Source organism: Accipiter gentilis, chromosome 17 (assembly GCF_929443795.1).
Source record: "Accipiter gentilis chromosome 17, bAccGen1.1, whole genome shotgun sequence".
In the NCBI taxonomy this organism is placed as follows: Eukaryota; Metazoa; Chordata; class Aves; order Accipitriformes; family Accipitridae; genus Astur; species Astur gentilis.
Window position 1 is genome coordinate 23570442 of NC_064896.1, and position 71334 is coordinate 23641775.

Below are 71334 nucleotides of genomic sequence, written 5' to 3' on the forward strand. Positions count from 1 at the left end.
CTAAACTACCCTGATGGGACACTGTAATGGCCACCTCAGCAGCCGCGTGGCTCAGTCCTCGCAGTAGGTATGGGCTGACACATCTTGATTAATCGAGTGATTGCAGGCTGGAAGGGCTCGCAGCTTTAAGGGATTCAAATAGAGCTGGAAAAGGGGCAAAATTCCTGTGGAATTTCTTTGAGGCTAGAAGGCAGGTGTTGCCTTTGCTGGAGCAGTTCCGTCTGGGAGCGGGCTCGGCATAAGGGTCCCTTGTACCTCCCTGCTCTATCAGGCAGGAGCAGCAGCTGCAGGGCAGGTCCCTCCTCTAAAATAAAGCGCATTTCTTGGTTCGTACAAAGGGTCGTGTGGTAGGTGGTATGAAAGCATTCGGTATGTCCCTCCTTTAGTTCCTTCTCTTTATTTCTGGGTGTAAGCAGGCCACAGCTGTTGCCCATACCAGCACTTCACACTTTTATGTCTCCACCTGGTTGAAAGCCTCAAATCCATTTTTGTGAATAAACACTCCAGAGAGGCAGCTTTTCCATTTCAGAGATGGAGAAAGCGAGTCCCGTAGATAAGGAAACTATTCACCTGCACGTGCGAGAAAGTAAGGGATGATAGAGCCCAGGTCTTTTAACTTCTAGTTATATGCTCCAGCCACAGGTTCTGAAGGGAAGCTTTCATTTTTCCGTGACCTGTAGGGGTTTCTGCTTTCAGACAGGACCCAGCTGTGGAGAGGGAGCGTCGCTCTGTTATGTAAAACGTGATGCGGACACAAAACTCTTCACCTAAAACAGCAGAGTAGGTGTAAAAAGGTCTCTATGAAAGTGGAGCAGCGAAATGGAGCAGCCACACAGGGGTGCCGGCAGGGCTGGGGGATGCTCCACAGTTAATTGCCGTTTACGAGGTCTTGGCACTAAACTCTATGCTGCTTCACGTCCATGATAAAACAGGCAGCCCAACACCCAGAAAGGTGAGATTACCTTAGCTAGAGATGAGCTTACAGATGGATCCCTCAGCCATTGAAAAGCTTTCACTTCAGATTGATTTTTCGGTGGGTGAAGCAGGGTTGTGCTCTCACGTGGCAGTTTTGGTCTAGGGTGGTTGCTCAACCCTTCACCATTAATGCTGTCCCTTTCTAATAAAAGCCTTGATTTGTAGATTTGGGGTGGAATACCTGGGACAGCTGTCACTCTGCCCCAAAGCCATAAATCCTCATGGTCTTCCTCATCTGCCAGTCCTCTGTGATTAAAGCAAGAGCTCCTTGGAGCGATGAATCACCGAGACTCATAGGTATTCGCTCACCGTGTTACCGCTGCAGCCCACTCTGTGTGTTGTCCAGGCACTATTCGCCTGACATAAACAATAGATAAGATGTCAAACATGCAGAATTGCTCTGGAAGGAAACAGCAATGATCTCCAGAGCTCCGGGTTTCTTATTTCCTCTTAAGCTTGGAAATTAAATGTGGGGGTTCTCTAAAACTAACACAAACACTGGGGTGGTTGGCAGTTTCCTTTATTTGTGCGTATAAAACGTGTTTGGGTGCAGCAGGGAGAGAGATGCCATTAATACCTAATACCAAGCACGCAAATTACTACTGGATTTTGTGTACGTAATTTAGATCCCCTTGGTTTTTTTCCACAGCGTTCTCTTCTATTTATCAATTTCTTCCCTGTATCTCCCGGTTTGCCTGCGTCTTCATTCATCATTCATTTACAAAGCCATTCAGAGCATCAGAAACCAATTTCCTCCCTGAACCCGGTCCTGTAACAAAACAAGGCTACCCCGCATGCAAGCGATGTTATGAAGATGTGTGCTGTTTTGAACAGAGGAGCGTGTAGCAGGAGGTGGATTAAGACTAAAAAGAAGCCAAACTCTGTGCTTCTCAAACTAAGTCTTGTCTTCAGCTCAGCATCCCTCCGCAACATAAAAATAGATGATTTCCACTTTGTTTTCCTGCACAGGTCTGTCAACCGTCATGAAATGACACGTCAAGCTAACGGACGCTGAAGTTTGACTTGTACTTTTGTTCTCTTCTCAGTCCTGAATCCCTGATTCCCTTCTCCAATCAGACAGCTTAATTAGCCCGAGCCCACCCAACAAGTAGCTGGCTAGCAGCTACCCATCCCGCGCATGCTACTCTGCCTCTGAATCACCGCCTTGACTGAGATCCAAGGGCTCCGCTTTACTCTCCCTCCAGGGTGTGCGTGTACGAGCGTGCGAGCGCACTGCAGGCAACCCGCGTTTCATCCCTATCTGCAGATAGCAAATGTAAATCACCGGGGCTGTTACACAACCGCTACCTTACCTCTGTACAAATTTGTCGGTCCGTTCGTTCGCGCGAGCGTTTGCTCCGGTGCCTCTGCCCGGCGAATCCCCACGGCAGCAGGACCCACGTGCCCCGCAGACGGAGGATCGCATCCTCCCGACAGCTCCACCAGGTAAGGAGCTCGTGTGGCTCTTTGTGTCTTCTCAGAGGTAGGATCGGGTGGCGGGTGGCTTGTGTGGGAGGGCACGGGGAACTGTGGAGTAGGTTGGGTTCAGAGTTTTCTCGGGGTGTCCGGGCTCGCGTTGCGTGCTCCTGCCTATCTCGCCGATGCCCGTGCCCTCCATAGACCATGCGTGTGTACGAGGCGAAGGTGAGGGAGTCTGAGATTTGCACGGCTATGATGGCTTTTACACCCTGCACTGCCCTAAGTTTATTGTGGGAAGCATTGTAACTTCTTAGTTGAACCGTGTATTGTCCACGAGACAGTGCTTAAGTAAGAACACTTTTGCCAATCCGGCCATAAACTATGGGTGGGAAATAATGATTACGTATTAAAATTATTTCTGTCGACTTCAGTATTTTGATGTTGCTTTGCTTCTGATAAGACTAAGGAAAAATACTGCCGACGCATTTCAGATCCGGCACTTACAGTCCCGCTTACCCCTGCAAACCAACGAGAGCCATGCACGTGAAAGAGTCGCATCTGTAGGAAAGTGTGGCAGAGACACGAAGTCTTCCTGACTTTTTTCACCCTGCCTCATACAAATAACCTTTCCAGCCGTGTTCTCACTGTAGCACCCCTGCTGGCACCCCTCCTCCAGTGTACCTCCAGGGAAAAGGCTTCAGATAGCTCATTCCAACTTAAAGGGCATCAGGAGCTGAGGAAGACCATTTCTTGTGCCATTGCTCTCGGTCATTCTCTAATCTCTAGGGTTTTATACTCTAAACTGCTGTATTTCCATTCTGATTTATAGTCAGTCTTTGTGTGCATGTAAATGCATACAGGTGCATGTAAATCATATATGCATATGTGTACGGCAAGGTCGGGAAGCAGTAGGCCAACATGATGCCCAGCCTTTCACTCTGGGACACGACACTCCTGCTTTACGTAGCCACGGTCCCCAGATCAATAAAAGCCTTTTCAGTTGCCGGAGCTCTTCTGCCACATCTGTAGATGTTAGCTCGTCCTTTTCCCTGCCTGGCATCCCTGGCGCTGATGGGGATGTGCCGTGGTGAAGGGTGGCCATGCCCTGCCTGCCTCCCCTCCCACGAGCGGGCTGTAGGACTCGCCGGAGCACGGTGCGCGACCACCGGCTGCGTCTCCGTAAGGTAAACTTGGAAAGTCTTGTGCGCACCCCAGCCTTGACTGCTTTGGGAGGAGAAGCAGGTTGCAAGGGCTGAGATCCAAGCAAGAGGCTCTGATTTTAATCTCTTCCTAAGAATTTTGGTCTGCACTGGAGGCAACACCTGGGGATGCCTCCTCCTGCCCGCAGTCCAGATGCACCTGAGATACCTGAGCTCTCGTGCCCTTGTGGCACCAGCGTCTTCCCAGGTGCTGCTATACTGGACCAGCATGGCACATCCCACCGGGGCCTTCTCGCTATCGTCTCTCCCAGGCCCCATCGCTGCTGCTGAACCCCAACAAACACCTCCTCGCCTATTAGCAATTCCTGCATTCTGGCCAGAAACCTGCAGAGCGGGTGCCGCCTGCATCTAATCCCTCCTGGCTCCATGTGCTCCATGTTTCCTCTGGAGAAGCTGCTAGTGAGAGCCCGTGTGCTCCCACCGGCTCCTCTGGCTGGCCCAGGAAGAGCCGGTTTCCTACGTCCCCTCATAAAACACAGCACCACCTCCCAGGGCTTAGCACGCACCCTGACGTCAGGGCACAATTATTTCAGGTGCTTCTTGCTTTTGATGGTGCCTACGTAGCTGCAGTGGGAAGAATAACTTAAGCCATCAGATGTACTAAAAGGTGCGTATAAGGATGGGGGATGATAGCGACAGAGGATATAGCACGTTGTCCTTATTTACTTCACCCAACTACAAGCATAGACCTCTCTGTACTGCTGGATTTCAGAGCCAGTGGGTTATTTATCAGTGCTTTTTGGTTATTCATATTATTAAATGTAAATGACAGAGAATAAGCTCTACTAATGAGTTTGCACAGCAAAAAGACTTTATCATAATGAAGAATTAGGTGGGGAAAAAGGTTTTTAATTAGCTTCATTTAGTTATCAATATAGACAAGAAATCGTTAGAGTGATTTGAACAGGTTTGGTTTGGTTTTCTTCTTTACTGTTTCTCTAAGAGGCTCAAGGCCCGTAAGACAGATCCTGCTCTGGTGCAAGGTGGCTCAGCTCCCCAAAGCCATGGAGCTATGTCAATTTAAGCAGCTAAGAATCCAGCTTGCACTTTTCAAATTGCATTCAAGGCTTTTTAGGTAGCTTTATGTTGTTAATTAACTATACAACTTCTTTGAATCATTTCTTCCTACCATTGTTTTTGTTTGTGTTGCTCTACTCTCTGAGAACACTCTTTAGGCCAATACCGAAAATACATTTTTTTGAGAGGCTTAGTGGTACAGGAAGGTGTCACGTTAAGATACGGTGATTTATATGCTGCTGATTAAGTTTAAATAATTGAGAAGTACTGGTATTCTGCGGCTTTCTTCTTACCTACTTCCTTGTGATTAATCATTTCTTTTCCAGCCTGTGGTTTTCCTTCTAGATTTTACTCCCAGATTTTTTTCCTTCAGAGTACTGCCACATACTTTAGATTTAGTAGGGATTACTCCCGAGCAAGGAATGTCGAAAGATTTGTGAGAAATCAGAGAAAAAGATAAATGTGAGATTATGAGAGACAGCATCTTCAGAGCAACTGCATCTTTAAGCCAACAATCAAACCCACTGAAAGGCAGGGAAACCTTAGGCCAAGTTTCATTCCAGTCTCACGTAACTGCACAGACCTCAGAGACCGAAATTATTAATAACGATAGTCATCTTGAGTTTTCCCGACAAATAATTTGGAATTATCTTTATTGTAGTTATCTGAATCTTCACACCTCCCTTCCCTGGTAGTATCTGGGTTGCCTTCTCCTCCTCATGGAAAACAGGCTGCACAAAAAATGAGTCACCCCTAAAAGATCGGAAAATATTGGCATACAGCATCTGCTCTTCAGGCCCGTGCTTTGTCCCAAGTGCTGATTGATTAAAAGCCTGATTAAAGAGGGAGGGCTGGCGGCATGGGATGGCTGCTGTGGTACGGAGGGCCCCCAGCGTCGCGGGGCACACCGGCGAGGCTCGCTGCCAGCGCTCGCCCGGGCACGCGCGCTTCCAGCCACCCCGGCACCGCGGGGGCTCGGGGGACGAGCTCAACTTGTTACCCAGCTCCGGTAGCTCGGAGGCAAGGTGGGACTCGGAAGGGTACCTGGCCACGAACGGAGAGCAGGCACCAGGAGAGGAGTGCAACCACTGTAGGCTCACAAGGAATGACATCCCTTGCCTCCACAGCCAGGTGCTCCCACAGCGTCTCACCTGGTCTCTTTCTGTGACAAGGTGACCCGCTAAATGGGCGAGGGGAAGGCTGTGGATGTTGTTTACCTGGACTTTAGTGAAGCCTTTGACACCATTTCCCACAGCATTCTCCTGGAGAAACCGGCTGCTCGTGGCCTGGGCAGGTGGCCTCGTGGCTGGGTAAAAAACTGGCTGGATGGTCGAGCCCAGAGTGGTGGTGAACGGAGTTAAATCCAGTTGGCAGCCGGCCACAAGTGGTGTTCCCCAGGGCTCAGTACTGGGGCCAGTTCTGTTTGATATCTTTATCGATGGTCTGGACGAGGGGATCGAGTGCACCCTCAGTAAGTTTGCTGACGACCCCAAGTTGGGCGGGAGGGCTGATCTGCTGGAGGGTAGGAAGGCTCTACAGCGGGATCTGGACAGGCTGGACTGGTGGGCTGAGGCCAACCGTGTGAGGTTCCACAAGGCCAAGGGCCAGGTCCTGCACTTGGGTTACAACAACCCCATGCAGCGCTACAGGCTTGGGGAAGAGTGGCTGGAAAGCTGCCTGGTGGAAAAGGACCCGGGGGTGTTGGTCAACAGTCAGCCAAACATGAGCCAGCGGTGTGCCCAGGTGGCCAAGAAGGCCAGTGGTATCCTGGCTTGGATCACAAATAGTGTGGCCAGCAGGAGCAGGGCAGCGATCGTCCCCCTGTACTGGGCACTGGTGAGGCCGCACCTCGAGTCCTGTGTTCAGTTTTGGGCCCCTCACTACAAGACAGACATGGAGGTGCTGGAGCGCGTCCAGAGAAGGGCAACCAAGTTGGTGAAGGGTCTAGAGCACAAGTCCTATGAGGAGCGGCTGAAGGAACTGGGGTTGTTCAGCCTGGAGAAAAGGAGGCTGAGGGGAGACCTGCTCGCTCTCTACAACTGCCTGAAAGGAGGTTGTGGCAGGGTGGGTGCTGGGCTCTTCTACCAACTAACTAGTGATAGGATGAGACAAATCAGCCTGAAGTTGCACCAGGGGAGGTTTGATTGGATATTAGGAAAAATTCCTTCACCGAAAGGGTTGACAAGCACTGGAACAAGCTGCCCAGGGAAGTGGCTGAGTCACCATCCCTGGAGGTATTTAAAAGATGTGTGGATGCGGTGCTTAGGGACACGGTTTAGCGGTGGACTTGGCAGTGCTAGGTTTTCGGTTGGACTCGTTGATCTTAAGGGTCTTTTCCAACCTAAACGATTCTATGATTCTATTCTATGATTTCACAGCTCTTCAAAAAACCTTCTGCCAAATTCTCTACCCCAGGGTGCAGGCCACGGAATAAATGCACAGGAAACAGGTGACCACAGGTGAATATTAACCTTTAGGGTAGACAGTGCAAGTCCTTGTAGGCTTAAGAGCTGGAAAATCAGATTCTCTCACTGTTTGCCAAAGTCCTCTGCTTTTTCTTCTGATTTACGTACAAGCTGAACAACTAAAGTCATTTTACCCCCAAATTAACAATTGCTCCTCACAAGTGTTTTGCTGTTAGGCGATATGAATAAGTGCATTTCCTTGATATTATGATAGAAATATTTTTACATGGATCTTTTCCCAGTGTCAAAGTAATATTCCCAGGGGGTACAGGAGAAGAGTCATTACATACTTCTTAGAAAAAAATCTTGGGACTGCCAAATCTTGACCAACCTTATTATTGTGGGCAAACTGCTTAGGGGCCGAACTGCAATATCAGAGTCATTTACTGGCAGTTTAAATGCTCTCTGCCTCAGTTTTTCTTTTTGTAAAATAGACACAAAAAAGTCCCTCAAAGCTGTAAAGATTAATTCAGGTTTCTGAAAGATTTGAGATCTTTGCCTGAAACAAAATAATTGAATGTGATGTTTCTACTGATGAGGGGTATATGCTGTACAGACCCAGGGATAAGTTATTTGCATAGTTTTGTGGAATTAGGTTTAGCAGTGTTATTACCCACCAGTAATCAGACTGGTAAACTAAAATAGGACATGATCTAACCCATACTGAGAGACAGGCTCATTAAATCAAGCAGATTTGTTTTCTGTTTTTCCCATATCTCTGTAGTTACACAATTTTCATTGAAAAAAATTTCAATTTGCAGTTGTGCTTCAAGTATTTATTCTTAACTATAGAAGCTGTACTGTTCTGTGTTTTATCTTTGTTTCTCCAAGAAAGCTGGTATATGGTAGTTTGTGACATTTCCATTGTGAAAGATCCTTAACATTAAACAGTTATTTAGAACCAAAAGCCCTTGCCCTAAGTTACATATGGTTGCACTTAAGCTGAAATCACCACTTTATGTTAGAAAATATTGTTTTCATCATAAAAGGTAAGTGTTCCCAGAAGTGTATTAAAATGCCAAGAGATACAAAAGAGAAATATTGGAATTCAATCTTGGGTACCAATGTAAAAATATTTAAATACACTATAAATTGCACAGATCCAGCACGGTTCACTGAAGAATCTTTCAGGTTATTAAAATATTTTCTGTTCAATAAGAGACACTAAAAGTAATCGTGTAGTTTGTGTGCTGTTCAGTGTTAGAAACACTTCTAGATATACTTATTCAATAAAGTTCCCCGGGTCACAAACAAAAGTTACTTCGGCTCCTATGAGGAGCAATTAGAATAGGAGAGTATATCAGAAAATAAAGCGGAAGGGAAAATGCATAGATTACACTTAGTTCAACTCCAGTAGAAGTGCCGAAAGGCAGAAAGGACTTAGGTGGCTGAAGTGGATTCACTCACAATGACATCTGCACACCTAAAGGTTTCCTACGTACATTGCATGTAAGGAAGGTACTGACTCGGAGAGCCCAACCAGAACATCTTTAAGGTAAGCGGGCAGCGTTACATGGGGCACTAAATGAAAATATTGGCCCTTCTTTGCCATTCTGGCTCCAAGTCTTGGAAAACCAAAAGCCAGTCTCGTCAGTTCTGCTGAAACAGACTTGCGAATTGCCCCTCAGCGGAGGTTTTGCTAACGGCCCGCCTTTTTGACGGGTTATCAGGTAGAGCAAAAGGAAGGATGCTGCAGCAGTATGTGGGCTGAAATGGAACAAAACCAGCTTCAAATCTATGATGCAAATAGAAAGTAGGAGTAGCAATAATATTTTTACCAACAACCTCTAACACCGCTGAGTTTGATGCATTTCAATAAAATCCTAAACAAGCCTTCACAAAATTTTCCTCCAGACTTGCCCCTATCTTTGGGCAGCTTGATTTTGGAAAGGGATCTCAGCTCTACCGCTCCGGATTGATTAAGAACAACAGATCTTATTCGCGTCAATAAACAATGCATCTAAAGAGATCTATTCCGTTAAGTGTGTATCTGCTCTCATTAGCAGCAACGAATGACCCCATCAAAAAGTTAAGCGGGAGTAATAGCACTACCTGAGGCAGAAAACATCATGCAAATCCTCGTAAGACAAGGCAGGTAGTTAAAGCTGTATGTGTGCCAATACCCCCTAGCTCAAACCCATGCATACAACTCCACAAAGCAATGGGTTTTTCTATGAAAATTCATCTGTGCTCTAACTAAAAGGTGTACCAGTAGGATCCAGGACCTTCTGAGTTGGCATCAGAAGTCTTACCGTGAGTACGACTGTTTTCTTCAGCAACGTATTTATAAAGCTCTCCGCCTCGCTTGCCAAATTGGGATAGTGAGACTGTAGTGTCTAGCAGGTTGTTTGTCCCCCAGGGTTTCACATGCATTTTGCAGTAAATGTTTTCGAAATACCCCGTGTTAAAGGATCCTTGCAGGAATTCTTACGCAGGACAAGCTTTATTTATTTAGGTCAACATTAGCACTATTTCCCGGCTGTTGTGACTACTGTCTCAGGGGAGAATTTGTTTGTCGTTTTAGTCAGAAAATGACAGGGTAAAAATATACCGGACAGCTGCAAACATAGCTAGTATGGGGGGTTTTGGTTAACTCAATGCAAGAGCCTGGATGGAGGTTATTATTTTACTAAATGCCTCAGTTCAGTGGTAGCCTCACAAGAGTTTCTCTGTATTTCTACTTTCCTTTAGTGTTTTTCTCCTACGTTACTGTTTCCCTGTTCCCCCCTTCTTCTGTTGTCATCTCACCTTCTTCCTTTTTTACACCAGGGACTTAGAGAGCGCAGTTATATTTGAAAGAGCTCATCGTATAAATGCCGAGACAAAGTCAAGGGTCGCTCTTACTCAGAGCTCACCAGTGTCCCTCAATAATCCTTACACAATATGCACGCAGTTCCTCTTGCTCTCTGCTAACTCAGTATATAATTTCTCCAGCAGATATTTTGTTCTTAACAATAACACGTTTCCATCATGCTCAATGAGGTTCAAATGCGCAGCTGTTACTGAGAACTCCCATGGAAGCTGATAGGGTATTTGACTGTCGAGAAGTAGATTAATATGGTTTGGGAGATAGTTTCCTTTTAAACATTAACTTAGAAAGGAACTAAAGTATGTGTTTACTTTTCACTCGTAGCTACAATTAAGGCTAATCCCCTTCAGTTTTAGAAGAGTATTTCTGTATTGGAAGTGCTGAGTTCTTTACTAACTCAGGACTGTACAGAACAGCATTGAAAAATGTGACGAGGTGGTGGTGCAGCGTATTTTGTTCACTGTCACGTTGTATGTTTGCTTTTTTTAAAGGAAATTGTAGAAAGAATCCGTTTTAAAGGTTGATGTGTCTGGAAATAGTTTCCCTGTGGTTACATGAAAGAAGAAGTAGTCTTTATAGCCAAAAGAAAGGGTCCCCCGCCATGCCAGTGAATCCCGTAATCAGGTTGCAATAGTAACAGATTACGGCTGTCATGTTTCTTTTTTCTCCAGGTTCTGATTTCTCTCCCTATCTCTGGTTTTCTTCTAGTAAGAGATACCCAGTGGCTCACTTTGCTCAGGTCATCCAGGAGAACTTACATGGGCCAATAGTTTCCATTACATTTATCTCATCTCCTGTCTTTTGCAGCTAACGTAAATGAGTGCCACACAAGCAGATAAGGTATAGTCTGAACTACATTTGCATTAGCGGTAGTTTGAGAAAAACAAAACCTTAATTCTAGAAGTTTTCCTGAAACACGCCTTTTCCATACATAACCAAAATAGTTTAAGCAAAACTTTTTACAGTAGTTGATGGCAAATAAAAACTTAATGCCAAACTCTCAGACCTGTTCTTAGACCCTCGCTACAGCCCCGCTGTGCTGCGAGAGCGATGCAGGGGGACCTAGAGCCGGCCGAAAGTGCAGAGCAAAGGATTTCCCCAGCATGAGCAAATCGGTGGCTGACATGACGCTGGCAGAGCCGCTCTTACCTCTGCCGCCTTTCCTCCCGCCCTACCCTGCACAGTGCGGGAGCACTGGCCAAGGCGCCCATCTCAAGGTGTTTGCTCCAACCACCTTGGATGCTGGAAACCCTGCAGTTTTCCCAGCTTACATCAGGTCTGGGTACCGGTACTGGCTCTGGTACCGAGCCTGAGCCGCCCTTGGGCCCCTCTCCCGGTTTTACCAAGGGTGAACGCAAGCTTGGCTCAACTTGTGATTTTAAAAGAAGTCGGCGTGCAAAACGCCTCCCGTCGATGCCGACGCCGAAGCCCCTCTCCTGGGGCGCTGAGGTGGGCGGGAGCCAAGGCTCTGCGCTGGCTGTGGCCCCACCGCCCCCCCCTCGGGGGTCTCAGCCTCTCTTCCCCCCAAACGTGCGCTTGGAAGGCGAGTGCGTGCCAAGGCGTTCTCTGAGGTACAAACACAGCGAGCACGCTTGCTGCTGCCTGCCTACTCCAGAGGATTTCCTGGTGCTTTCAGGAGACTGAAAGCGAGCTGAAATGTTCTAGCGCTTTAAAGGAGGACTAGGCATTGGTGGGAGGCTTGTTTAGTATCTGAGTGGGATCATGACTACGATGTTCATCTGCATGTTACCAGCATGGAATATACGCACTTGGGAGCAGTTTGAAGACGAGTAGGCTCGGAAAGAAAGGAAAGCTCTTCCAGGGAGGGAGGAGGCAGAGTGAAAGACTGCTAACGCTTGCAGCATGAAGATCGGGGAAAAGATGGAGATATCAGAGCGGGATAATCTCCAGGAGGAGGAGATCAGGCACAGAAAATCAACACTTGATGGGAGGCTACCCTAAATATGTACTGGGAGGATGGTATTTACCCTCCAGGCAGTAGCAGGGCAGGTGCCAAATCCGCCTGTTGAAGAAGCGGGAGGTTACCAGCCAAACTAGCACACAGTGACCCCGGGGGACCTTTCTTTCAAACACGCCATTAGATTGCTGGCGTGGAGAGAAGTTGGCAGCCCCGTTTCACACCAGCGATGATGTAATATAGCTCTTATTTCAGAAGCGTCTCCATAAACTTAACAGCTACTGTTATCGTCTGATTCTGCTCAGATTGCTAACGCTGGTGGTGGTTGAGGCGGATTTGCAGTGATCTCTGAAGGAGCAGCCCGTGCATAATGGATGTAAGGTGTCTTTAAGCATGTGCTTAGCAGTCATCCACACGTTTCGGTAGCCTTTCAAGTACGTGAAAAAGCCAACCGGCAATAGCTCCTTGTTTTCAACGATGTTTTAAGGCAGGGAACCAACGTTTGCGGCTTGCTTAGGATTTTGGCGTTTGGCAGGTTGGTTCAAGGCACTGTGACTTCCTAGCAATGCTCCTGCAGTATTCTTCACGCTCTTTTGTCTGAGAGAGGGGAAAATGTATGAGTGATTCCCACTTAATTAGGCCTCATCTGCTAAACAGTTATGTCAGTATTTACATATGAGTAGTCCCACTGAAGTTAAGTCCTACAGCTGTATACTTCATCTGGTAACAATGTAAATCCAAGATAAACAGACTTGGAAGGAGAGATGTACATTGCCTTATATGTATGAACTACCTGAATCCAGCAAACGCTGTGCCGTGTCGTTCTGGCAAGAGCTAACAGCTATCCCGTTTCAACACCCTGTAAATGGATCACCTGATTATTAGTTTTAAACGGTGGACCAAACTCTACTCGCTAGTCCTGACTCTTACTGAACTGTATGACTTGTCAAATGAGTAACTTTGAATCGATTGCGCCCCTCCACCGTAATGAGGGAAAAATAATCCTCCGCACCTATTCACGTCAAGTGATTTTTCGTGGCTGGGTCTCCCATGGCCTAGGGATCAACCCTTCTAGAGATAAAAAACACAGTCGGAAACAAGACTTAGGGAAAGGAAATGGCTGGAAACTCAACAGACATCTGGGTTTAATTCTGCTCCATCCCCTTTCTAATGCCTTTCTTGCAGGAATCTCTCTCAGCTGTCTGTCAGTGACCCTCCTCCACCATTTCTGTGCATTGACTCATGTCCCACCTTCAGCTCTGGTCCATCAGAACGCCTTGGGCTGTTCTCTCACCAGTGAATGGCGCTACAAGGGAAGGACTGGGATTGCTTTATCCTACCTCCTCCTCTTCTGCCAGATAAACCCCATGCGCTGTAGCATGCCGTATGACCCTACCAGTGACGGTTTGTTCTCCCATACGCTTTGGTACCATTCTCTTGACTACTGTGCCTGTTTTTTTCATGAACTAGTTCAGATTGACATGACTGAAGCGATGTAAATCAAACTATCCCCTCGGCAAGCACGTGCTTGATTTGGTCTAACAAGCACGAGACGGGTTATCACTTGTCACCTATCCCCAGTGAAGTAGGTGGAGTCGTGTTGTGTTATCTTAAGCAGAAGTCTTGACCGGGAGCTCTTCTAGTTAGCTCTCTAAAGGAGTATCTTTGCTTGTGGTTCTGTCAGCATGACCCTGCCGTAGCATTGCTGGCAAACGCCGTCAGTTTGCTCTGGAAAATGCAGCTGGACAGGACTGAAACCACAGCATGTCCAGTTCCTGCTGTGGATCTCCTGCGAAGCTTTCTTGGAAGTTTTTTTACAGGTTTAACATTACTACATCAATATAATACTGTGACCTGGCAAAGGTTTCTTCTGGACATCTCTAACAACTGAGACCGTCATCAGAAAATGAAAATATCTAGAAGTTAATGAGATGAGAAGTAGCGGAGGAATGGTGCTGTAGATAAAATGCCTTCTTACAAGTGATACAGCTGGAGTTACTTTCTCAATGAAAGGCTACGTCTCTTGAGCTATGAAAAAAGTATGTAAAAATATTTTTTGTAACTGACACTGCATCTTTATAAAATTCTCTGTCCAAAACCACTGAGGACTCCATGGAGTCAGAACCTTTTAAGACTTAGATACATATTGGTGTAGTCAAAATATGAACTGTATGTCTTACTACTCAAAGTAGATATTACCATAGTTATTTTACTCCCCTGAGGTAGTGGCAGGAGCTACTTGCTTAGAAGCTTGGGACAAAGCAGAACTCCCTGCAAGCCCACTTGTTGAAACACTCGTGCCTTCCCCCCCCCCCCCCCACCCCACCCTTTAATGTGATTTAAAAAGCGGTATTCCCAACTACTATTAACACTGACTATGACTACTTCCAACTGTTGGAAGAAAACTTCAGCTTCCTGACTGAAGATCAATACTTAAGGCCGGGGCTCGGGTGACAACCGATAGGGTGATCTATTGGGTGCAGGCTTACATCGGCACCAGCCTTTCTGCCCTGCTCTGCCTCTTGCATGTCATACAGCAAGTATGTAATGCCGGCGAAGGGATTCAGCCGTTCTCTTCAGGGCAGCTTTGCTGGACACCACTTGACTTTTCTTCTAACACCTTGCCCCCAGGACAGCCGAGGCAGGAAAGTACCAGCTGTACCAGTCTTAGGGCAGCATCTGCTGGTTATTGCATGGATCAACATAAATGGTTGTCATGGAAGAGGCTGCTTGCTTTGGCTCCCAGGCAGAGGTACCTGGGACGCGGGGCAGGGGTGCGGGAGGGGGGGAGAACGGGCGCTCTGAAGAGAACCGACCCGTAAAGGCAACCCTAACAGTCCGGGAGGAGAGAACGGGAGCGGGCGAGGAGCTGCTGGGTCTTGGTCTGGCTCTTTCCCGGTGTGAGAGGCAGCACCCACAAACTTTGGAGAGTCCAGCTTCAGTTGGCTGCAATCTGCCTCCAAAAGCAAAGCAACCCGCACCGCCGGCACCCCCGCCCCGCCCCGCCCCCCCGCTCCGCCCTGGCGTTTTTAGAAGCCGGGAGAAGCGGGCACCGATAACCAAATCCGAGATTCGGACACAAAAATGGGGGGGGGGGGGGGGGGGGGGGCGCGGACTTGGTGAGCCTCGGCAGGAATAACGCCGGGGGCTCCACCACCTCTCTCGGGGAAAGCCCCCGCAGTTGCGCCCGGACGGGTGTTTTTTAACATCCCAAGAGGGGCCAAAGCGTCCGAACGATAGAAATAACGCGGCCGGGAGGCAGGAGGAAGGCTGAGCCGAGCTCCTGGGGGGGAACACGGCCTCGGCGGTGAGGGGCGGGCAGGGAGAAGGGGAAGGGGGAGAAGAAGGGGAAGGGGGAGAAAAGAAGGGGAAGGGGGAGAAGAAGGGGAAGGGGGAGAAAAGAAGGGGAAGGGGGAGAAGAAGGGGGAGAAAAGAAGGGGAAGGGGGAGAAGAAGGGGAAGGAGGAGAAAAGAAGGGAAAGGGGGAGAAAAGAAGGGGAAGGGGGAGAAGAAAGGGAAGGGGGAGAAAAGAAGGGGAAGGGGGAGAAGAAGGGGAAGGGGGAGAAGAAGGGGGAGAAAAGAAGGGGAAGGGGGAGAAGAAGGGGAAGGAGGAGAAAAGAAGGGGAAGGGGGAGAAAAGAAGGGGAAGGGGGAGAAAAGAAGGGGAAGGGGGAGAAGAAGGGGGAGAAAAGAAGGGGAAGGGGGAGAAGAAGGGGAAGGGGGAGAAGAAGGGGAAGGCAGGTCCCCGGGATGCAGCCCCCCCCCCCCCCCCGCCGCCCCTTCTCGCCTCCTCCCCGGCGGCGGGGGCTCGGTGCGGAGCTGGCGGGGCAGCCCGCCCCCGGGGTTGCGCCTCCCGGGGAGGGCAGAGGGAGGAGGGGGGGTGGCAAAACGCGCTGGGAAGTCGCGATTGGGGGAAAGGCAGGGGTTTCCGAAGGGAGTTCGTCTTGGCAAGCGTGCCACGTTCCTCTTGTGGCAGGAGCTAGTATGCAACAAGTCCCTGGAGCGCTTCCCGTGTGAGCGAGAGCGAGCGTGACATTTAAAAAAAAAAAAAAAAAAAAAAAAAAGCCAAATGTTTACTTACCTGTCACCCATGCAAATCTCCAGAGCCAGCTCGTCTTGCACGGCCCCAGGTGCGAGCCGGGAGGTGGAAGGAGAGCGGCCGGGAGTCAGGGGCTCATTACACAGCGCGCCCGGCCGGGCAGGACTTTCCTCGGGAACTTTCTGTCCCGCTCCGGTTTCCTGGGAGGCGGCTGCGATCACGTTTTATAGCGTGTTAGTTGGTAACCCCGCTCATTCATTAAGATCACGTAAGAACTCAAAGGGAAACGTGACTCTGAGCTAAGGCGTTTGCGTTAAATCTATAGGTTTTTAAAAACTCCCTGCCAGTTGCTTTCTGTCTTCTGTAGGCACCAAGGTGGCGGAGAGTTTAAGCTTGCGGATATTGCAAAGGGTTATTAGATTCATAAGTCACACCAAGTGGTGGGCGATCCACTGAGCAAAGCAGAAGTTCTCACATGATGACTTCAAACAAGACACATTACCTTCCAGCATCTGTTGGAGAGACTGGATTTTAAGACACTTCTGTCTCCAGGACAGCAAAGAAACAATGGTGAGTACCGGTAAAAAAGCCTATTTTTATAACTGGAGAGAAAGAAAAAAAAAAAAAAAAAACCAACAACAAACAAAAATTTAAAAAAAAAAAAAAAAAAGGTTGAGGTGTTGCTTAACGACAGTATCTAATACCGCGGGCTCGGCTTTCTAGTACTTAATATACCGAAGCGCGTAACCCGCCGGGGCCGGCAGAATCGTGCTTTAGACAGTGGAACTTGAATTGCGACGCTCTTTGATTTAAGGCTGCGATGGAAACCCCGCGTTTGAGAAACTTGGAGCTGCCGGCGACTTGGCCGCAGCCGCCCGCTCGCTCCTCCCGGCTCTCTCCTGCCCCTCTCTCTCTCTCAGCGGCCACGGCGGGCGGCTCACGCCCGGCCTTGGGGGGGGGGGGGGGGGGGGACGACGGGGGGAACACGACGGACACGGGGACACCTCCGCGCCCCGCCGCGGAGCGACGGCCGGGCGCTGCCCCGGTGGCGGTGGGAGGGAAGGGATGGGGGGGGGGGCGCGGAGCGGCGCGGCCGCGGCACGTGACAGCGCGGGGGGGCCGGGGGCGAGGAGCGGCGGCCCGGGCGCGCAGCGGGGCGCGCAGCGGGGCGCGGCGGCGGAGCGGCGGCGGCGGCGGCGGCAGCACCCTGGACAGAGGCGGCGGAGCCCGGAGTGTGTGGGGGGGGGGGGGGGGACACCCCGGCGGCGACGGATCCGCGGTCCGCTCCGCGCCCTTGCGGGTTTGGGGAACCGCTGGTACTTGGTACCGACACCCCCCCCCCCCCCTCCTCCTCTCTTCCTCCTCCTCCTCCTCCTCCTCCTCCTCCTCCTCCTCCTCCTCTTCTCCGCCACCCCGGTCCTTCCCCTCCCCTCCCGTCCCCGCCCGCCGCCCTCTCGCCCCGCTGGAGCTGGGCGAAGTTGAATTCCTAGCGGTGCGGGCTGGAATAGGAAAAGGAGCGGAGAAGAAAAAAAAAAAAAAAAAAAAAAAAAAAAAGAAAAGGAAAAAAAAAAACAACCAACAACCACAGAGTCTTGCAAGCTCCGGGGGTTGGTTTGACGGTGTCAACTTTGGGAAATGCCAGTGTTTATCTCCGCGATCTAGCCACTGCTCGTGGGGTTAGCTGTGACTAAGGTAAGCGGAGGGGTGACCCCCCCCGGCGGCCCCCCTCTGGCTTCTGCCTCTCCCTCTGTGGCGCGGGGATGGGTGCCTGCTCTTTGCCCAGTTTTGTTACCTTGCTGGCTGCTCGGTGTGGGGAGGCTAGAAAAGGTAGGAGAAGCTTGATGAGATTGCTCTACGAGTTGAGTTAAGTTGTGGCTGATTTAATCTGGGAATCTCGTCTCTCTATGTGCGTGTGCATGCTTTGGGCAGAGATGCAACCGATCTTTACCTAGATAAGCAGATGCGACGGATTTTTTTTTTTCCCTAGCTGAGGATGCAAGTTGATTTTTGCATAGCTAAAGAGATGCAGCCGAGCTCTAGCTGGCACTGTGCACAACCGATCTTACAGAGATAAAGAGACGCAGCTGATCTTTACCTACATGAAGATGAGCTGGTCCCCAGCTTGAGGGATCACTGATGGCCCCTCTGTGTACGCAACCTACGACTGAACGGGAGAGCCGTGCATGTATTGCTGATGATCCAATATCCGCATCTACTTTGCTATAATTAAAAGGGGGGGGGGGGAGGTGTTTGACAAGCCTGAAACCCAAACGCAGCCCCCCCACCTGGAGATCATTCGGATAAGCTTTCTGCTCATGTCCCTCTCTCTAGTGCCTCCCCCCCCCCCCCCCCCCCCCGCCCTTCCGATTCTTCCTACGTAGAAATGTAGCTAATAATATTTAGTCTCCGGGCTAAAAATAAGCTCTGGAAAGTCAGCAGTTTGGCGGAGCAGCGCCGGTAAGCAGCAGTGCTCGCAGGTAGAGAAGCTCTGGGGGTCTCCGGCTCTGCACGGAGACTGGGCATTGATCCTCCCGATCTTCCCCCCACCCCCCCCCTCCCCGCTGCCGGGGAGGGGTGCGCTCCCGCGGAGGAGGGGTCCGCAGGGAACCGCGCTGCCTCCGCCGCCCCGCTCCAGCCAGCGGCCGCCTCCCCGCCCGGGGGGAGGCGGGGAAGGGAAAGGAGGAGGAGGAGGAGGAGGAGGAGGAGGAGGAGGAGGAGAGGGGGGGGGGGATCCCGGCCGCCGGGAGCCACCCCCTCCTAAACCCCGGCGGGGTGCGGGGGGGGGGGGGGGTGGGGGGCGGCGGGCGCTCCCTGCGGCAGAACCGGCGGAACCCCCGCGGCCGGCCCCGCTGCGGCGCCGGGAACCGCCGGGGAGGGAGCGGGGCGAGGGAAGGAAAAGCGGGGAGGAAGCGGGGGGGGGGGGGGGGGGGAGAAGGAGGATCCCGCGGCCCCGCCGCCCCCGCCTCCCGCCGGGCTCCCGCTCCGGCTCGCACGTAGCGCCGCCGAGGAGGGAAACCCCCCGGCAGGCGAGGAGGGACGGGGGGCGGGGGGGGGGGGGGGGGACACGGACACCGGGGCCGCGGAGGAGGGGGCGGCATCCCCAGCCCCCCGCCGCCGTTGCTACGGCGACCGCCTCCCCGTCCCCCCCCGTCCCCCGTCCCCCCCAAACTCCCGGGGGGGCACCGTCCTGCGGAGATGGAGGGGGGGGGGGGGCAGGGGATGCCGCCCCTCTCCCGCCCCCTCCGTGTGTGTGTGTCTTCCTTATCCCGGGGAGAGACACGTCGTCAACAGCCCCCCCGAACGGTGCCGCTCGCAGCACCGGAGCCGGGTACCGGTACCGGTACAGCCAAAATGGAGGTGCTGCAGGACGGCACCGGGGGGGAGCCGGCGCGGAGCTCCCGCGAAAGTCGGTCACCTGGCGTCTCTTCTGCGTTAGTATCTACTTGGGGGGGTTGGGGTTTTTTTGTGTTTGTGGGGGTTTTTTTTATCATTAAAGAAAAACAACCGTCCTCCTCTCCTGGAGATGCGCTAACCGCGGCCTGGGGTCCCCGGCCCCCCCCCCCCCCCCCCCCCCCCCCGGCCCCGGGCCCGGCTGCGCCGCTGGGTGGGAGCCCCGGGAAGGAGCCGGGCTGGATCCCTCCGTGTATTTTTCCATTTCCACTTGGGGAACTTGCGTTTTGCTGGGATGCCTGTCTGGGTGCGATGAGAGGCATTTCTCGGGAGCTCTAAGGAGAGGAGGAGGAGAAAGTAGCCCGAGAAGAGATGGGTCTCGGAAGCATCCGTCACCGGCAGGCTGGCTGAAACTCAGACGCACCTAGTTCGCAGTATCGGTTTCATGAAATTCATCATGAAACGTCCTCTGACCTTTTTTCACTTAGGAAAAAGTCAGGTGGTAGAGCTGGTATTTGAATACATCTACTGTGATCTAGTGGTGATGAGCCCCACTAAAGCCCATCCACTTCCCAAAATAAATGGTTCCGTTACATAGGAGGTTGCCAAGGAGCTTCTACTTACATGAATCTTCCACTCCATGGATAATTTTGTGTATCTTCCTATATTTTAATTTTACACCCATTACTTTCTTACCAGCTCTTTCAAAACTCTTGGTTCCAATATTTCCCTTTCTGCCTCTGCTGCCGTGTTTGTGTTGAATTCTAATCGTTCTCTGCAGAGACGCATGGGACGGACGGCTGCTAACAAATGACACTGGGCCATATTTGGTCACATTTGCTCACGGTGACTCATACCTTAATCTGCAAGTAGCTATATTGATTTTAGTATCTACTATTTCTCCAAGAGCTGTCACCGCTTTGGTGGTGGTTCGTCACCACCTTTCATCTCTTATGGTTATGATACTGTAAAATGTCCCATCTCCTCATCCTGCAAAGTTTTGATACGGCAGTCTTTCTTGCTCCTTTTTTTATAGTTTTTCCTTTTATTTTACCTGATGCCACGAGTGTTGTCTTCAGTGGTGTGGTGGCCGTGAGGTGTCCATCTCCGGCATGAGATATTTTTTTTAATGCAGTATTTGACATAGGCATGGTCTCTCTCCGAGTTTTTCATTCTCAGCACCTCTCCGTTTGGACAACCACTTGATTTTCAGCATCGTTCAATAATTTCCTGTTTCAAATGATCTGATAGTTCTCACTGTTTGTTTTTAGTAACCACCATTCACAGGCTTGTATGCTGGAGGATTATGTCTAGCATTTCATTAATCTGAGGTGGCTGGATGCACACGTTTGCCTTTGTACAGCAAGTCCTTTATTTCGTTTCTTTAGCACACTGATACTGTTGAGCTCTCAGAAATGCCCAAAGAAAATGCAGACTGGCTGCCATTTAGTAACCATACGCTGCTTCCTAAATACAGTGGCATATGATTGCCCGGCCGTGAGAAATTCTGGAAAGGTGGATGAAACCCAAGGGACAAATTTTCCTCAGAGCTGTAAGTCTTACCATGAATCACTGTAGTAAATCACCACTGAGCACTCGAAGATGTAGCTGCTAGAATTTTTTTAATCAGATACACAAACAAAGAGAGCATCCATAAGATTTGGGGAGATCTAGTTCACTCCTCTGGCAAAAAATAGTCACGTCAAGTGCTGTAAACAGCATCTGTAAGAAACAGTACCTCTCAAAGTTGGTGAAAATCAGTAGGTTCCCTAGAGCTGGGAAAGAGACAGGTAGCACGAGGTAAAATACATACGGATAGCCACTTTCACAGCTCCCTCCCCTTTGAGCTAACATTAGACTGGGGCTAGGAAACTGGGGCTAGCAAAAAAAACAGGCTTGTCAAAGCGGTCCTTAAAATGGAGACGATGGCTTTGGGGGCATGAAGGACTCGAAAGACAGAACTGAGAAACGCAGGACTGGTTTGGTAATCCTCATTTTCATTCGTGGTCGGCGAGTCCAGCTAGTAATAGGGACCACAGAATATGGGTAGATGATACGTAAAAAAAAGGTAACACTCGTACGCCTGGAAGTAGGAGTTTGAAACAAGTGTGAGTATCCCATGTTTCCCTTGTGCTTGGGTTTCCAAAGGTTTTTACGCCTCCTTTCTGCGTCTCTCCCACCAGATCATTATGAATACTAAAATGCCCCAGCAGGGAAGTGTCAGGGGACGTCCCGCGGTGCCCAGGGCGCGCGGTGAGCGGTTTCGCCTGCAAACCGCTCGCCAGCTTCAGTGAATCCCTACACCCACACGCCAGCAAGGTGCAGGGCAGGGCACTGACTTCTCCCATTAACTGAAAATATCTCTGAGCCATACTCTTGCAAAATTATAGCCAGGAAAACATACCAACTGACATGGAGTTCATATAACAACTGCCCACCCATTTCATTATTTCACAAATGTGTGATTCGTGCTTGTGAGCTGTCACCGTTAACATTTCCATCTGTCTCAATATTGCTTCTATTCTTAGTTGCTATGTGATAGATGTAGGTGTATGAAAAGGATTTTTCCCCCCTCCCTGTGTCATGAAACAAAATAAATGAAAGCCACATATATGTAGCCACGCACTTCACGCAGGCAGCAAGAAATACAGGCACCTTTGTGGCGCTCGCATTACTAGAAGTAGAGGTGGAGTAAGAAACACGTGCCTGTGGCCTCTCGGTGCTGCTAGAACATGTACTCAATGGGGAAAAACATAAGTCAAAACCTAACCGCAAAAGAACGATACGGTTTTGATCTCCCTTTGAACATGCAGTTTGAGAGACCTATTTTCCTAATCACGTAAGTATGGGAGTAATTTTACTTATCACGTAATCCTAATTGGTCTTTTCCTGAGGCAATCTCAAAGGGAAAATAGCCGTGACACACTTCAGCATTCAAAGGATCGGGTCCTCAGCTGTGTAGATTTTTCCAAACTCGGAGCTTTCAAGATACTCAACGCACGGACAAACAGAAAACTCTTTGCGTAGCATAGGCAACAGCCTGCATTTGTCAGTACCTCTATGCCAAAACCGGATTCGATGGGATACCTGTAGAAGTGAAGAGACATTTCACGACAGCCTCCAGCAAAAGCGAAATCTGGCTCCAGTCGCTTTATTCCTGTTGTCATTTGAACTTCATGGCAGAGCGCAAGCTCAGAGTCCTCTGATGAAAAAACGTCTTTTGAAGTCGCTAATGGATGTGACCGATTGTCACCCCTGGCGCAGCTCGATGCGCTTCCCAGGGAGGCAGGGATTAGCCGGCTCCGGTCTGTGGCGTAAGCTGGGCTGCGGGGGGTTGGCCCCTGCTCCTCCTTGGCTAGCGGAGAGCCTCGGGGCCGGGGCATTTGCCATAGAGCCAACTCTGCTGTCGGTAAGTGGTTTCCCCACGGGCCCAGGCTGTTGTATGGTCTCCCGCGGGGAATATTAGCGGTGGGACCGTCATGGACCAAGGTCTTGCCATAAGCGGCCAAGCGTATACTTTTCTCTTCCCCCTACCTTTTCGTGGTCTGGTCTGTCTGTCTTTTTTTTTTCCTTCCCGAAATAGCACACAAAACCCCAATTTAACAAGCATAAACCGTACACTCTGGCCTCCAATTTATTTTGACATTTGGCAAGAATGATTACGCAACATGTTCATTAAGTCGTAACATTTTCGCTACTTTCCCATTTCAGATCCTTATTGACTATAGCACATGCGAAAATAATGAACTTATTTATTCTCCAAATGGACAGCAGACCCCAAACCTCCCAAGAAAACGCATTGCTTACGGATGCAACGTATTGCAGAGACTTTTAAAGCCCTAGGTCTCACCTGACTGTAAAAAACCCCAATGGTTCATTTCTGAAAGGGGTGAGGAGGGGTTTATCATCCACTAAAATGTTTCTAGGGTTGTGCAGCTGAGGAGGTCTCGTCAGATGAGTTGTTTCCTTTTTCTTAAACAGAGCCCCTTCCTCCTGACAATCCTTTTGTGGGACTCAGGAATAATGCAGTACACAGCTACGGTAATAGATAATTAGATGGACCAGCTAAAAGCAATATGAAAGGGGGCTGGTAGCACAAGGATTACAGAAGGTGTGTGGGCATTTTGACATCCAGAAAACATTATAGATCTGGTCTCAGCTACCTCAGTCTTATGATGATAATTAAGAAATGTGGGTGTAGAAAAGCTCTTCGCATGGTTTGGTTGGATTATTGCTGCAGTTCAAAACACAATTGGCACAGACACCCACATTGGACATGATTGCCCTTTGATGAGGCAGATACTGACTTTTTAAAGCTGACACAGTTAAAATTATGTCTAAAGTTTATGGGGCCACAAGCTTCTGACTAGACTCCATTATTATAACAAATGGTAAAATACAAGCTGAAGCACATTAAAAAAAAAAAAAAAGTTGAGGCGTGTTGAGGAGGAAGGGACCCTGGCAGTAGGAAGGCTTCAGGATTAACCCTTCTCTCATCTGTTTGGCAAGAGTCGAAGAACATAGGCAGTGTCCAGGGGGTTTGCTTTGTATGCGTGGTCATACATCCTCTTTAAAGACAAACCGGAGGGAAGGCCAGCAGGGCTGGTTCTTTGGCTGGTTCCGTTAATAGCCCACCCAGTGTAAAGTCTAGTTCCTATACAGTTTGTGTGTTGTATGGCAGATATTTCCAGTTCCTTTTACCTCCGTTTGTTCATCAACAATACAGAGATGTTACCAAACTCCCTTCTGAGCACTGAATAAGGTGAAAAATACCATAAATTTAAGGAAAAAAAAATATGTTCAAGCTTCTTTCTAAGTAGAATTTTTTAAGAAACACTTGTGAACGGTAAGAGAACGATGGAGGCTGCCTAGATCGGGACTGCTTGCGCCTAAGATAAGACATAACAATACATCTTAACATACTCACTCTTGCAGCATGTCATTCTAATATTAGAGACACTAAACCTGTACAGCTATGGAAATGTCAAAGTATTGACTTCAGCCCTGATCCTGCATTCAGGTTTCTTTATTCTTTTACACGTTTCACTCCTTAAAACAATAGCAATGAAAGAAGGTTGTATGGTGGCCCACTGGTCGTTCTGTATCTACCACTTAGCTCCCATTCAGATTTTCCTTGAGGAACCAGAGAAGGCCACACATTGACAAGGTAGACAGAGTTGCGAAAATATTTGACATTTCAAAATTATCTTTTTTTCCAATATTTTCAACACAAACTCAATTCTGTATTGTTTTACAGTGTTCAAAGAGGCTTTCAGTGTTTCCCTCTAAAGCTATCATCAGAAATCTGACAGTGACATTTGATTAAATATTCAGATTCAAAATAGAATACGTCATTAAAAGACAATGGATTTCAGGGAAACAGGTGGTTACCAAAAGAAAAAAGAAAAAAAGAAAAAAAAAGCAGCTGATTTCTGACAGCAAATACCTTTTGAAACCTGACCAACTCTACTGAGAATAGGATGCAGTGAGAGTCATGAGCAGGGGTCAAGAGACTGGAGCTGCTTAGGTGGTTAGTTGGCTCTGTCAAATACATGTTCATTCACATCTGCCAAAAGTTTGTAAGACCATCTGAGAGGGTATTTGGCTGAATTTTGTAAACAGATATCTGATAAAATAGTATCGGCCAGGAAAACAAACAGCCCTAGCCGTTTTTAAGTGAAGGTAAATTCTGGCTTTGGAATTTTCCAGTGGATGATGATATATCTCAAATGTCCTTTGCTTCCGTACATGGAGCTTGCTGTAGCCTGAAGTGGGATACCCCTTATTCTATTGCTGAAAATGTATTGCCTCAGAGAAAAAAAAAAAAAAAAGAAGAACGTATCTATTGGCTATAGAAAGAGTCATCCACACAAGGAGTGAACCTCACAGTATTTCCCATATGCATCTCTTTTCATGTCCCAAATTTGGTTTATTGACTAAGTTATTATAAGTCCTTATACCACACTCATCATTCATCATGGCATTTGAACACCTTTCTAAGCGACATGACTAATATCTGTCACATGTTTTGTTCTCATCCTCTTCTGAGGGAACAAGTACTTCAGTCTAGGGTTTTTCCTCACATTTTTTTATTGTGAATAAGTCTTTCACAAAGGACTTGGTGGTGCAAGAGGTAAGAGCTTCATCGTAGATTCACCTGATTCTTCTCTTTCTCCGTGGTATTCACCCCTACATCAGGAGTCAGTCACTCTATCCACCACCTATTCCCCAGGCAGATCTGATTCTCGTGCTTTTTCCGCCCACCATCTGCTGGTTTCCTCTTCCCAAATCCTTCACCTAGACTCAGTCATCAGCTGCCCAACCATGGTCATAGCCCAGGATACCCACTGCTTTTCTTACCTCTTTTTTTGAGCTCTTTCAAAGACCCGAACATCTCTTGACTTCAGAGGGGCTTTTAATTCCCAGTCTACCGCCTTTGGCACCAAATAGTTATTTTTATCATCTACTTTCCCATCAAAGATTTCCTGCAGCATTCCCTAAAGAAAATTCTGCTGGCTCCCAAATTTTAAGGAAACCAAAATATCTGTCAAGAAGGCTACGCTCTTTTTAAGGCAAAGCTAGAAAGTTAATTTGAAATGGCCAGAATTGCAGATTCATTTATCCATAGGGGTTTCCCAGACAAAGAGAAAAGAGGAAATTCAGACTAGTGTGAGGCATACACTTCAGGCCAGGGGGAAAGCCAAAGATGATGGACTTTTCAAAATTGTTTTCTTTTGGGTCCGTCCCGTCCCCTGGCAAGTGAGCCCATCCAAGAGCAATAGGGCAAGACCAAGGCAATGTACTGACTCGCCTCCTTGACCACCAGAGGCCATTTCACCAGCTGCTGCTTGTGTGTGACAGCTGCCTGGGGCTCTGATTAGCAGCAGCACTTCCCAGCTTGCCTCTGCCAGGGCTGTAAACACGATGATGATGATGTGCGTTATGCCAGTTCCCTCTCAGAAACTGAGAGTTGGGCAGACTTCAGCGCGTGCTCCCCCAGGACACGCTGGGGATGATGCAGCCACGGAGCCGAGTCTCGTTTGGATCAGTTTGTCTTTTTAATCTCTCTCCGTTTGGATTTCCAATATGGCTTGCAGGCTGGGTTAAGCCCTGAGACCCCGCGCATAGGATCAGTCCTCCCCACGAATCTCACGGAGCTAATTGCAGGTGGACATTAATACCTCCCTGCATAGCAATAGCCTCCCACTTGCCTTCGCTGCAGACCTGTAAGTGGCAGTGAGCCACACGCTGTTCCTGCAGCCAGAGAAATGGAGATAAGAGGATGGGGGACTGCGCAAGACGGTGGTTTGGAGGGTGCAGAGCCCCTGAGACTACGGGGAAGGGTTGGGGAGGACACGGAAAGCCCCTGAAAGAGGAGGTGGATTGTGGGATGTGAGGGAAGGAGCCCCATGGAGGGGGTCTCTGGGAGGAAGAAATGAGGCAGGTGCCTGGCATACTCCGGGTCCTCAGCGTGAACGCTTGGCATCACTGCGAGTTTTGGTCAAACCTCTTCTCAAGCCTTGCCCAACCCCACCTTTGACTCCTCCTAGAAAAAGGCAGCATAGTCTCTCAGACACAGGCACTCAGAGACTTTGGGCCAGGACACAGCACCACCGCTGTGGTGGGATCAAGCTGTGGCCACGAGCCCTCCCTGTGCCCCCCAGTACCGCTCCCGCAGTGGCAGTCCAGTTGTACCCTCGGAGAGGAGGCAGCTGGGCTGTGACCGAGTTAATTTTCCTTTATCCATTCCGGTAGGCACTGTCACCGCTTGGCAAAGCAGAGACTAGACGGAGATATGGCAACACAGACAGGCAAGTGACAGGGAAGGAAAATTACAGGGTTGTATGGTTCAAGCATGTACAGGAGGGATGTGCTTTAGGTACCTGAGAATACTCCCAAAGCCCTACTTATTATACCAATACAAGGAAATGTGATGGAAAGCTGTTAGCGTTTATCTGAAGACTCTACCAAGTTATTTATAAAGATCTGTGTTAACGTACCTCTCTCTCTGGGAAGTGAGGAGAGAGAGAAAGCTCTGGACCAGAGAGCAGCCCAGATCAGGAGCCTACAATGCACTTATACAGGCACTTGAAACCAGCATAAATGCCCATCCCCTTTCCTGCTGGGTTAGCCCTGGCCTGGAGCAGGTCCCTGGGCTAACCGGTTGTGTGGCCCTGCAGGGCTCCCAGGGACCACCATGGACCTCCCTGCCAGCGAGGAGGAGCGGATGCACCAGGAGGTGATGGGTGAGCAAGAAATGATGGGTAGCACTGGAGCCTCGGCGGGCCCAGGCTGGCCCACGCTGGCGGAGCAGCGCTCGGATGGAAAAGAAATAGCGATGCATCTTGCCCGGTACGGGGGAACACGGGATGAAAGGTCCGTCTTCCCCGCAAGTCAGCTTAGCAATCCCTTGGTCATCTGCGAGCGTGTCCTGCCTGGCTCTATCCAAAACCTCGATGGGAGAAGCTGTCCGCCGCCTTCCGAGTCCACGCTTTTTGTGGGATGTTAGTAAAGATCAATGGTTAGCTAAAAATCAATCGGCTAAATTCAGATGGAGGTCTAGGACCAGTTTGTCAAACAGACAGCGAGAATGTGTTTTTCATATGCTTGCCTTTCATTTGTGCTAGAATTTGGGCTCAGCCTTTTTTCCTGAGTCTCTCTAAGCCCATCAATATGTGGAATTAAAGGAACGTTCATTTACTGCGAGGGTGAGGGCCTGACAAAAGCACAGCAAACCCAAACTGCGAAATAAACTATGTAATCAGTTACGCTCTCCCAGCTCTGGTAACTGGTGCAATTTTCTGGCAGTTAACAGGGTCTAAATTAAGAAACTAATCAGAAATAAGCCTGTAAATTATACTGGTTCTTATTTACTTTCTTTTATCTTGATACAACGTCTTAAAAGAATATTTTTAACAGATCTTTTAAACATTTGTAGTAAGAGGCAATAGACAAAATGTCACAATTTCCATATGAAGGAGTTTCTTTCAGTGCAATTCCTATCTAAAAAGCCATTTTACCCTAATATGGTCGCAGAGTCTAAGTAACATATTCTGTCGCAATGACTTTTGCATCAAAACAATTTTTCTGTTTCATATCCAAGAAGAAATGTTGAATATTTAAATTCCACATCCTTTTTGATCTTAATTCCCATCACAGAAGAGCTCTTTAGGCCTCATCAGTGTGCTCTAGGTGCAATATCAGAGTATATTTTTCATATTATGGGATCTAACCCAAATTAAGAAACCAAAGGGGAAGAAGCTATACATGCCTGGAAGGGAAAGGGATTCTGCTCAGAGCACGTAGCAGGGTAAAGCATCAAACAGAAACGTAACGGAAGTGTAAAATAAGGGTTTAAATGCCTTGCTGCAGAGTCCTCACTGAAAATCTAGCACTCAGCTCTCTTCTGATTTAAACACTTTGCATTCCTGTTGACTTCAGTGGTGTTTATATTCAAATAAGTAAAGGCACTATAAGGCCATATAGTACAATTGTGAGTTGCAATAAATTATAGCAGATTAAACAGGCTAACTAATGAAATACAAAGAGGTGTTTAATGCCACCACTCCCTTGTAAGCATTTACGTTTCAGCTGTATAAACTATACGAAAAATAAACAGTGTCCAGAAATTAAATGTAGATAATGTTGTTTACGAATTCATACTCCGATGGCATGAGTCCTGAACCACCGAGAAAAGGCCCCACTAAATGTCTCGCCAAAGCCAGAGGTGGATTTTACTTGAGTAGTCTTTGAGTCTCGTCCAACCCTAAAAATAGAGGGGCTTTGGCCATGTCGAGTGCGTGATTGCTTTCCTCCTGCTTGAGGTCCTGGTCACATGGGTTTTGCGGAGGTGGCCGTGTCCCTGGTGTTGGATGCTGCTGCCCCACCACCGCCCCTCAGGAGCCACCCCGTCCTTGTGCAGGCTGGGACAGAGAAATCGATACATCTTCCCATTTGAGAAATGGTGCAGAACTTGAGGAAAGTTATTTTAAAATACCTTAAAATTTGTATTGATTTTCTGAATCAATATTTCAGGATTTTTGAATTCCAGAGTAGCCATACATCCGCCCTGTGTTTCATTCCCATCTCTCTGCATCTATAAATGATAGTCCAAGCACATCACGTGCTGCAGAGAGAGAACTGGCTGCGCATCCAATTACTCCCGTACCGTACGTGCGAGGAGGAAAATAATATTTTAATAGGAGTGCCACAAATACAACTATACCGGTACTAATTGCTATTTAAAGCAGTTCTGCAATGCAAGTCGATTAAATCATTTCATCTGGTGAATGCAGAGAAATAAAGGCCCCTGTGCAAATCCTGTACCCTAGGGCTGGGCTGGGTGTTACAGTGAAAGGAAAGAGGGGGCAGGGACGGTACCCTCTTCGTTGGCATCTTTTGCTGCGCATTAACGTGCCCCGAGGAATAGGCAAGCACATAACCTGATGGTGGCCCAAATCTAGACTCTCGCCGGGCGCTCCTCCGCCATGGATAAACAGACCAACCCTTTTATCTGGACAAGTGAAAACTGCTGGACTGACACATGGCCACCTGTTCATCTCCAAAGTGGAATGTAGTAACGTTTATACACAGCATGGTTCCAGTCATTAAATTAGTGGAAGATTAACAATCCCAAGTGTTCAATAAACACAAAAGACAGCAAACAAATGAAAAGTGTTAGTCAAGGGAAATTTTGGCTTTAGTGCGACTAGTCCCGTACTTGCTTCTTGAGCCACAAGTCACAGTAACTGGAAGAGGAGAACATAAGGTGGCCTGGGTTTCATTTTGAGGACTTTCTTTAGTTTTTATTGCTGCACTGATGATTTTAGTTTGTAGTTAACAAAAATATCCACTGTTCCTCAGCTGCTTCTCTCTTTAACACTTTGGTGGTTAACATGAAAAATGTTTTGAACTCTAGAGTTGCTTCTTTGGTAAAACAGCTCAATACCCTATTTAAAAAAAAAATCTTGAATTAATCTTTAAACACATAAGCTCGTTAAAAGTATTGATGCGGCTGCGCTTTAAAGAAGGACAGAGCCAAAGCACCTTAACCTCTTTGGGAAGACGAAGACTGCTATCTAAGTGCAGCGTAAAATGCCTTAATATGAAAGTAGCACAGGGCAGGAGAGCTAGAAGAACTATTTAATGTTTACGCATGCTTTTCATTCCCAAGGATCTCCACGTACCCGAGGAGGATCCCTCCTGCCAGCTCCGGGCCGGAGCGGGGCCCCATGGGTGGTGGGCACCCCAGCACAGCTACCGGCCCCCGGCGCCGAACGCCATCTTCCATCTCTCCTCCCTGACTGTTTGCTTTAGATCTCTTATCGCCCATCACCCTCCAGGCAATATCACTAAGCTGCTGCACCTGGCGAACGGAGTGCTTGAGCTTGATGTCAGAGGAGATTTTAGTTGCTTAAATAGAAATAAACTACAAAGGAGCGCTCCCAGGGCTGCGAACCTGAGTTTGGGGGGCTTGCTTATTTTTAGGACATAACAAAAATAAGCTCTCCACAGCTATGTGCTGAGGAGCGTTTGGTAGGGCACAGACCTACTCCGACAAGATGGCTGGCTAAGTTTATTAAACCCCTGGAACCTGATCCCTTTAAATATTAAAAATAATCCACTGTATTGCATCTAATTGAAACCCACTGAATACTTAGAGGAAAGGAGAGATGAGTCAATCCCAACACCTTTCACCCACAAGTGCACCAACAGTTTTCTGATCTTCTTTAATCATAGAGCTCCAATGGCTGGATTCGTCACAGGAGTGCATCTCCAGCCATCTAATCTTTCCGCACTTGGCTCAGGTTTCCCCCATCCCAAGGAATCACACGCAGCCTCTTTGGGGGAGAGGGGATTTTCTTTTCCCTTCCCATGTCTGTGGCTCACTCGGAGCCTGCTTTTTTGTTCTTGTTGTTTCATGCCCTCTTTTCTGTCCGCTGCGACGGAGCCATGGCTGGGCTGTTAGTGGGGAGGTCAGGGGCGAGCGGGGAAGGGCTCGGGCACCGTACGCCAGACACCCGGTACACTGGATACTCCCAGGCACAACCCAGATACCTTGCTCTTTGCTCAGGCGCCTGGTGTTTAATGCCTCCAAAACAACAGCAGCAAGGCAGAGACACTCAGGAGATGAATTCCCAGTTTTAGCGAGTGTCAAAGCATCAGCAAATGATAAACCCAACTTTTAATTTTGCTGCTGGGTTGGGTTCATTCTCTCCTTTTGTTTTTCTGGTTCTCGCCTTCTCGGCCATGCCACCGTCCTCGACAGCTGCCCTCCACCCCACAGCACGGGGCCAGCCTGGCACGGCTCCGCACCGGCTGTGGGGCCGAGCGGTCAGGATGAAGGGTGAATTATCCTCCCGGCTACCCCCAGCCCTTCTGCACGGGGAAGAGGGATTTCGCGTCTGGTTTAGGAGTCCCACTGTCCAAGCAGCGTGTGGAGTTCATGCAAAACCCCAAATGAGAAGCCTAGAGATTTGGATGGCGAGGAGAGTGTGTGTGTGTTCATCACTCGGTGTATGTGATAATTGTCACGTATGACTCATATTCCATTTCTATGACAGCTGATGCCAGCAAAGACTACTACATGAGCGGTGGCAAGGAACAAACACAGAAGGGGCGTGCTCGCCAAACAAGTATGTTCATGAGCAGCTTAATGATTTTATATATAATAGACACCTGCATTTCCTCGTTTGCAAAAGACTAATCTGCACCTACCACAGAGCTCTGTTATAGAAGCAGTTTCATGCACATAAATTGTGCTGAAATCCCTGACTAGAAGGCATGGGACAAGATCCAGGGTACAGATCCCCCCATGTGACGGAAAGCTGGCATACCTCTAGCAGACATGAGAAGAGACCAATTATTTTAATTGTTTGTTGGAGTTTTAAATTCACTTTTGCTGTAGCTGCAGGGTGATGATTCTGAGCTATTAGGTGATATTTTCTTCAGCAAAAATGTTGTGGTTTCGGTGCCTGTGACTGAAAGGGTAGGTTTCACCGCTTTATCCTGTACACACGCAGCCTACAAACTGCATCTAATGAAAGATCTTTGGGTTTGTATTCCCGTCTTTGCTGTTTCACATAATACTTTCCCTGCTAAAATGAGGCCGAAAGGCCTCTCGGCAGACGTTGTTCACTGAAGGCGAAATTATGCTCGATATTAAGAGCAAGTACCCTGTGCTATTTAAGGCACAGGGTATATTGCGGCCACCCAGCAAGCTGCTTGCAGACCAGAACCACAGCAACTCTTTGCGGGCTGGACGCAAGGTAAACCTCGAGGCTGTGAGATCCCAGGGCCACCAACCCCGGGGCATTAACACGCAATGCAGACGCCCAGGAGAGGCCGTGGCAAGGGGTGGGCTGGGGAAGCACTTGCCACCCCCCTTCTCTCTTCATCTCGCTCGGTCACAGCCTGGCCGATTACCAAGATTTTACATAGTTGAGTAGAATTTGGGTTCGGTCCTTGAAGATGCTGAGGGTTTTCCAGTCCCGCTGATGTTAGTGCGGAGCATGTGTGGCTCCGCTGTGTGTGCTGCGATCGCTGAATCATCAGAGAGTGGCGTCACAGCCCAGTCATTCATATTCTTACAAAGGCAACGTGCCTGCAACCTCCAAGTGTGTTTATAATCCATCGCAATCTTTAGCGTTACTCGAGTTGGAAGAGTTTACTTCCATGAACTTTGCAGCCCTTTAACGTGAAAAAATAGCAAAGATAGGTAACTAGGAAACATGAATAAACATAATTAAACATAAAATGCTTGTTGTGATATAAGAACTGACCTCAGCCAATTAAAATTATTAACAGAAAAAATACTCCAGTGTCAAAACGCAAGTACATCAACAGCATTCTCATTTCTGTAATCAGGATTAGTTTATATTTCCTGACAACCGAGCGAGAAGCAGTCCAAACTGTGGGTTCTTGACCTTTTTCTCATTCAAAAACAGGTCGAGATACTACGTGAATAAAATGGGGAATGTAAAGACACATTTGTGGGGGGAGACTGAATCGCCAGTTATGTATTGACTAACTATGGACCTTTTAAGAATGTTACTCTTTTCAAATATTGACTTTTTTATTGCTTCTCCTACAATTGCAATGGGGGAATTCAAGAGCCCCACAAACTACTTTATCATATAATTAGTTTATCAGTAAATTTGGACCTCGTATATCAATCACTATAATGCATAACCTCCACTGAGACAGAAACCAGATGTGCATGCTTCTGCTTTCTTCTTTATAGTATCTACAGCATCATTAGTGCCCATGCTACAGTTTAAATTGAATTCAGCAAAAAGCAATGGTTTTACCCCCCTGCAAGCAATCTGATACTGCTATCGGGATAAATCAACATTATGTTGATTGACAATTCGTACTCTTTCTTACTCCTTCCCTGTTGCTGTACGGAAAAGGGTGAAGTGTGATTTGTTTATGGAAAAAAGAATTTTAACTAGCTAAGTATAGGAACAAGATACTTGGTTTCAAGGTAAATGCGGTGAGGCGGGCATGCCGTGACAACGACACCGAGAGGCTCGATATGCTGAATTAACCAAACCGAAGCCACCAGAAACGGGCCTGCCTGCCCATTTCTGCCCCATGCAGCCTGCAGCGTAGCTTTCCTTTTGAGTGCCACTCAGTTCCGATGCCTGTACAACCCGAATGGGGAAAACATCGCCACACCTGAGAGAGGCTGGGAGATGTCCTTTTTCAGACACGACAAGAAGGAACTCTTTCTGGGGCCACCTGGGAATCCACAGGAAACATCAGGATGTCTGATCACTGCATCCCACGTATCCCACAAATTTGGAAGGCGAGGGTTTATGTATGCCTCCAAGCTTACAGTATGTCTTGCGGACAAAGGAGTGGAGCTCTGACCAAGGCACTGTCTCCATGGGCTGGCTATCGGTTGCTTCACAAACTAATACCTTGTGGGCGCAATCTTTTGAGGCTCATTCATACAAAATTCTCCTTGAAGTCAGGGTCTGACTGAAAAATATGGCGCCCAGCTTGTGTGTGCATTAAAAATCCAAACAGATCATTATTTACACTACTTTTTCATTTTCCCAGTAATCAAGCACTGGCTGGTAATAATCCCCAAAGGGCTGATTATACCGGCAAGATACAGCAGCTCTCTGACCACACCTCTTCCCCGGGAAAAGCTCTACACCAGGGCAAAAGCAGCGTGTTTGCAGCAGAGCAAAATGGGATTTTCAGCACAGGGTTGCCTGGAATTGATGGTTCTCATGTTCTTAGCAGAGCTGAGCTGAAAGCGCGTACCACAGAGTGAGGACTTGTCAGGCGGTCCCTAACACGCTTCCTTTCCAAAATTAAAAAACTTGTTCTGATTGCAAGCAGACTTTTTCAGAATATGTGCCTTCTCCTTCGCTCCTGAGAGCAAGCCAGCAGATGCTTCGGTGTCTCTAAAGCATGATACACGCTGCTGCTCATCTGCATGTTTAGTGTACCGGGAGAAGAGTCCTTCCTCCAGGAATAACATGTGTGTAATGTATTACATTACAGCTAATTAAAGGAGCCTCTGCTGCTGCTGTTAATCTTGACTGGTAGATCATCCAAATATTTGCAGGCATCGTCTTATGAACACAGAATATTAAAACTATGCTGTCTTACCGCTGTGCAAAAAGGCTGCTGGAAACATGGTGCCCTGGTGAAATGGGGCACCCACACTAATCCAGTCAGACCTGGAAAGCTGAATGGTATCACGGAGAGAAGACCAAAACGGTAGGATAAAATGCATACGGTAGCAAGTTCCAGTTACGATCCCCGTGTTTGAAATCGCACTCAAACATCCACCCGGCGGTGTCGCTGAGAGATAGAAGGTTATACCGGTATATTGGAGTGGGAAAAGAAATGGCTGAGGTATTCCTAATGGCAGAATTCGAGTATTACAGAAATAGGCGAGCAGGAGTTGGGCTAAAAGAGCTACCTTTATTAGCAACTATCTATCAGACAGCAAGAGCTGGGCGTAATTCCTCAGGCCCAGGCTGTTAGCGAGGACTTTGAAAAACCATCTTCTTTTCTTGTAAAATGAGTAGATTTGGACTGGAAATCACTGGGACAAAAGAGATGGAACCGTCTTCGCAGCTCAGCGACGCTTTTAGTTCAAACACGCGAAACCAAAGCCCCAAGTGCAAGAAGGATGGTAATGTGGTACTTGAACATGATTTTTAAAGTAGTTCTTAAAGCTGCAAAGGATATTAACCACCAGGCTTGTTTCCCTTAATATATATTAAAAGCCGTTTTATATGGAAGGCCTTAGGTGTACTCAAATTTCAAACGCCTGGGATATTTTATTACTTTACTGATCTAATAAATGCAGGTGTTTCATAGCAAAAGCACACAGGCAATCAGACTGTCTGAAGGCAGCAATGAGTTGCACACATTTCTCCTAGTACAAGTAGATGGCCACGAGCGCACTGAAGCGGATGGGCCTTTGGCGTTCCTTGCGATTAGGCGGCAGTCAGGCTTTAAGGTGTGGAAAGATAACTTGTTTTAACCGATTCATAAAAGAGATGGGGCGTCTTCTTCTGAAAATCGCCCGCCCCCCAGTTTTACCAGCGAGGGGACAGGGGACGGGAGGCCACGACGGCCCGTGCCAGGCCGGGGCCGGAGCGGGCGCCTCTGCCACGGCCGGCTCTCGCCGTGGGACGTGGCACAAGGCGCCGCGTCCCGCCGGCACACGCGTGCGCTCCCGCTCCGCGCGGCCAGCCGGGCCGGGGAGCGTGCCATCTCTCTGTCTTTACCGAGATCAAATGGAGCTACTCAATCAGGGGGTGCCATTATTGCCTCCACCATGCAATTTCCACTATCAATAATTTACTCCATTCGCTGCGCAGGCAAGGAGGGGGAAACGGCAAGACAGATTTTTGACAGGAGGGACGGAGAACCACCCCGCGGGCAGCGGGGCAGAGCGGAGCCGGCCGGGTTTGGGTTTTTTTCGCCCGGGATCCCGCGGGCACCGCGGCCGTCCCAGGCTTCGCCGGCGGGCGCTTGGCGCGACGGGCGGCTCCGGCTGCCGGTGCCGGTGCCGGTGCCGGTCCTCCCGGTGCCGGTCTCCCCGACCGGGGCAGAGCCGCCTCCGGGCCGCCCCGGCTTGAGCTGGAGCACCCGCGCCCGCAGAAAGTCACCGGTGTAACGTTACCTGGGGCGCTCATTAATAAGCAATGCCTGTTATTATCTTGATTGCATTCTTAATAGGCAAACTACGGAGAGGTCAGCGCGGGAGCGATATTTAAATGGATCGGGGCTTGCTTAATACCCGCCGGAGTAAACCAATATCCCGCGGCGGGCGGGCGGGCGGGCAGACCGACCGACCGACCGACACCCCCCCGTCCCCCCCCACCACCTCCGCCTCCCGCTCCCCGCCCGGCCCGGCCCCTCCGCGCCCTGCCCGCCGCTCGGGGGGCGCCGGGGGAGCGGGGGCCGGGCCGGGCGGGCGGGGCCGGGGAGGCGGCGCGGAGGCTTTAAGCGGGGCAACGCGGTTGCCTGCGGCCGCCGCCGCAGCCGCTGGCCGGAGGCGCCCGGGCTGGGGGGCGAAGCCGCTCCGCGGGGAGGCGGCGGCCGGGGCCGGGCCGGGAAGGCTCCGGTTGGGCGGCGGGGGTGGAGGATCCGGCTCCCGCTGCCCTCCCGCCCCTCATAAAGCTTTGATGAGACACTTGAGCCGCCGCCTGTGTTGCCGGGGCGGCGGGTAGGCGGCCGGTGTGGGACTTGGGAGCCCGGGGAGAGGATGTGACTTCCCGGACGGGGAACCCGGACAGGCTTTGTGTGGACGACGAGGTACGGCGGCGCCCCGCCGGGGAAACTCGAGGGGGCCGGGGAGGGGAGGCGGGCGGGCGGGCGGGCGGCTGCTGGGCCGCCCGGAGGCGTCCGGGGAGCGGGAAGGGCGGCGGCGGCGGCGAGAGAGGGGAGGGCAGGGCCGGGGCTAGCCCCGCGCCCCTTTGTTCCCGCACCTGTCGGTCCGGTCGGTGCCCGGCGGGGGCTTCTGTCGGAGGTAGCGGCGCTCCGCTCGTCGGCGTGAGGGGGGTAGGGGGGGGGGGTGGGGTGAGCGGCGGGGCCGGGCGGCCGTTGGCGCTTCACCCGACGGCGGGGGCGAGGCGGGGCCGGGCGCGGGGCGCGCTGCCCGCGTGGCGGCGCCCTGCGCGGGGCGCGGCGGGCGGTTGGGCGGCGGGCGGCGCCCCCTGGCGGCGGGCGCGCGGCGGGGCGGAGGCTCCGGCCCTCTTCCCCCCTCAGCGGTGGCGACGGCGGCGGCCGCCCGCTGGGTCCGGGCGGCGGGGAGGGCCGGGGACCGGGCGCCGCCCCGGTTCTGAGGGAAAGGTGCCGTCAGGGAGGGGAGCCGTGCACTTGTTGAAGCTCGGGCGTCGCTGGAATGTGAAGCACGCCGGGCACCCTCACCGGGATTCCGGTGCCATGGCGGGAGAACGGGGAAGGGGGGGCGTGGGGGGTGTCGTCCGCCTCTCCCGTCGTGTGCGGGGCCGGGGAGGGAGGTGGGCGGCTTGGGCGGCCCTCGGCGGGGTGTCCGCGCTCGCCGGTGCGCGGGGAGGAGGAGAGGGGAGAGGTTGGGTCCTGCCCGCGGGGTTTGACTTCACGCTGGTGTGGGGGGAACGGTTATCCTCCGGCCTTGGACGGTAAATGCGGTTGGCAAAGGTTTAACTTACACTTTGGAAGCCTTGCGCTCTCCCGCTGTTCTGTTTTGGGTTTTGGTTTTTTGGTTGTTTTTGGTTTTTTTTCTTTTATAGGGTTAAAAGCATAAGGTGTTACAACTGTGGGCCACGCTTGCTGTGCTTGTTTATTTTTAAGAGGTGCTGTTGGTGTCTTGGTTTGTACTTTAGGGTTAAAATGCCTACTTTTCCTTTCGGTTTATTGTAGTTTGCTGTTCTGAGGTTATGACTATTTCGAGATCAATAGTCATTACTTATTTATGTTTCTAGTAACACAGTTCTAATGAATGCAAAGAATCTATCCTGGCGATACATTTTTCTTCAGCAAGGATTTCTGTAATCTTTAATTCATGGTGTGATAAGTACATAAAATGAATTTCCTTGGTCATCTGTAGATACGAGCAAAGGGCCAGGCAACGAGCCGCCCGCTCGCAGACAGGACCAGCCGTCGTGTCACTAAGTTTGGGTGGCCGTTGGGTAGCAGAAGCGAGGGGTTTTTGCTCTGTTTGCACACGGTCGGCTGTCCCAAGCGAGAAGGTCGTCGCATCGTCCCGCTCGTTTGTGTCGGGTAGCGCTTTGGTGCAAATCAATGGCTCTGTTTGCAGAGCAGGAGCGCTGCCTGCGACCGCTTGGGTGAAAACTTGACCCCAGTGGTGGCCCAGAGTTAGACTAGGTGGGGAAGAACGTAAGCAGAGGGGACACTCTTGGCTCTTATCCGTGCTGCGGATCCCCTGGTTTGGCATGCGAGAGGAGGTAGCAGCTGTCAGGGGGATGCTACCGGCAGCGGCAGGGCACTGGCTGTGTAAACAAACCCGGGGCGAGGGAAAGGGAGAAGGCAAACCGTGACGTTCTCCTGCCTGCTCTGGGAGCAGCGGGACAGAGTGCAGTCCCTCACCTGGGAGTCGGGGCAAAGCAATGGCTCCCCGTCAACTCTAAAATACCTTGAAGGAGCTGGTAGATGTTTCAGCTATTTACTTAACACGACTAGATACAGGAGCCTTTCTACAGGGTTCTGTAACTCACAACAATTTTCTGCTGTAGTACTACCACTTAATGTTCAGCTTCACTGAACCTCGGCTGGGAAAACCCATTTGTAAGTAGCGTGCCTTCTGTTCACGTTGCCAGTGCACTCTGCTTTCTGGAGCTGCAGGGTAGATCCTGTCGTTACTTGGCTGTGAAATCAGGGTAAACCGGGTCAGAAGGATCAAGAACACTTTATCTGAATAATCCAGCTATAACAGTGGAGGAAAATGGGAAAGTACTTTTATCCTGGTGGGAGTAAGGCTAAACTGAAAAAAGTTTAATTTCAAGCAGCGTGCTTTTAAACACGAAGGCATTATGTTGTAGTGTAGTGCTATGGGAGTACTACAATATGCTGAAATACTACGAAACGTAGTGCACAGATGCAAAGGATTTTCAAGACTCATTAAAATGTGAAAGAATATAGTGGAAGATAAGGATCTGTGTTTTTGCTTAAAAGCTCTGCATATAGTGACAGTGCTGAGCTGAAAGTAGCTGCAGCTAAAAGTCCTTGCAGTACCCGTAGCGCTTTCTGCAACTCTTACTCCGCTGTTACAGTGAGGAAAACACATGAAGCTGCGTGTTTAGCTCGGATAGTAGTTCTCTGCCAGGGTGCAGGTATAAAAGCAGGTCACAAGAAACTTGCGAGTAGGAGACCCTCTCATCCTTTCTATGGGTAAGCCTGCGTGAAGATGAGAAACAATTCACTCTACTGAGTGAATTGTGTGATAGGTGTGATCCTATTTAAAAAAAAAAAAAAAATTATTTCCCATATTCTGCCTTCCTGGCTTGTATAAAAGGCTGAAATGTTGTTCTAAGAATGTGCCCTGTGCCTACACGAGAAACGTCACGCTAGGCATTGTGTGAATTGGTGGAGGCTCCACTACAAGAGGATATATGCTTTTAATAGGTTAATTGCGAACTTGTCTTGACCTGTTTTCAAGCATATGTTTTGAGCGCTTGGTTCCTCCTAAATAGCTAAAATGCTGCTTAATTAGGAAACTCTCAATCATTTCTGAGATCAGTTCATACACTGGCATTCTTGGTAATGCTTAGCTGTGAACACCCTTTAAAAGGAAGCTTTTAAAAGCGTTGAAGCTAAGCTATTTTTGTGTGTCGCTGAGATGAAGCGGTAACTCAATAACCTACTGTCTTCAGTTCCAGCTAGGAAGGTGCTATGCATAACAACTCTTTTGTTCCCTGCGGTACGCCATTAGGAAGCAGTACAGGTGCATACTGAGCAAACTGCCTGATGTATGAGCCGGGATGGGGCTACTATGCTGTGCCCACTTGTCAGCTCACAAATCTTACTGTTTCCTTTCCTTATCCATACCTGTTATTCAGTTTTATCTTTGACTGTAAGTTCTTTGGGGCAGAGATCGTCTTGCCTGTCTTCTATTCCTGGTGCCTGACAGGGACTCCTCAGTGCTCTTGCGATACAAACAATAAATAACAGATTTTGCTACTCAGTGTATACAGGAAACTCTGCCATGGTCCTTTAAACTTACATGTTATCAACATAAGTCCTTATGCTACTTGATTTGGAAACACTGGAATATACAATAACAGAAGAATAAAATGCTTTAATTTTGGAGATACAGTGTGAGTTAATAGGGTAACCGTTATACCATGGCCTATGTCCTCTGATACAATCTTACGTTGGCCATGTTGCTTACAATTCTAGGCTCTGAGCAGTCCAATGAGGAACGCTGTTTGCAGGAGTTGCCCATGCAGAACAGGACAAACTGTCATATGCATGAAGTGGAGGTGATCTGTAGGGTCAGGCTCACGTTTTCCTCCTTTTCAACATTCAGGACCTAATTATAAGGCAGCTGTAGACTGACGGAGTTCAACTGCTACACCCAACAGTAGCAATCAACACGGAACAGTCTGAAATACTGAAGATGCTATGACTTGACTAAATAGGCAACAGTCTTACCAAAAAAAGCCGACCTCATCTGAGGCACAGAGGGTTGGCTGGGATGATGCTGATTTGATGTGATTGTAATCCTTTAGTAACACTGATACTAGTAGCAGAATGTCCCATTACAGCATAATTTAGGCATCACGAATGGATACAGCTGTCTGAAGATGAGTACCATGGACAACCGGAGGAAGCAAAAGCAAACTTCATTTAGTGAATTTTCATGCCCTGGTGACAGCTGCCATAAGGCTGTAGCAGTTGTATACTTTCCTCGGTAAGAATATTGTATCTTTCAGAGAAGTCATTTTTTGAAACCAGTTAATTAGGACGGTTATTTCTGGCCGTGGCATTTGTACAGAACAGAAGGCATGATTGTTCTTATGTTTGTTTCTCTGAGTCCTTTGATCGACTAGAAGCTCTCCATGCTTTACGCTATAAATTACCTCAATACTTTGGCAGTTCATTTCTTTTCTTGTGTACTTGGTTAGGAAAATGCAGAAATCCTTGTGACTCAGCTTCAGACTACTATAAATTATGAAGAAATGGGGGAGGGGGTCACATTTCAAATTAGGAAAGGCAATTCTAGGAAGATGGGAGGAATACTGGTTGCTAAATTTGAGATAAGCATCTCTTGGTATCTCAAAATCTGAGCAGCTACCGCCACCTAGAGATGCACGAACCGAACACGCTGCTATGGCTGGCTCTGGCAACTGAGGCTGCACGATCAAAATGAGTGAGGCTGCTAATCCCAAGAGTTCTCACGCCGCAGCAGTAAGTTCGGGGTATGGATGTGGGCTTTTTTTTGAACACTGCGACTGAAGTGGTACCTGCAAATCCTGTTCTAGGGATGCAGGTAACTAGTCTTTATACAATCTTCCTGGTGTGGCTTAAATAGGTAAACAAGAAGCATCGCTTTCAGTAAATCCTTTGCTGAGTAAACTTTAGACTACACCTAAAGAAGTATTTGCAAGTCAAATTTATACTGGTTTGTAAGAGCTGTTGGTGAGACTTGATAGCGTATCCAAAGCTTGCACCCAAAAAAGTGCAATGTAGAACTAGTCCCTTAAGGATTTGAGTTCAGGTGGGGTGGGGAGGTTTTTTTCCCCATCCCATCATTGAAGTCTATGTAGTAGGGGGTGTCCTTTAGTAGGTATTTGGTGGAATAGAAAAAAATTCTGTTTTTCTTGATGTATTGAATCAGCAGCCTTTAGCTTGGTTTCCCAACTTCAAAATTTAACTATTGAAGCTGAACTGGGTACATAGATATTTGTTGCTACCTCAAATCTAACAATATGGAATACACTTTTTATATCTGCCCCTTGGTTCTTAGGATACACTTTCCTGTTTTGTTTTGAGCTCACGGTTTCTGATTTTTGTTTTGTACATCAATATTTGGCTATGGCAGGTTCTTCCTCTGCATTTGGGAGAGAAGAATAAGCACTGTTCCCTATTTAATTTGTGAGGAACTGCTTATAAAGAGAAACAATGTGCCTTTTTTACCCACTGAACTCAATCTTACGTGCAGTTATTTCTGTTTGACTCTTACAGGCACAGTACATTTCAGGGGCTTTTGTAGTAACTGCTAGTTTATGGCTATCATGCTCAGTGGAATAAGAAACCCAGTGCAACTAAACCTCAGTGGGAGTTGATAACTTCCATCTCTGAGCCTTGAAAATGCAAGCCACTAGCTGATTGCATGTACTGCACATCTTTCCAGGTGATGATTTTGATAATTTCTTAAGATACTTGAAATCTGTCAGTATAAAGTATGTCGGCCTAAGGGTTTAATGTGTAGCTTGTGAGGGAACAGAGTTTTCCTGTGGAAAACTGAAGAGCTGTGATACAGGGATATTTGCCATTCAAGTCAGGAGGCAACTGTGAACTATTTATACCATATCAGGGTGTATGAGAGAGCTGTTGTACCAAACTAGTGTTTGAAAAACTACCTGTGGCTCACATGGAGTTCCACATCCAAGCTCAGCCTTTCCAGTACGTGCACTGGGCTACAGGTAGGCTTGTACTCCTTTGCACGCATGTAGCGTAGCATAGTAGGAGGAGTCTAGAAAAAGATCAAACTAGGTGAAGTCTTGAGCAAAATGCTGTTATATGCTCTTTATTAACTCAGAATGCAAAAGACTTGGAGCCTGTTGCTGTAGTTAAAGCTGTAACAATAAGAACAGGACTAAGTTGTGTGTGTGTCCCCCCAAATCCTGTACTACATATCTTCTAAAAGAGAGTTAAGCTTAATCTTGTGCCAGTTCTGGGGGATGCTGTGCCTTATCTAATGTGATCAAAACATTGCTTTCTTTAAAAAAAAAAAAAAGCTCCTGGAGAAATGCAGTTTTGTCTAGATCAAGGAATTAAAGGTTATGATCTCTGGATTCCTTAGTCCGTTATGCCATTTACTTTCTAAGCTTGGTGCAACATCAGTACCCATATGGTTTAGTTTACCCTTCTTTACACTGGCCGTAGTGCGCTCAGTGAGTGTTCAGTACTTGATATACTGAGATGAAAAGAAATCTAAACTTTATTCAAGGGGTGGATTAGTAAGTAAACCAACCTCCCCTCAGTCATAGCTGTCACTGTACCACAGAAGTGTATGGACGCTGTTGGGATGAGCGACAGGACTTGTTTTGCAGTATTTCTAGATAATTGTGCCTGCTGGCTGCCTGCATTAAGACTTGGATCTTCACTTGCTATTTACATTCCTTTTGAGTTGATAATCCAGTTTGACTGAGCCGTAAATGCCAAGAGAGAAATGCTATTTGATAGAATTTGTACTGAAAGCCAGTGAGTCCAAGGGGGAAGCAAAGCCACTAACAAGTTGAAGCTGGCAAGGGTAACTTAACCAGAACCCATGCCAGGAAACTGTGGTGAAGTAAGAATTTGCTGCTGAACATCATGACCGGCCTTTATCTTTATAATGGGTTGAACCAAAACTAGAAATAAACACATCTGAAGTTCTCAATTTTTGCTTTTCCAGATGTAAACATTACTGTTTATGTCAATGTCTTTTTTTTTTTTTTTTTTTGTTGGCAGCTAGTGCCCTACAGACAGTGAAGGATTGTTTTTATTTTATGGGAGGCAAAGAAGGATGTTTCATGTCTTGTTACAACAGCAGGGTACTTACTGGTATGGTGTTAGCAAGTTGCTGTCAATGAAATGTGGAAAGAGATGATAAGCAGGTGCTTCTTTACATCCTCTCGCAGAAATTTAAAATTTCATGTAATAACTAGCAAAAGAATGTCTGAAAATGAGTTCTCCCCTTAAAAGCTAATGATCAGCACCTGAAGTTAAAAAAAAAAGAACAAAGCTGCCTGCCTTGGAAGACTCATTTTAACTCCTTTTCTCTCTCAATTTTGCACTAATGATTAATTTCTCCTGCCCCCTGTGCAAAACCTTTCTCCCGATGTAACTGCAGAAACGTTAATGATGAACAAGGATGTTGCAGAAGAAGTGAGTCACTTCCACATGCCTCCATTAACAAAAAAAAAAAGGCAGAAATAAGATTTAAGAAGAAACTACTTAGAGGTCTAAGCCTCCAAAGAAGTCTACTTCTGAGTCTGACAAACCTAGATGCAGCATCTTGAATTCCATAAACCTCAAGCATGATGTCGTATCACCTGGTTCTTAATCAGATTTGCTCAACATGGATATTGTATATTTTTTCCTTGCTCCGATTCCTGTAACTGTTATGAAAATTATAGATCTTACACCTGGAAATACCAGAAATAATTTCCCCTAATGGAAGAACAGGTATGCAATGAGAGCTAGAAAACACAATAAATAACTTCCATGTCTACTCTAAAACACTTTGGGGTGAAGTCTCCAGTCGCAAAGCACCACCAGACCTGTTAGCATTCAAGTTGTACTCACTAGAAAATGACTGCGGGGGAACTGCTGATACTCTGCATATCTTGTAATTAGTCATGTTCAGGCATACTTCAAAACTGACTTGTAGTTTTGTCGAGGTCAGTCCTGAGCCATTTGTATTTTAACGCAAAGATGCATCTGTGGAGATGCATTGGGAAAAAAAGATGACTGGAAGTTGGTCGTCTTTTTTTCCTTTTATTGTTTTGATGGCGCTGATGCTGCTACACTGGCTTCATCCCCTGTGAGCGCTGAGCATCCCTATTATGAGTAGGCATAGCCTTGCTCTTCTCCATTTCATACAAATTAAGGCTGACCTTTGGTCCCTGGCAAGCTGCCTGGTTTGTGTTTATAGGGCTGGTAAATACCTACTTGTGCAGTAGTAGTTTTCCATGGGAATAGGGCTTTCCTGAGTTTCATAGCAAATTTGCTGCAGGTAAAAGCAGACTCTGGATGAGAAGGGATGTTGTGTTGCATTTCAAATCAAACCTCTTGGAGGTTTTAATGTTGAAGAATGTTTCTATTTTAACACTAGTTTTGCTTTTCTTGTTGTTCTTTGTTATGTAATGGTTGAGCCCACAAATTAGGAGCATGAGGCTAAAAGCTGAAGAATGAAGGAAGAAACAAAAAGACATATGGCAATAGCAGGAGGTCCTGCCACCCCACCTTAGGCTCGTGACAACATGCCCTACATTTAACCTACAGTCAGGAACTAATTAACGACACAGATGGAAGTGAGCTAGCATATGTATTCAAAAAAATACCCCTAAGGTTTTAATCAGCTGCCCTGCCTCTTTCTGGGTTAGACGTCGAAGTTACCATAGAGAGATTTGCAAAATATGTGAACGATACACATGGTTAAGGCAGCTTTGTGTAGTGGCTGAAGCGAGGGATTGGGAGTGGGGGCTGCCCTGTTCTCTGGTTCAGCAGCAACTTGCTGTGCAATCTGGGGTAAGTTGTTTAAACGTCTTTATGGGCTTCAGCCTACCCGGAGGGAAAATAGGATTTCTGATGCGGTTCCTCCTCACCCAAGCATGTTGAGATTCAGTGTTTGCCAAGCACTCTGGAAGCTTTGACAGTATGTTCTCCAAGAACTGTTGTGCAAGTGGAGAGTCACAGCAGCATAAGTAGCAGGTCTCTCTACTTTTGCAGCTTGTAAGTGGTTTTTTCCCCTCTAGAACTACTAATTATCTCTGATAAGACAGCTCTGCTTTTGATTTTGACTAGGATGGTGACTTCTAGATAAGCTGGTCTGTTGTGCAGAGATTTGGGAGAGGGAGAACACTTAGCTGTTTTCAACAGACTAATTGGGTAATTTAATGTTTCTTGCTTTAACTTTCTCTTTCCTTCCCCCACCCCCAGCGATTTGAAGAGAGGCTCCTCTTCCCTGCAGGGCAGTGGGATCTGCTTATGTGAAGGGACAGGTATTGAAGTTTTTCTAGAGAAGTGTTTATTTAATGACTGAAATCCCATATACAAACCTACCCTTTGGAGCTTAAGGGCTCTTACAGTGAGAACAGTATGCTGGCAGCAAAGCCACTTTCTTCAGCGGGGAGGGTGTGCGTGAAACAAGACACCCAAGCGCAGAGCGGAGCGGAGGAAAGTTAGCTGGTGTTGGGCTGGATTTTGCATACTTCTGTTTATAGGCATGTCTGGGCTATTTATGTGCTTGTATCGGTGGGGGAAGGGAGGAGCTAGTCTGCACACCTAGAAAGCTTTTTTTTTCCTTCCTCTTTTCAGTGTAATTATTACCAAATATGCCTGTATCCCTCAGGAGTCCTGAGTGTGAGGAAGCTGTTTTGCTGAAACCTGTCACACTTTGTTCTGATAACAGGTATTGGCTATAGTTTAGGTGTCAGCCCCATCTGATTTTATGACCACATGAGTACTGGGCCACCTTTACAGCTGGTATAAATCTATGAACGGATCACTATGGATTTACACCAGGCACAGAATTAGGTCCACTGGAGCATACTGCTTCAATGAACCATGACGGTTTTTGTGCAAGTAATTTCCCATGATGCCACAATCTATAGTTATATCTGGTGGCAAGTATGAAAAGTCATGAACCAGGTAAACCTCATTTTTAATTGGGGAGGGAAAGAACCCAATGGCTGTCTAATTCACAGGAATCAGTGTAACGGTCCTCTGTGAAAGAAACTACACCACTATACAACTGGGAGAAGGCAGGAGCTTGATAAATTAATTTTTCCTGCAAGGCTGCAGGTTTTGTTTTGTTCTGTTAAATGTTTGTACCTTGAGCACTACAACTAATGAAGCTTGTTTTCAGACACTTGCATCTTTGCCAGATGTACCTCTTCACCCCTTCTGGTAATTCCAAACCCTTTTCCTCTGTGGAGCTTGTGAATTGAAAGCAGCAATACACAGTGTAGTAAGTCTGTAACTGGGTAAGCCCGTATGCTGGTGGTTGCCTGACTAAGGATGGGGGGGGTGGAGTTTATTTGGGTAGGTCTCAGTGACTGTAGAAATAGCATTGTCTGTGAAACTTATATCCCTCTATTGAATCCAGTTGAAGTTGGCTCCCAAATTTTCAAAATAGATTAGGGATAGGGAACCAGGCATAGCAATTGCAGAAGTCTTGTTTCAACATGAAACCGCTTTGAAGGTGGGGAAAAAAAACCCAGCTCAAAACTATAATGCTTTGAAATCTGTGGTGTGCTGCATTGTCATAGTAAAATTTCAGTGGTGAAAGAGCACTTCTTGCCAAAGTGTTTTCAATACGGTTATGTTAACATTAATATAACTTTCCAGCAGTATTATCTCCAAGGATAAAGCGATTGTCACAGCAGGATACACGCAGGGCTGGCTGCCCAGTGAGGTGGGTTAGATTCCTAATGAGTAAATCCTTGTTCAATACAAATTCTTCATTCTTCCGTTAATGTAGATTGAGGTGTCTTTGCAAACACAAATTTCTGCTCCTGGTCTGGTTGTTCCCATGTAACTTTGGACTTGAATACTCCCAGAAGCTGCTCTGGTACCTCATTGTAAGTTTTCATACCTTGCCCCATCTGTGGAAAGTATATATCCATGGAGATGCTGTGCTAACAACTGGACTGAGCATGTGTTGAGAGCAATCTGCACATGAGGGCAGGCAGCCAAAGATGACTGATAACACCACTGGCAAACGCATGCATATTGTTAATACCTGTCAGGGCTCTGACAACAGGCATTTCCAGTTTCTGGTTCATGCACATCACAACGTACTGATCTGCTTCATTTCAAGGACTGGCTATGGCTAAAAAGCAAGGTATTCTCTTACAGCAGTGCCACACACAGTCAGGGTCTCAGCAAAGGTAAGAGTCTTGCAACAGAGGGGTATAGCCCTTGCTCTCCTCCCTTACCCTAGAGAAAGCACTGCCTGCCCAAGCCATGGGTAGCTGCTCCATCTGGTGCTTGTGCTTTTTAACCATTAATTTTCCTTGGCTGAGCTTCACTTGTGTTCCTGTGGAGTGCATAATGTTCTATAGGTCCCAGGAAGCTTGCCACTTGCAGTAGAACTGATGGGTGCGTGGGATGTTTTACATGCTGTTCGACAGTTTATAGGCACTTGTAAGATCCAAGCTCAACTGGTACAGCAGCTTCTGGGTTGTTCCAGGGCTGCTGGACACATGTCGCAATACAAGGGATCCAACTCACGCTAGTTTGCATGCAACGTGCTCAGTTCTGTTCCTGCGCTTGGGTGCCAATTATCCATGACTTCAGTGGGAGCTTCATGTGTGTACTTGGCAGAATAGCTTAGTCCTGTGACGATTCAGCACAGTATTCCGCACTGAAGAGCCGTAGTGAAATGGAAGACAAACCACAGATGCTGCTCAAAGGTCTGAGGTTCTGCCCTAACGTTCTTCTGTGCACAGGTTGAATTAGCATTATATAAAGCTCTAGTGGCTATCAAAGCAAATGATTTCGGAGAACTGTAATTATCTGCTCCCATGGAGGAACCAGATAGTATCTTGGCATGGAGCTATTATTTCGTGGAATGGTTTTGTGGGGTTTTGGTTGTTTTTCTTGTTTGGGGCGGGGGGAGGGAGGGGCAGGTAGCTGTTCTATAGGTGAACTTGCTTTTCACAGAGGTTGCATAATGTTACTTCTGAATGGCCACAGTAATGTCATGAATGTACCTTGACATATAGTCTAAAACAGATTAATGCAGTTTTCTAAGCCTGAAGTCAATTCTGAAATTGGAATTTGCTAATGCTTAGGTTTTAGACTTGGAAGTCATGTCCCTACTGTACAGTATTTCTGGCATGGCACTAGGAGTGTGGCACGTTACTCAACCTGTGATACTCCTGATGAGCAAAAATAAACCTGCTGGTAGCACTTTTAATTCAGCAGGATTTTCACTGCATACCTTTGTATTTCAATGTGAAATTTTGGCAAAAACTGTTGTGGTAAAGCATTTTGTGTTTGATATGTATAGTGGCATGCACACAAGTACCCTTTTGGAGCCGAGTTTCTTTGTTTACAGTAGGGATCGCAACCCCCCCTGCAGTTTGAGTGCCCCCTGTGCAGGATGCTGTATAAACAGCTGGAAAGGCAGTATGTGTGTCACTGGCTCAAGAATCAGTTCCCATTGTCAAAGTATAAAAATAGTGCACATCTGTTCTCTTCCATGGGTGTTGTATCTCTGAAAGCTCAGATACCATCTGTGAGTCTGGCCTGCTATTCCTTCACTTGCGCCTACTGCCAAGACTCATCCCGCCTGTTTCCTGGTATGGGCAGAATGGGTCTGAGATCCATCCGACAGAAATCCTACTGGGAACTCCTTGTAGTCCCGCACTTGGCCAATTTAAGTATAAGCATGCTTGTAATGAGGAGACTGTCTGGTCTGCGCCCATTAGAGCAGCTGAGTTCTCTCTCGCGGAGCTCTGAAGCAAGTGTGCCCTTTGCATGGTTGTTTGAGTGGCCAGAAAGGTATGATGAAAATTTGCAGGAAACTCTGATACATAACTCTGTGAAAGATCAGGGGTGTAATGTCACGGCATTATTATTTTGCCATTATTTTCTTTGATTCTTTTCCACCTCTGGTTGACAGGAGAGGTTGTGGGGGTTTTTTGTATGTGTTGGGGAATGAGTCCGATAAAACCTTGGAACCCCACAAAACCCCCTTGTAGTGCATACTTCTCCAGAGCCAAGGTATTGCTGGAGTTTCTTTATTCTTAGAAGCTGTACCATAGGCAATATTTAGCAATGTAAGATGAAAGCAAATTTCTCATGGTTAAAGTTGTAGTTTACAAACATCTTGTAAATTTGCTTGCTATTTATCTTAGTCTTCAAAATGGTTCTTAGTCTTTGCCATGTCTGGCATTATGGCTAAGTAGCTTTTATTGCCTCAGGGAAAACCAACGTGAGAATAAAAATAAAATAGGGTCCTTCTTCCTGACATGAAGCACCAACTTAGATGAGTACAAATTGGTTGTGGGTGTGCATGTGTATGTATTGGGGGGGAGGGCACTTTATTTTCAGTAATAAAAAGTAATTATATAGTTTGCTGCATAAATAGCTGCAAGGATAACCAGAGTGTGTCAGACATCCAGTTATGCATGTGTTAAAGGTTAATACTATTTGTTCTCAGTACATTTAGTCTTTGCAAATCATGTGCTGACATGCATCCCATTTTGGTATCTGTTCACACACTCCGGTAATGATGCGTAGAGCAGGAACTCATGCCTGTGCCATTCAGTAGTATTTAGTAAATTGAACTTTTGTATAAAGGTCTTAGAAAATGGCAAGGCAGAAAGTGAATGTCGTCTTGCTGCTAATTTTATCTTCCACTGCACGCTCCTTTCTGGAGATTAAAGCATTATGAATCTATTCACTACTGAAAGTTATTTCGACTTTCATGGCGCATATCAGGATGCAGAAAAGCAAGTACATGTTCACAGCTGTTCCTCAGGTCTCTCTGCTGGAAATACAAGCTGTTAAGCTGCTACGTTTCTGCTTAAAATAACTAAAAATAATGAAATAAAACAATTAACTGGTGAATCCTCATTAAATACAAATACTGAAATAAATAGTACAGCTAGGTAATTGACTGCATATGTAAACTAGCTGTAGATAATTGACATGACCTTCATCTAATGAGCCTCCTTCCCGTTAGTGGAGATGACAGTCACAATTACGGGCCCTTACTCTAGCTGTAATTGTATGGACTTTATTGAAGTACAAACTAGGTCACGTCTTCCTGAGACCTGGTCTGTGGTGGGTGACCTCTTTTCATCACTTCAGCTTTGCTATGCTGCGTGAGAGAAGGAGGGATGTTCTTGCAGCCAGGAGAATGGATGGCGTTCAGGAAACTGGTCTCAAATGTGCTTTCTGATAGAGATGTCTTGCGTGACCTGGGAGAGTAGTTTGAGGCTAGCATATATCTGTCTTATACAAGTTAGTGGGTGTATACAACAGGCTATGGGACAGCAATCAAACCAAGATGCCCTCTCCTAGAGAAGTGTTTGATCTTTTATGCCCACTGATGTAGCTGAACAGGAAGAGTGCGAAAGGGCTGCAGCCTTTAGCCATTGTTCCTAGAAGGTGAGGAGTGGAGACCTGAATATCCTACAGCTAAGAAGGGAGGGGATGAGCGCGTGAAAGGACTACAGATTGAGGTTGTATCATCAGTGATTTTATTTTGTATTTTTCTAGCTGCCTGTCTGACTAAAAAGTGGCCATGGCTAGTCTGTTTTGTTTGGCTTTCAGTTGTATTGATGCACTCAGAACACGCAGTATCAGCCAGGTTGCTCCCGTTAAGAAATACTCAGCACTGATAAGCTTCCATGGGAGATAGTTGCTCAGTCTACCAGGGTAGCATCAGGCATCGGTGTACACACAAATGCTGGGGCATCTCCATGTAAGGCCTCGTAGTGGTGGATGTGCCCAGCATGGAAGGGGGCAGCACCTTGCTTAATAGTGTGCTGGGAAAACAGGAAAATCCAGCTTTATCCCATCTTCCCACCCCAGTTCCACTTCCATGTGCAGTAACATGGTGACTGTCTCGTAATCAGAAGGGTGTACCTAATCTGTTAGTGTCTGGGGTTTACAAGGCACTTACTGTAACAGGACAGGCCGTATCTCTAATCTTTGCAATATAGTGACGGTTTGATAGTTGGGGAGCAGAGGAAGAGGACTGGAAGCTGCCATCCAAAGTGTTTCCGATGGCCTTTTTCGTCCTACATTGGCATATTAGCTCTGCATCACTAAGTAAGAGATGAACCGTGCGTTCGTGAGTCAGTTCAACGGTAGCTGAAAGGTTGTGTTTCTACCCGTGGAGTGAGATGTAAATCTTATTCTGCTATAGCGTGTTAAACAAGTACATTTTGAGTAGCTGCTGCTAGAAATTGCTATGGCCTCTAAAATGAAGAAATTTCCTAGGTGTTAAAATATTATTTCCTCATATTAAATCACTTGATACCATTTTGTTGCCAAAGACAAGGACTGTGTATGTTGCTCAAGTCACTGTCAAGATGGAGAGAGAAGAATCTTTCCACATCCTGCATGCACAGTTTGGCTTAGTCTGGGACTCCTTTACAAAGAAGTAGATGGTTGATCTGTGTCTGCCCGCTAGGAGTATTCCGTGTGTCTGTGCTGCTAAAGCTTACTTTGACATACTCTTCTGCTGTTATAAATGGGAGGAAGGGGGGTGGCTTTCAGTGGGACACATTTTCTTGTGTATTATCAGTATGTTATGTGGATTAACGGCTGTCTTAAAGTTGTTGGTTTTCAGAGCCTAGTTGTACGTTATTTCTTGCTACCCCAGATAATAGCAGGGGTTGTATGTCATCGGATGGGGTGTAAATCGATCAAGCTTGACAGCAGTTTCCTTCCTAAATGGAAGACAAAATTGATTAAGGAAGGATTAATTTAACGTGAGGTATAAAGTACTGTTAGATCTGGTGACGAACCAGCCATTGGCAGAGGATGCTGAGGGCTTATTGAAGTCAATTGGTGAGGTTTCTCTGCACCTCTCTGTCCTCTGTCTTTTTGTAAGAAAAAAGTCCATGGGAACAAAGTTGCACAGGCACTATTTATTCATTTCACATCCCTCCAAGTTCATTGCTACCATGAGAGGTAAGCAGCCCCATGAGAAGGATGTGGCCTGATCCAGGAATCCTTCTATCCTTTGTCTACCTACCTAACTTGAAAAGCGGATGTTCAGCCTCCAACTGGTGCACTTAGGTGACGGGTGCAAGCTTCTCTCTGTTTTGTGCTTGTCTTGGTGCCTCTCGTGTTGTGTCCTCTTTCGCACTGGAAGGCCCAAAGGCCCATTGGGGTACTGTGTGCTCGGACAGAGGCTGTCCTCTGGAGTCAAGATACTGGCTGGGACCTCTGGGCACTACTCTAATAAAAATAGCAGGAACTTGATAAGGAGCCAGAAGATCTGCGTTCTGTTCGCTGCTCTGGTGGTCACAGTGTGATGTGGGTGTTTGGGTTTTTTGTTTTTCCTTCTAAGTTTTATATAAAACAAGTCTCAGAAGAGGGAGTGTATGAATATTATTATTTCTGTTGCCTGTTCCACTGGCTCTGCATTTGTATGCTAGCTGAACTGCCCCTTCTTCCTCTTGTCTTGTTTCTCCTTGTTTGATAAAGGAAGACTGATAGCTTTCTTCCTTGTGTTTTAAATCATCTCTGTAGTGTCTGTCGTCCTCCCCTTTGAGGAAGAAATCTGATACTTCTCCCTGTAGAATGTTTTAAAAATCCTAGGATGAAAAAAATCTGCAAAATATTAATGTTCTGCATTGCTAGAGCAAACACGATGTTCCTGTGAGTCACAGATGTCAGGTTTGTTTAATCTTAATAAATCTATGCCACAGTAACACTTTTAAACAGGAAGAGAGATGGAGGGATGAAGGAAGAGTTGTGCTGGGGTTGAGAGGATTCTTAGCCAAAATTTTGTTTAGTGGGGGGCTGGGGGTGAGGAGGGCATGGACACAAACCCAAACACTTCCCACCTACTCCCCACTTCATCAAGTAAACTTTGAGACCTACATTTTGGGCACTGCCTTTCTAGTACATACTTCATTTTCTTTGTATGTTTTATGATAGATTGTCTTTCCATGTTCAAGTCTTAAGAGTACTAGTTTCCCACAGCATATTTGCAGGAGATGAAGTAAGGCTTTTTACATAGCACCCTGTTGGCAAACAGAAATAGCGTTTACTCCAGCGAGCGCTGCCAAGTATGAGGTACTTCCGAATGAACTTCAAAAGCTCTGAAACAAGCATTAGCTGCTGCTTCAAAAATGTGAACAATGCCATTGCTTTCTAGCAAGCAGAACTGGTGAGAGCGAGGATTGGAAGGAGGAGAAATAACAACTGATGTGATGGATGTTGTAGTAGCACTTGGGATCAGACAGAAAGTATAGCTCTCTGTCATTGCAGGATTTGGGGGGTTCCTGTTGTAATAGTACCTAAAGTGTGTACTCTCCACTTGAGGAGGAAACAATTCCTACCCTGAGGAATGTACGATTTACAGAGACTTAGCGAAGTGCTTGGGAAGGAGCAGTCATACAAGCCCAAGCTGCTGGGAGTGCTGATGGGAGTGAGTTGTGCCGATTCCAAGCCTGGTGAGGAGTTTCCTTACCAGCACTCTTTCCTGGTACTTCCCCCTCCATGCTCAGTGAGGACAGAGCCAAGCATAACTCATAAGCCTCAAAGCATGGCCTATAACTTCTGCCAGAACTTGGGGCAGAATGAGAGAGAAACAGGCAAACTGCTGTGTTTCAGTGTGGCAGTAGGGCTGGCTCTGTTTCTGGTTTTCATGTTGGTCTCTGGGCTGGAACTGGGTTTAAATAGATGCTTTGCCCGCTTGAGAACAGGCAGTATGGGGCTCTGGGAAAGTATGGTACAGTGGTTCTGGTACTGTCCTTTCAGTATAGCTCTTACCAGCTCTGTCATCCAGCAGGTGCCTTCCATGGCATTCACATGATGCAAGCAGTCTGTCCAGCTCAAATTTAGTATACTGTCCTGGACCATTTTCTTGTCTATATTTACACATACATACCTTCTACTTTTAGAGGAGGAATTGACCTGCTGAGACCTCAGAGTTTGTATGGCCTCTTTCTGTGTTTTGAAGGTTGTTTTCAAAATACAAACGCAATTTATCCTGGTGCTGTTCGTTTTGGGGGTTTTTTTGTGGATAGAGCAATGAAATATTTTTGGAAAGGAGAGATCTTAAAAATTAAATACTTGCATTTGCACTTGAAGTCCTGCCTTTCATGCTTGCAAAGCTGCCTTTTACTGCTGAATGTTGCATTGCTAAACAGCAGTTCTGCCTTTGCTGTTACTTGAAATAGACGTCATCAGTCAATAAATAAGGGGTCTGTATAGCATCTAATTTCATACTTACTACAGAAAGACTTTGGCACGCAAGAACTCTGACTTGCTGGTATCAATGATGCCTAAGCTTTGGCATATGCTTTATCTGAAGCTCTAAATCAAAGAACACCCTTGTACAAGAGTTTGCTTTATCACCGGTAATGAGTTGCGGCTGCATGCAGCAGATCTCTGCAGAAAATGCATAATGTCTCAGGACAACTGGGGTGAATTTGTATTACTCCATCCCTTGTAAGTTTTTAAATATATTTTTTTTTCTTGTTCTTGTCCTTGACAGTTCCACCAAGTGAGAAGAGTGATGACCATCCTTTTCCTTACTATGGTTATCTCATACTTCAGTTGCATGAAAGCTGCCCCGATGAAAGAAGCTAGTGTAAGAGGACAAGGCAGCTTGGCTTACCCAGGTCTTCGGACCCACGGGACTCTGGAGAGCCTAAACGGGCCCAGTGCTGGTTCAAGAGGACTGACATCGCTGGCGGACACTTTTGAACATGTCATAGAGGAGCTTCTGGATGAGGACCAGGACATCCAGCCCAGCGAGGAAAACAAGGATGCAGACTTGTACACATCCCGAGTCATGCTAAGCAGTCAAGTGCCTTTGGAACCCCCGCTGCTCTTTCTGCTTGAGGAGTACAAAAACTACTTGGATGCTGCAAACATGTCCATGAGGGTCCGGCGCCACTCTGACCCAGCTCGCCGCGGGGAACTGAGCGTATGTGACAGCACGAGCGAGTGGGTGACGGCGGCAGAGAAAAAGACTGCAGTGGACATGTCCGGGGCGACCGTCACAGTCCTGGAAAAAGTCCCAGTACCCAAAGGCCAACTGAAGCAATACTTCTATGAGACCAAATGCAACCCCAAGGGGTACACAAAGGAGGGCTGCAGGGGCATAGACAAGAGGCACTGGAACTCCCAGTGCCGAACTACCCAGTCTTACGTGAGAGCTCTCACCATGGATAATAAAAAGAGAGTTGGCTGGCGCTTTATAAGGATAGACACTTCCTGTGTATGTACATTAACCATTAAAAGGGGAAGATAGTGGATTTGTGTTGTATAGATTATATTGAGACAAAATTATCTATTTGTATATATACATAACAGGGTAAATTATTCGGTAAAAAAATAATTTTATGGACTGCATGTATAACTGAAGTTTATACAGTACAGTGGTTCCACAATCTATTTATTGAACATATCCATGACCTGAAGGGGAACAGAAGTCATTTGCGCACAAGTTGGAAAAAAAAAAAAAAAAAAACCAAAAAAACCAAAAAAAAAACCAACAAAAAAAAAAACCCAAAAAACCCCCACCAAAAAAAAAAAAAAAAAAAAGAAAAACAAGCGAACAAAAAGTCTGCATTACATTCCTCGATAACGTTGTGGTTTGTCGCCGTTGCCAAGAATTGAAAATATAAAAAGTTAAAAAAAAAAAAATAAAATTGCATGCTGCTTCAATTGTGAATTGATGATAAACTGTCCTCTTTCAGAAAAATAAATTGAACCAAAACATTCCGTTTACATTTTAGACAGTAAGTATCTTTATTCCTGTTAGTATTATATCTGTTTACTGCTTTTAACTTCTGATAGCGTTGGAATTAAAACAATGTCAAGGTGCTGTTGTCATAGTTTTACTGTTTCTCTTTTACTTTTGAACTCCCGTCAGATTGAAAAAAAAAAAAAAAAATCATTACCTTATTCTGGATTAAAAACAAATTTGGTTTTTTTGTATGTTGTGAAGGTGTTTGCAATAGCGATCCAACTACTGACAAAAAAAAAAATAAAAAAAAAAAGAGGCAACTGAAAAAGAATGGTGATGTTCCACTTCACATTCTTGAACTTCAGGCTTAAAGACAGCACTTATTTAACTGTATGGCAACATGCTTTTTTGGGTTATTTTCTTTTTTATATATATTTTTTTTTTTATTTTATTTGCTGTCTTTTGGGACCTGCATTTGTTTATACCATGTTTGTTTGTGTTTGGGGTTTTTTTGTTTTTTCCTTTCCTCCCTCTGGAAGGATGTTGGTTGTGATCTTTAAAGTATTTCACTTACCATACAACTGGAGCTTGTCATATAGAAAATAGTCTATAGAGTGTTGAGAGCAATGATTTTATGTAATAAAGGACTCTGTGCTTGGATCAGATGTCTTGGTGAAGCACAAGAAGAATGTCACTAGAAAAAGGGTCTGGAAGGACGATAGCGGATCTGAAATCAGGTTGGTCGTGGGACTGCATAGCTCAGCCAGTTCAGGGACAAATGACGGTGTTTTGGGTTGACTTGAGGCTATTCCAAATTGCAGTCAGCACTGAACGTGGTCCTGCGCGTCGAGCTTTGCCTTGTACGACGCTGCCCTTACCCTCGGCCCCAGGGCTGCGACGCGCGGTGTGCGAGCTGCAGCGGCATCCCTGCCCGCAGGAGCCCTGGGAAGTCGCTGGGGAGTGGGGCGGAAGGAAGCCCTGCCTCGAGCTGAAAGCAATTAGCATTTACGTTCGTGTGGCTCTACCTCCGCTGTCAGCCTTATTTTATGAAACAAATATTGGCATAAAATAATACTCTTGAAGTAAGCGAAGAGCAAGTGCTGGAGGAGTTGGCTCAACGTTGCTTAGGTTCTGACAGATGGATTTAACCCTGCGCTACCCCTCTAACTATCTTGGCAAGTATTTCTAAAGAGGCAGGGTGTAAGTCTGAGAGCTGTGCATAGCACTTTGCAGTGACTACAGTGGGCAGAGAGGCAGAAATAGCTCACTAGTGAGCTCACTGAAGGCAGATGCTATATTTGTAATTCCTGTAGATGAAGAAAAGTAGCTGAACAAAGAGGAAAATACTGCAAAATAGAATTACTTGTGAATGGTGCAGAATCTGCGTTCGTCTGCCCTGCTGTTGAAGTTAATTACAAACCTGAACTGGGCAAAGCTTATTTGAAATGTGATCCCCTGCAATAATTCTCTTTGGGAGAGCATATTTAACGCTGAGTTTGTCATTACTGGTAGAAGCCCATGCTGGAAGCTAACGGAGAGACACGTTCAAAATCAGTGATTTCTTCTACTTAGGGTAGAAGGGCTTCCCCTTCCCTAGGATAACTGGCTGTCGAAGGAGAACCATCCCAACTGCACACTGAAGATCTTGCGCGTGGGCCATGCGCACGCTGGACCGTGAGTGAGAAGAGAGGGTTGTGTGACCCACCCCAACTTCACGCTTCAGCCTTCCCAATCAATTGCAGATATTCAGGCTCCCACGTAGAAATCGGAAATGAAAAAAAACTTACTGAAATGTCTCAAAACGCCAACTGAAGTGTTCTTCATGCAAATTAAAAGTTGGTATAATGGAGAATTTCATTCCACTGTGGCCACTACCTGTATGTGTATTGTGATTCTTTGCACTTAATAACCCAAACGTGGCTCAGGAGGTATTCTCAGCAATATTCCTAAATGACAGCAGAGGCATGGTGTAATGGTGGCTCCCCTGAAAACCAGGGTCGGTTGCTTAGGAAGGGGAAAGGGTGATGCTAATGAGTGAATAACGAACAGATCCCTCATCTAGACTGGAAAAAGAAATAATAGCTGGGACATGACAGTAATCTAATTCAGATACAGGAATAAAATAATTCCCAGTTCAAATAAATTGAATTTCCCAATGAGAGGCGTTAATGTATAAATCATGCTAGAAATGAAGTTCCTCGTTTCCCAAAGTTAATTACGGCTATATCCTTCACTTGGAAATCCTCCCCTGTCGTAGATAAGGGTGGCACTGGTGTGGCAGAATTAAAACAGTGGGCTGGTAGGTTCGGAGGGGTAAAGGGCAGGCCGTGTGGCTGGGGGGACTATGGGATGGAGCTGAGAACCTACAGAAGAGCCGTGTCCTGTGGCTACATCGAGAGTGATATTCCCCGTAATACGCCTGTTGATATGACATGAAACTGGCAATTAAACTGCGGTCCCATGGCTCTCGCCCGCGTGGCCCTAATACATCCGTGAGCGCAGGCTTGGCAGTTTTCGTTAAAACAGAGGTGGGGAGGGAGGGGTGTTGGTTTTCTTTCGTGTCACTTAATTAAACTCTTGCTGTGGTCTGTTTGTGACAAAGGTATATCATGCATGTCAGCAGGCCTAGTGCTGTGTTAAAGTAAAGACTCGCAACTGTAAGTTAATGTCTGTGGCCTTGTTCTCTATTATTCACCTTGTGTAACATAAATATTTATTGTATATTTATATAATTTTATGTTTTTTGGGAAAAACTGAAATTGGCATTAAAATTTAAAAGCAACCGCGTCATATTGTAAATATAATTAAGCTATATTTAAGTGTACTGATTAACATAATATATGTTTAACTATAGAGTTTTTTATGTTTTTAAATATATTTTCAAAATATATATATATAAAACTTGGGGTTTTTTGGGGGACCATGTGACTCTTTTCTCTAATTGTAAAACAAACTTGAGTTTTACTATAAAGATGTGTGTTCTTTGTTTTAAAACAATTTTTACTTTATTTTAGCAATAAAATCTCACTCGGAGGGCAGACAGCCCCCTGTTTCATAGCCGGACAGTTAGCATGGGGAGGGGAGGGGTGGCAAGAATTTACTTTCCATAGAAGTTGGGGACACTTGCAGAATGATGTCTTTCCACTTAATTCTAGCACGTAAGTCCTCACGAGACTAAAAACCCATGAATGACACAGATCAACGATTTTATTACAATGAGTGCGATGGAAGTGAGGGGGAGGGGTTACTAACCTTAGTAACTAAGGGATAAGTGAGACAAACTCAATAGCTATAGGCCGGTCATGTACCTGGTTTTTAAATGGTGTCTTGTATATTTATATCCCCTGCACTGAACTAATTTACGACCCCACAGAGTACCAGGAGTGGAATCCTTGGATTTAACATATTGTTAGCATTTCTAAAAGAATATTTTCTACTACAACTGCCAAGCCTTTGTATATTTAATTATCCCATAGCCCTAGAACAATCAATAAATCCTCATGATGAATAGAAAACTTTTATATAACTTAAGGGGGGAAAAAAAAAAAGCACAAAACCAAACTCTTAAAAAATTCTATTGCTGCGAATTTCCCAGGAGCCCAGCGCCAGCAACGTCTCCGCAAGAACCGAGGAAATGGTGCTTCAGCAGAATCTCATTTATATTAAACACACATGCATGTGCATTGCTTGCTTTATTGTTGCCTTAAAATAAGCTAACGGAAGCAGGAACCTTTGGCGTGTGGAAGAACGGGGCCGCGTTATTGCCGCGCTCCTGGCTGCGGGAGCCGGCTCCGCTCGGACCCTGCCTCCTCCCCTAGGTAGGACAGAGGTGGGCGAGGTTGCTTGAGCTTGTTAAATATATAGTAAATATATGGCATAGGTACCTAGGGAATGAAATGGTCATGCTCAGAATACATATCTGAACTACCGAGGAAGATACGGGAGCTAACCCTGCGTCCATAGGCTCTACTGAATCCTAGCTCCGTTGGGGGAAAGAAAGATGTTTCCATAGCTTTTATCACTTGGAGCAGAAATAAAGGCATCTAGCTAGACTTTTAAATTACTCAGCCAGAAAACAATAGCAAGCAGTAAAGGAAGATTTTTTTGAAGAGAATATCAAGGCTACAGTGAAGTGTAATGAGAGGGGGAGGACATTTATTTCAGTTTGTCCCATGTGGATCCAATACACTGCTTCCACAGGCTCCTCCTCCTAATTAAGATCTCATTGAGAAGACACCTTCTGGCAGGGCAATTAAAATGAAAAAGGAATGGATGCACTCGTTTGGAGTAAATATAAACAGGCCTCACTTTATGAAGCAATTTTAAAGTTAAGAAGGTTCTGTAGGGGGGTGTTTTGGAAGAGGAGAAGGTTTTTCTGAATTTTTTTTTTTTTTTTTTTTTTTAACCACTTGCTACTGTTTTGGGTAGTCAAAGACTGTGGCGTTGGTATAAATCAACAGAGTTGAACTGATAGCTTTTTTTGATGCCTGGGAGAGAAGAAGGCCTGGAGATGGCATGAGCGGGTCTAACTTTTCCAGGCAAGATTTGGATTCACCTGTGGAATTTGAGATGCTTCTGGAAATCAAGCCTTTTAAATCTCATCCTGTTAGACAGCGGTAGAAAGCACTCGGAGGTAAGCTGCTCTTTGCTACGCCGAAACTCTGTTGAGGGGAAGAACGCGTAGCTGCTGGTTTTCTGCTTTGCTGCGCAAGAGTGAGTCTCTAAAACCTGCCTGCAACCTGCTCAGTTCTCTCGGGGGGGGGGGGGGGGCCCATACTGAAGCCACAAACATGTATATGTATCTACCTAGATGTAAAATAGCTACTGGTGGTGCTGGTTTGTCTCCGTTGAGCAGGCTGGTGCTGTGTCGTCGACTCTATAGGATTGCAGCCACCCCGCCTGTTCCTGCAGGTCCCTGCTCCGTAGGAATAACCTGCAGAGGGAACCGAGGGGTGGCAATTCCCAGTAATTCCCCAGTGCCCGGGAGGGCCACGCAGGCAGCGAGGGCTTCCCCGCTGCTGGGAGCCCTCCGCCGCCCCGGCTCGCAGCAGACGCCGCTGATCTCATCGGCGCAACCGGTGCCAGTTTGCTCACGCGGGGATTTTGGGAGACGAGGAGGAGGAGGATTTGGCACAGGGCTGCAAGGCTTCTCGTCTAAATCCCTCCTTTCTGCCTCTACCAGCTGGGCAAAGCACCCGTGGCAGCGGGGAGAGGCAGGGAGCTGCCTTTTACCCCCCCGAGGCGAGGGGACGCTGCGGTGGGCTCTCCTGCCTGCCGCCCTGCGACCGGTAGCACCTTGCAACCGGAGAAGGTTGTGACTGGGCTCGGAGACCCTTCCAGTAGGGCCAGGCAGACGGGTAGAATGACACGGGCTCGGGAAAACCGAGCTAAAATGTTTGGAGAAGAATGTTGTTTGTGTGTACCGACACCAGCGAGTAGGAACCTGAGTCCCCGGTACAGGTGTTGTTGCTCTTATCCATCGGCACGAGGTGAAACAACGCTCTTCCTTGTCTTCTTCCGAGCCTCAGTAAACTCCCTTCGTATCACAGGAAAGAAGGCCAGAGCAGGAACTCCAAAAGCATTTGATTTATCTAATAGGAGTAAGCTCTCAGGTGATACGCGAAGGGATGGGTTACAAGGAAGGAATTCGTCCCGCTCGGAGCGCAGAGTTTTGCGCTCTCGGAATCAGCATCTCGTGCGTCTGCACTCTGAAAATGTTTCCCCTTGCTACAATAATCCTTTCTTTATACCATCCCCTCCTCCCCTTTATTAAAAAAAGACCCCGAGCAAACAATCTGGTCTAGCTTAAGTCCATAAAGTACTGGAATTTCCAAGTTAAAGCTGCAGTTCATGTACGTAAACCAAGCTATCTTCTCCTACTGTGTTATGTTGGTTATAATAGCCTTTAAAACTACTCACACTCTAAATAAGAGCGTAGGTACTTGCTGCACTAAATATTCCTTCAACTGGCATCTACGCTGAGGATTTTAAATTATCCTAATAAGGTTTCCAATTATAATTTTTTCTGACCTTTAACTAAAGACCACTCTGCTGGGAGACTCATTTTTGCTCTAACCCCAGCGTGGTACTTCATAGAAGTTTCACTATATTTGGACTCCAGTCTTGGGAATCTGTTATTTAAAGACAATATAAAGTATGTGCGGCCATGTTTGTGTTGCAAAAATAGTTAGCACTGCCAAGTTCGCCATTTACATCCATGAAACAGCCCGATGAGGCCATTTCACTCCCAGTTCTACGCTCTGCTCTTACTCAAACACACATAATACATGCACAGATCGGTACGGCTGTAAAATTGAATGGAAGCATGTACGCAAAAGAGCTTTGAGGAATATAAAAAGAACAACTCTAGTGAGCTTTGTTGAAAGCCAAGTACAGATGAGGGGATGCAGGACAGTTGCATCTTACGTGCTGCTCCTGCAGCCCCTTTTCGTAGTAGGGTGGACATCCCCACCTTTGCCAGCCAACTATTTTGGAGCAGGAATAAACAACAACAAACGAATACCTAAAGTCCTGCTTAGTTACAAGAAGTACATTTATTTGAACAAACAAACAGCACCCAAACAACACTTTTCTTGCCCAAGCTGTGCAGCTTTTTTTGCTTTTTTTTCTTTTTTTTTTTTTTTTTTTTTTTTTTTTGTGTCCCTCTGGCCTGCTTTATTCTTGGGACAAGCAAAATCACCATCCTTGACATCCCTGTGTGGCACAGCCCACCTGGAGAGCAACAACAGGAGTATATTTATTTTAAAAATAAATCAATCAAATCACTACATCGCCTCGTAAATTAATATTCTTTCTGCCCTGCCGGAGCTACTGCTCCAGAGGGTACAGTCAAATGGGTATGGTGCTGGTGTAGGTGCAGATCTCCCTGCTAACAGAAGGCACCTGCCAGTGCTGGAAAGAGGCAACAAGGTGACTTGCGCTCGCTTATCTGATGTCAAATCGCCTCCCAGCTGGTCACGTCTTTTTTTGGCCACTATTCCCTTGGATTTGATTGACATATTAGTCTTCGAGATGCCGTAGTCTGGCTGTTGAATTCTGAAGGGTACGGAAGAAAGTCTCACTCGGCTTCAGCTTACCTATTCGCTCCAGCCATGCCATTTTACGCTTTCCTTCCTTCAAAATTTCCCCTCCTCGCTGCCAGCTGTGCTGGTATGGAGTACTCACCTCCCCATTTCAGGGGATATAAGTTCAGACACGCTCATCCAGTCTCGCTAATAGCTGCTGGTACGTACCTCCGAGCCACGCAGGTCTCCGACAAAGCTGTTACGGCAGGAGAGGGGCCACGGGGATGCGGCTTCGGAAACCGAAGGGACCCTCCGCTTGGGAAGGCAGGGCACGGCAGCCTGCAGCCGGCTCTCCTTGCCTTGCTACGCAATGTTTGAGTAGAGGTGTAGTAGGTATAAACCAGGAGTTCTTGTTAGCTCACTGCGAGGTAGGACGTGGTGTAGGTGACCCCGGGCTTAAACTCCGACAACGGCTCGGCTCCGCTTAGCGCTTCAGGAGGAATAAGCCACGTGCCTGTTTTCAGAAGGCTTGTTGCGAACGAGCCGTCTAGTGAAATGGAAATTCATCACCTGAAGTGCTAAACAGCAGCTTTTTTTTTCCAAGGGGAAACTAGGGCAAACGCTCAGAAGAAGCTATTGGAGGGAAAGCATCGCTTCGCATGCTCCCTTAGAACACGCGTTACCTTTAGCTTCCCAAAGAGCTAAAAATCTTTACGTGACTGTATGAATTGAGGCCTTGATAGCCAGGTATTTTATTCCGGTAAGCGTAGCGAGCGCAGGGACCACAGGACCCTGTTTGCCAGCTGTTAAATTCAGTTTGCGCAGCACGGGACGCAGAGGAAAGGCAGACGAGCACGTGAAATCTCTTCATAAATCTGTCAGGTAGGCATCCGCGGTTAGCAGTAGCAGTGCTCTTCTTGTCTGTGCCTCCTCTAAATTAAACCAGAGATTCCAGGCATAACTCTGCATGTCCTTACGGCTTTATAATTGTTGCCTGCACGGCAAGTCAGAGAAATAATGAGGATAAAGTAGTGCAAACAATAGCTGTACAAGCTAATTAGCCCTGCCTGTCACTGAAAATAATACAGCGAATGGGCTGACGATCTAGAGCCTTGCTTGAACTTTCAAGGTAGGAAGTTAATATGCGGAGATCCTGAAATAAGGTGTTCCTGTAGCCCGAGATGATTTTAGGTGTCTGCAATCCATTACCTTCTCAATGGTCACGTCATAAATCCCCCTTCAGAACCACAATACTCTGTTACGTGTTTCGTAACACAACGGATAACTACAGTTTCTAAGAACTGGTGCGACATCTCTAATAAAGTATGTGTCAGGTGTTATGCAGAGCTATAACTACAGTATAATTTACGGTTTGGTGCCAGACTACCGAAATGACCACCTACGCAGTGATGTGTTGGAGCATTTCAGAACAAAGCTGCAAGCCTGGAAGCCTCTGCAAATCTTTTTTCTCGGAGCTTTCAGTTTTCTCTCCTTTAAAGAGGACAATTTCTCCTTAATCACAGAGCCTAATTCTGCCTTTGAAAAGGACAGTGTCTACTGAATTTAGTAGGAGGACTGAAGAGCAACTCAATAAATCAATAGAGAATAAACCTAGCAAAAGTCATTCTGTACAGTACCAGTTTTTAGCTCAGGAGGTCCCTGGGCTGAAGACTGGTGGAGGAGTATTCTGGGCGAAAACTGCTATGAAATTACCCGGTTTCTACCTCCATCTGGGCATCGGCCGTTGGCCGATGCTGGAGGTCAAGCATGAGGGTGGCCAAGACCGGCGGTCTCATTTGGAGTGGGCTTTCTCAGAAATGCATTACGGCGCTTGCGGGGCAATGGCAAAAAGCCCCCGTGCCAGGCGGTGCTGGCAGGAGGACGCGGACCCCACCGCGCCGCGCGCCTGCGTGGCTCCCAGCCCTGGTGACCACTGGTCCCAGAGGAGGAGGAGGAGGAGGAGGAGAGCGGGGGACCTCGCCTGGTCTGGGGGGCTGCTCCGAGGGCACGGTGACCAGAGCCTTTCCCGGGGGCCTGAAAAGAACCACATGTGTAACTTCTTCCTGCTACTTTGGTCTTTACGCTCCTAAATTGTGCGAGTTCGGCTTTCTGGTAAATTAAAGTCAGGCCAGCGGTCTGTTTCAGATTTACATACGTGTATTTGAGATACAGCTAGCCTAGGGAATCAAGCAGGGATGAGAAACCCGTCATGTCTCGGCAGTGCCACAGACTTGACACATGGCCTCAGGCACACTCAAGCTCCCCAGCTCTGCCTTCCCATTACGTTTCATCTTTTTTGTTGTTGTTGATGATGTTGCTCTGAATGTTGTCGATTTTTTTTTTTTATTTTTTTTTTTTTTTATTATTTTTTTTTTAGCAGGTCGCTAGCCGCAGAGCCCTGTGCCTGGCCGTGGGCAGATGTCCCACAGCTGTGCGGCCGGCCAGGAATTCCCACTTTGCTTTGAAGCAAATGAGCTTGTTCCATCCAGTGGTTTTAATCCCCTACCAGACAGAGTGCAGACCCTCTGCTCTGGTTCAGGGCTGTGGCCACCATCTATTTCTGCCTCTTCGTGTACTATAGATCATACCCAGAGGTTTCGGTCATTACCCGGGAGATGGTTTTGCTGTGTCTGTCCCTGAGCATCGTTGGGTCCCCGTAAGGAGGCACTTAAGTGCTTACCGTTGGGGTCCTGCGGTGTTTTGCGACATGTCGGTGTTAGAGCAGTGTAATTACTTCCGAGCTGGTGCGCTGTTTGCTCTGCAGTAGGGAAGGTTGGGGTTTTTTTCAGCATCTGGGGTGCGAGTGCAATTAAAACGCCGTTGGGTGCTGCCTTTGCCCGGCAGCACCCTGATGGAAAGGCAGTGCGTGGCGTGCACCCGCGCTATGGGCATGCCACCGTCACAGCGCCCTACTGTCCCCTCCCAACCCACAGCCTGGGGACCCCCAAAACTTACCGAAAACGAGCATGGTTTTGGGATAGAGAAGGGCCAAAGCTTGTCCCCCGTGGGAGGAGGAGGACGGGCCACCCAGACCCCCTCCAGCAGGCAGGAGCCGCTGTGCCGGCCGGGCGCGGTGCCGTGCCAAAACCCCACAGGGGCCCTTTCCCCCCCCGGAGTCCACACTGCTCAACGGCTATTGCAAATCTGCCTTCAGGAAGAGAGATTTTTAATACTGACTTTTTTTAATCCTATATCGTCAAACCCAGACAAGCTATCCTGAGCCCAGAAAGCGCGCGCGGGAAGCCTCGGCGAGCCGTATGGATGCAGAGCTCCACCAGCATCCCACAGCTGGGCGATGGGGTGGCACCCGCGTGCGTCAGGCCGGCACGGGTGTGCTGTGGACCTCGCCGAGCCTCGTCCCAGCCTACCCCAAAAGCCACGACCCCCGTGGATGCCCATCCCGCCACGGATTTTGAACTTTCTGTCTCCAACCCGACTTTTGCGCGCCGAGAGGCAACTCCCCCAAAGCTCTGGGGTCCCTGCTGCACGTCTGTCTCCATAGGCTCATTTTTTTGGGTGCGTTGGTCCCGTCGCTCAGCTGTTGGGACCGACCGCCCGGCGAGCAGCCCCGCGTGGTGCTGGGGCTGGCGGGGAGGCAGCCAGGCACACACCGGGCAGGAAGGTTGGGGGGAAGAGGGTGCTTTGGCACCTGCGAACCAAATGGCTGCGGGAAAGGTTTGGCGTCCGATCCAAAACGCCAGGCGCTAATTGCAGTTCAAAGGATCAGGACTGAAAAATAGCGTCTCCGAGAGCAGCGAGGGGGAAGTTGTGTTTCCCGTGAAGTGCTGCGTAAGCTGGCAAATCTCTGTCATCAGGGAAGTTTTAATTCTCCGTCCTTCTGAAGCCTCAGGAAAAAAAATCGGAATGATGTTTTGGAGAACTTTTTCCTTTCTAGTGGCTACCAAATGTCCTGAAACCCTTTGTGGCTTGGCTTCCCTATAGGGAGAGACATCTATGAGTTCAGATAACTGGTGCTGGGGTGTCTGCCCGTGTAGACGGAAATGGACTCTGTTGAACATGTATATTAAAAAACAAACAACCAAACAAACCAGAAAAGACTTTCCGCCAAAGCTGCGATTGCTGCGGCTAGTAACTAGGGAGTTGCAGGAACTCGTGTTCAAAATACAAGGTTTGAGCTGTAGAGAGAAAACTCTGCCTCCGCTCCTTGCGCGCCAGGCACGCTGATCCGTCTTTGTGGGCCAGCTTGGCCTACAGGGCAGCAAACCCAGTGTTATTCCTTAACAGGTGTATTCCAGACGTAACAACTGTACCTGGGAGAGGAATTTGGGCCAGTGACACCATTTGGGTTGGGAACTATAACAGGATTTGACTAATGTGATCAGGAAAAGTGTTTCTTTCAACTACTACCACCATACTCCTGGCCTACAGTTTTCTTTCTTTTGAGATGAGCAGTATGTGATGCCAAAAACTTTTTTAGTTTTGAAAAACATACTTACGAAGGCTTCAGCACGTCACTGGACATAAAACTCTATCCTTCCTATAAATACATATTGCAAAATATCTGTTCATTGATGTTAAAATATCTACAATATAAATATTTAGTGATATAAATATAACTCTACATTAAATAACTAAACAAAACCCATGACAGGCTGTGTGAGTCACTAGTGCAGATATATGCTGTATTGATTGCTGATGCAAAGGTCCACTTTGTAGGCTGATTTTATTTATCAGAATACATGCACCGCTCCAAAACTGGAAATACTCCTACCCACAGAGTATTTAAAGGATATTCAAAATAAAATCCCCCTCTGCAAGTATAAAACTCTGTCAAAGACTTCAGACTCCTCAAGTACACTTCAGGCTCTAAATGATGGAAAATAAGGGCTCCAGACTTGGTTTTTTTTTTTTTTTGCCTGGCAAACAAATGTGACATCTCCCGGTGAGGTCCCTGGATCCAGCCCTCCCCTGCACAGAGCTGCACATAGACAGCGAAACGGCTCTTGCGCTTGGTGTTTGGACGGGTCCAGCTCGGCCGGGATCCAGTATTTTCCATGCTCGTTTCCCACAGATGCTCAACTCTAACGCGAAGCTGGGCGTATCGACACCAGCCCTTTGAGATGGGTGGACGTGAGGGTCCGAGCGCCTGACTCCCATGAGCCTAGAGTCATTAGGGACTGGGAAAAATACCAGGACTTGGTTCTACCCATCCAAAAATCCCCATGGATAATTAACTAGCGCTACTTTGTGATCACGGCGCTGTTGGTCTCACCCCCTCGGTCCCGCGTCCCTCCTGTTGTTTCTCTAACTCCTTGCCTGGAGGAAAGCTCCATGGCCAGGGCCACCGCACAAACCTGGCCCCAGGGACGAGCCATCTCAGGGCAAAACCGCTCTCCCTCCACGAGAGACCCTCGGAGAGCCCGTCCCCACGGATCAAGCAGCCGTGGGACAGCTCGCAGGACATTTTGGGGTGGGGTGGCTGTGTAGGTCTGGGCTTTGCCAAAAGGGTAAGACCTGTTAACAGCTTCCCAGGAAGGAGAGGAAAAAAAAAAAAAAAAAAAAAAGGGACAAAGGCATTTCTGGCAGAGGGGACTGGATTTGTCCCAGGGAGGAGCAGCCTGGGAAGCGGATGGGAAATCACCTCCCTGCCTTCTCACGGCCTCGGGGAGAAGAGGCCGAGATGTGGCGTGCGGAGGCAACTAGACGGAGCAAAAATCAGAGAAACTAAACCCGGGGGGAAATGCTGGTAGGTGGGTGAGCATGTCTGCAGGAAGGAGAAGAAGAAACGGGAGCGATGCAGCTGGCCGGGGCGGGGGGAACCCCCTTGAACTACCGCACGGAGCTGCAGGCCAGGGGATGCTGCTGAGCAGAGGGGGGTACGAAGAGGCCGAAGGGGCCGGGGCGGCTGAACGGAGAGGCCACGAGCTCGACGTGGGGATTTAGACGTGAGCAGCCTCCACTCAGGGCTTGTTCGTGCTTGCGTGCTCTCAGCGTCTGAAAGAGCGCGGCTTCGCTAATGAGCAGATGTTTTCTCCGTGTGGCTGTTACAACATCCTTTAGGGTTCCTGCTAGAGATGTGTAACCAGTCCCTCCCCACCCACGCTCCGGCTTTGAATGCAAGCCGTAAGACACAGTTGTGCAACAGCGTTCGCTCCTGACAGTCCGAGGTATGTACAGAAATGGGAGCTTTAAATATAAAAAGAATCCCGCTACTGCCGCAAATGACTTGACGTTTCTGATCTTCAGACGTTCAGCAATCTGCCTTACCCAGAACCCCAAATTCGGGGGTCCCAATGTGCCAGCCACCTGCGCTGCCGGCTTTGCAGTTTCTTCGTACCCGGCTCCGGAGCTGCGTAGTAAGGTCATCTCAGCCCGAACCCAAATTGAGAACAGGACACACGGGGTACCAGAGCTGCGGTCCCATCCGCCTCCTCCAAACTGGCCAGCCGTTCAGCATCACACAGCAGCCAGCTCAGCTATGGAGACGCTAAGGGCGTAAAAAACCATCGGGGTAGCGTAGAGTAACAACTGAAACGTTACTCGGGTAAGCCACGAGCACTTGCTGCTTTTGTGAACGCTATGAGATATCAAAAACTTTTCAGAGGAAACGCCCAGCCATCTGCACGCACCTAATCGATGCAGCAATCAATTAAAACCACTGGCAGAGACATTGTACAAAGGACGTTGTTTATGCCGCATCCAGCTGTAAAGCAAAAAACCCCAACCCCATAGGTTTTAGATAGTGTGTACTGTAATTGATGGCTTAATTATAGCCTACCTGAGGCATAAGTCTGATCTCTTCCATTTTTTCTGGAAAAGTCTCGTTTGGTTCCTCATTTATCACCTGTGAATTAACATCTCACAGACACTGCAGAAGGTGGAAGAATAAGTATCTCTTCAATGCTAAAACCAATTTCATGAAAATGGAACAAATAATAACAGTAAGTGCTTGTTTGTTTTTCCTAATGGATTAGCTGGCCTTCTAAAAGAGATTTCTTTACTAACCTTGTCTAATTTAAATATGCAGTTGTGTGCTTCTCATCTTTTGCTCTCTGTGTTTGAATGCTATTTCTGAACCTCCCTAATTGCTGCCTCTATTTGTGCCTGAGCAGGAACAGGTGAGGAGTAAAACTCTGCTTTGATTTAAACAGATGTGTTTGCATATCGCCTAGGTTACCATTTGCATGGAAGGGAAAAAGATCACAACTATGGCATCCTCCGTTTTTCCTGGCTGAGCCATGGCCTGTGGAAAACGCTAAATGCCAAAGAAATCATCAATAAATCATAGCGCTCTTCCCTGTTTGAGCAGTTTATCCTGGAGAATCTTAAATTGCAGTTATTCTCAGAATGCTGCTGTGAGGTCTGCGGGCGTTTTATGGTCGAGTAAACTCAGCACAGAGTGTTTAAGAGATTTGCTCAAGATTTCACAGCAAAGTAACGGCAGAATCACCACGTCCCCTTTCTTTTCCAAATTGGCCCATCATCTTTCATTTGAAAGAAAACGAGAAAAAACCCCGTGCCTCCCTTCCCCGCGCTGCAATGAGGAAGCACGGTGTTTTCAAGGGAAGGGGCTGTTTTCGGGTGCAGAGCTGCTGGGTGGTGTGGACCTGGACGGGGTCGGCTGAGGCTGAGCCCTCCGGGGCCACCGCCGCGGGGACAGGGCAAGGGTGGCAGTGCCCGGGGACCTGCCGGTAGCCCGGGGGCTGCCAGCGGCCATCCACCCTCTTTTCTTCTAGCCCCGCACTGCGAGGGCGCACAGAAGCTGGCCCTTGTGTTGCACCCTTGGATCTGT

The 71334-nt window shown here is 47.5% G+C and overlaps 1 protein-coding gene across 5 annotated transcripts; it reads left to right on the forward strand.

The window, feature by feature from the left end:
• Window positions 1–17436: 17436 nt before the first annotated feature.
• Window positions 17437–56305, forward strand: BDNF (brain derived neurotrophic factor). Of its 5 annotated transcripts, none has more exons than XM_049821406.1 (2): window positions 17437–17552; window positions 55357–56305. In XM_049821406.1, the coding sequence occupies exon 2, from the start codon at window positions 55378–55380 to the stop codon at window positions 56116–56118; it is 741 nt and encodes a 246-aa protein (XP_049677363.1). In that variant the 5' UTR covers window positions 17437–17552; window positions 55357–55377; the 3' UTR covers window positions 56119–56305. The 5 variants fall into 5 exon arrangements, with proteins under 5 accessions (XP_049677363.1, XP_049677362.1, XP_049677364.1 ...); XM_049821405.1 differs by lacking the exon at window positions 17437–17552 and adding an exon at window positions 36889–37043; XM_049821407.1 differs by lacking the exon at window positions 17437–17552 and adding an exon at window positions 37605–37668.
• The last annotated feature ends 15029 nt before the right edge of the window (window positions 56306–71334 follow it).

Excerpts from the sequence above, each read along its gene's own strand:
- BDNF (XM_049821406.1), top strand. The coding sequence starts at position 55,378 with ATGACCATCCTTTTCCTTACTATGGTTATCTCATACTTCAGTTGCATG.